Here is a 60,948-nt window from a genome sequence, read left to right as displayed (position 1 = left end):
CAAAATAACCCCTAGAACTACGGATTTAACACCAAATTGCAGGAAATCATTAAGAGAGTTTTAAAACTTCTAACTTTTCAACCAAAGATCCGAATCATGTCAAATAAATTCCGTTTTCACAAATTTCACATATATGACTTAAATATCATATTAACCTGTACCAAACTCCGGAACCAACATACGGGCGTGATACCGACGAGATCAAACATTAATCAATTTCTTTAAATCATTATAATTTCAGTCTTACAATTTTCATCAAAAATTTATTTCTCGGGCTTAGTACCTCTGAATTTGATTATGGGCGTACGCCGAGGTCTTATATTTTACTACGGGCCTACTGGGACCGTCAAATCACGGGTCCAGATCTGTTTACCCAAAACGTTGACCGAAGTAAACAAAAATCAACTTTTTAGGACAAAAATTATTATTTTATAAATTTTCCAAATAAAGACTTTCCGGAATCACGCCCGGACTGCGCACATAAATTGAGGAGAAATACATGAGGTTTATAAGGGCTCGGAACACGGATTCGGGTTCGAAAACAGAAGATAACCTTTTGGGTCATCACAACTTTGGAGTTCCTTTTTAAGTAGATTTTCTTTTTCTTTCATTCATATAGTGATTTAGATAAAGTAAAAAAAAATAGTTTTAAGAAAAAGGTAAACAAAAAGTCAGCAAAAAAAAAAAGTAGTATCATAATAGTGGCTAATGGAAAGAACAAAAGTGCCTATGAAAAAGGAAGAAATTTTTACCTTCTATAGCAAAGGTTAACACCTTATTTATTTTAAATAAATATCATTTAAAAAAATTATATTCGATAGATACCTTTTAATATTTATAGCAAAATATTTAAATATGGTTACCTCCTAGCCCTAAGCCACTAAATACGCTAATCAGTTACACTTTTTTCTTTCTCTCTCTACTTTTATGCATCCCATTCTCTTCTCCCATCCCATTAAAATTTTCGATCTCCTTTTCCTTCCATCGAATTTGTGCAAAGCCCACTTCAAAAATGCTGATTTCGAATTGTAAATCTAGGTTTTTGTTCAAAGATTCAGTACATCAATTTCCAGTTATTTCAAGAAAGAAAAAAGCGGAAAGAGTTGGTTAAAGCACCAAAATTTTGAAAGAAGAAAGCTTTTATATATTTGTATGCGTAAAGATTTGAATTTATGTGAGGGGTGCTGGGCTTTATGGAGAGAGTACAATAGTTATGGCAGATTTGAAAGAAGAAAGCTTTTATATATTAGTTTTCAAAAGTACAATAGTTATGGCAGATTCATTAGTACCGTGGTAGTACAAGGTGAAAGGAGATTAGTCGTTATAGTTGTGGAGTCATTCTTGAGATCCTTCTCCAGAAGGTTTTGGCAAAAATGACGATATTGCTCCACTAGGGCGTGCTTCTAATAATTTAAAGGAATTTTTATTACCAAACAATTCAGAGTGAAATTTCCACGAAGGCGGTGTGTTTTCACTACTGGCTTCTGGTGAACGGCGAATTCGTCGGAAATTAGGGATTGTTCTTGAACAAAGACGATGGAGTTTGGGGCTGAGCAATTTGATTTTCTATTAATATATTTAAATGTATTTTCATGTATTTCAATGTATTCATTGTCTTTTTTTTTATTGTAATTCAATGTATCTCGTTGTATTACATTGTATTCACTGTCTTTTTTTCTCATTGTATTTCAATGTATCCCGATAGATTCTATGTATTTCATTATATTCACTATCTCGCTATATGCCATGAATGTATTCATAAGTTTTTTGTGATTAATATAATTTATATATTCAGATATATTATATAATTTCTCTGAAGATTGCTATATTTATTGGGGTATTTTTCGGTTGAGAATCTTTTTTGTAACTGAAAATATAAAATTTGTGTGTTATAATTGAGTTTGTTGAGTTATATTAGGAGTCTATTATGTTAATTGATTCACTTTTCGTTTTAAAAACAGTGTAATTCCCTGTTTCACGTCGTGAATATAGTCGAATACAATAATTTGTTCAGCTGTAATCTCATATTTCACTCCATGAATACAGTCAAAACTTGAATACAACAACCGATTAGCTGGACTTCCCTGACTCACGCATATTTTTGCTATTGTATTCATGAATACAATAACTTAAATACATCTTATAACCACATAAAAGGTATCTATAATCCGTAATATAGCAAATGATATCTATAAATGGCTAATTACTACTAAAAGATAGTGCTTTATTAAAATGATAGAACCGAACTGCCGATGCCCACTTTCTTTAATATTTTAGCCATATTTCTTGTCCAAAGCACCCATAAAGCTTTTTGTTACGTGGGTGCTTGTTAACTTATTATATCCATTTCATTAATATTTCAAAATAATTATGCGTACTCCTTATCAAGGTCAATGTATGCTTAAGCATCCAAAATTAATATGTAGATCTGCCCATGTATTAAGAATAATCCATTTCTTTCTAGTTTGTTGTCAAGTATTGCTGGTTACTCTCAAATTGCTCAAACTAACTTTTCAAGATAAGCGTCGAAATTTTTGGATTTTAAAATTTCTTTATTTAGATTTTTTTTTCTTTCTAATGTCAATAGTTTCTTTTCTTTTCTTGAGGAAAGTCACTATCAGTAAGGATCATTACGTACGAGTACACTTAATCGTTATAGCAGATTGGTGACTTAGCATATTTTCTAGATTATTCATTCAAATCTACCTGTGTACGATTGGAGTATAATTCCAATGTACTATAGAAAATTACTTGAAAGGAGTGAGATAATATTTGTAAAAAAGCTTTTTAGTGTTTTAAATGTTACCTTAATTATCTATTTTAAGATCATGCTTGTAACTGAAGAAAAGTACGTTAAATAATTCCATTTGTCTCATTTTATGTAACAGTATATGATTCTGCACAAAATTTTTTGATACATAAGTTAAATATATGTGAGTTATTTAATTGCCTTACTATCAACGATTGAATGAGACGTGATGAATATTCGGTATGTGCTTTCATGTCTTTCTCTCTTCTAATCCAAATTTGTTAGTACCGAAAATGATGACTATATTCCTACATGGAGTAACCATTTTTCAATTTCATTCGAGGGAACAGTATAACTATAGCGGGAGCTTAGTGCACCGGACTGCCCTTCAAAACAGTATAACTATATATACAAGTAATATTCCATTTGTTGAGATAGAAACTTGAAAAAAGAAAAAGGAGAACAGGACGAACAAAAAGTTGTTGTTCACAAGATTAAAGCGCAAAAATATTATATATACTTTTCCCTCAAGGAAGAAGATAGAAACGTGGATCCGCCTTATACCAAATATTGTTTATACGACTAATTTAATTCCACCATCAAAGATTGTGGTGGAGTGATAAGTACTTCTCTATGCTTAACCAGATGTCCGGTCTTATCAAGTTGGAGTCCTAGGAATTAAGTTGCTTTTCACTACAAAAAAATAGCATTTAGCGATGAAATTTAGCGACAAGAGATATTCCGTAGCTAAATAACGACGGTTTAGCGACGAATTTTATAGTTTGTCGTCAAATAAGCTAGTAAATAATTCGTATCAAATATAGCGACAGATTAGTGACAAAAATATATTTTCATCGCTAAAATTGGCGCTAAATATTAGCGCATTTATTTTACCTACAAAATTAGCGACGAAATTTGGGCGACAAAATTTATTAAAACTTAGCGACGAAGTTAACGACAAAAAATCTGCCGCTGAATTATTTTACTTATCAATACATTCGAAAGTTAGTTGCGACAAAATATTTTGTCGCTAATTTCCTAAAATAAAATTTCATTAATTATTAATAGCGACAGAATTTCAGTCCGTCGCTATTTTCATTGCTAAATTTCCGTCTCCCAAAATAAAATTACCCTAGTTAAAAGACTCCAACCATTAGGGCATAAACACAATTTCCTCTCCTCTCTATCAGACTCCCACTTTCACTCTTCTTCAACAAATGTGAGTTTTTTTTCTTCAAACACCAAAAATTGGGTGTGAATCTTACAACTATTCGTTGTCATTTTTCTTGGGTTGAAATAGAAATGCTTGCTTGAGCCCGTGGCGTGCCTGAATCTCCAAACAGAGAATCTGTTTTGGGCTATAATGTCTTTTTCCTTTGCTTTATTAGATGCTTCAATTAGTTCCTCACACGCATGTCTTTTCTCACAGACATGAAGCTGAAATTCGAAGTCGTGCATTGATTTAGGGATTGTATGTCCTTGATAAGGTAAGCTTCTTTGTGATTTCATTCATGTATTGTAGATCTAGGCGAGAAGCTTGTTCATCCTGTCTTGTGCTTTATTTTGGTGTTTTCTTTTCAATGTTTCTCCATCTTTATTCCAGATTTTCTCTACCCTTTGTTATTGTTTTCCTCCCTCGGATTCTGCAGAAATAGCCATGTATGCATGTGATTTTCTTGTTAGTTACCAGCTTTATACTTGTTATAATGTTAAAAACGCGCATATTGGTTCCTTTAAAAGAGTTCATTTTCTCAATCTTGGTCAAACAGGCCAAATGGTTCATCTTATTTTCACAAGAATTCTCAATTTAGAAGAAGCAATTTTGTTATAGTGAAGGCTTCGGATTCATTCAAGAACTACCAGAAAAACAAGTTGAGGTAACCTATTATTTTGTGCATAAATTGAATTTGAGTTTATTTTTTGTTAGAAATTGAGCTGTAATTGTTTACAAAATTGCTTTTTCTGTTTTTTTTAGCAGTAATTTTGTAAAAAGTTTTGAGCTTTTGTGTGAATTTTGTTGTGGGGGTGCTTAGATAACATATGAATTTTGTGCATGGTTTGGATTTGAGTTTATCTTTTTGTTAGAATCGAGCTGTAATTGTATAAAATATTTGTGTAAGAATTCATATAATTTTGTGTGACTGGAACTCGTGGTGTTTTGTGTAAGAATTTTCGTCCACCTATGTAAGAATTGTATAAAATATTTCTGTAAAAATACTGAATTTTCTGAAAGGGCAAAGCGTGATGTGTTTAGATCTATTCTAATACTAAATCACTAACTGAACATATAGATTTAAAATTACACAAATAGTTAAATACTATTTTTATCTTATGATATATAGTCGAGATAAAAAGAACATTTCTACAATCATGGGGTATTGGACCAATATCATGAAGTTGACATTTCTAGAATCATGGGTTATTAGACCAATTTTCGCATGAGTTTTAATTTGCAAAAGGTTTGTTGGCCACTTAATCTTCATGACTTCCATGTTTGAATTAACTGTAAGCATTCTTTGTCATAATGTGAATTTATGGAGGAGCTCATTGAAAGCCAATGAAATTACTGGCAGTTATCTCAGTGCTAATTGTTAAGTGTTTATTGAGTCTTGGATTTAGAAAGTATATTAACTTTTATATGTAACTTATTAATGTTATTACTTTATAAAATTATTTCAGAAGGCTTTCTACTGGGATTCTTCAATTGATAGTGCGGTGTGGATCCAATGGGAGCGTAGGACAGCAAAAAGATACAGTAACTTTGTTAGCAAACTAAAATCAAATAGGGTGCAACCAGACACTATTCCAAATACTGTGTGGGAAAGTTGGTTGAGACTTTGGAAAGATCCTAAGTGTGTTGAAAATTCAGAAATAAATACAAAAAATTATTGTGGTGGGAGCGGAGTTGCCACTGGGACTCACACAGGTGGCTCTGTCAGTGTTGGGGAGCATCGCAAGAGACTTGTAAGTGGATATCAAATATGCTCTATCCTCTACTAGTAATGTTTCAGTGTGATTTCATTTAACTAAATAGAAGGCCAAGGTACTTAGAGAAGACTTGAAAGATTAATATTCAGTCTAAGTTTGTGAATGTTGGAAGATTAATATTCATTTGTTTAGAGTTGTCCTACACAACTGCCTTAGAATGTAATATCTTTGTCATTTTCTCTTGTTTCTCCCCTGAATATTTAAACTGTTTCTGCTTTGCATACTTCTTGGCATGGTGAAATCATATAGATTTAGGCTGGACAGATTTGTACTATGGAATTAAAATGGTTAGATCTGAAAAAGTTCATAACTTTGAATAACAAATATGATTATGGTTTGTTTTTGGAATATATATTGTTCCTCATAAAACATCTGTTGCATAATTCATTCATTTACTTAGAAATTTTTCTGCTCTTGAGTATTCTGCAGATAGATATGAAACTTGAAAGCTGAGATTTCTTTTCAGCATTGATGGATTGTAACTCGTTATTTTGTATTGTATAAGCTATTTTGCTGTCATTTGAGTTATGGAAAGCAATTAATGCTTGCGATCCAATTATGCCTTGCCCGGTAGGGTTGCGATCCAATATATATGCAATTGAAATTTTTGTCCTTCCCAAATTTGACTGTCTTCACCTATCCTCTTTGGCCCTCTTCAAAATAGGGGACAAGCTCCAAACTTGGCTTTGGAATTAATACCAATGTCTTCTTTTTTCCTATCTTTGTTTAGGGCTTTTCTTGTGAAGAAACAGTTAGAATGGAACATTATCATCATGGGATTTGATCGATACTTATGTTGTGATATGGGAAATTATTTGAATTTGTAATGTTTATCAGCTAATACAGTAAAGTACCATGTGACAACTTTGACTTACTAAGATTTGTTTCCTTTCTTTCTTTTTTCTATCACATTTATTCTTATCATTGAATCTTTATTGCTACTATAGGTTGTGGTTTCTCTTTTCATCTTCTAATATTAACTTGTTCATCAAAATGAAATAAATGTTTTATGGGTCATGTGGTCAAAATTTTGGTGGGTGATGTTCGTACTTTATCCATAATGGGAGATAGTCCTAATTAAGCATGTTTACTTTGGAAGAAAGTACTGGAACTATTTAAAAGCATCTTTCTTTTCTATTTGTGGCGTAGGAGCTTCTTTACCACTTCAAGTGTCTTATTTTAGTAATCTATTTTTTTTTGTGCGTCAATTGTAGTTCCAGTGCAAGTAGGCTTCTAAATATGCTACTACAGGCCAAATCTTCATGGCTTTTTTGGATCTGATGCTATATCGTCAGCAACACCTCCAAATTCTCAATCAACACTAACAGGGAATCTGGATGAGTTATTGATGTGATTGATTCCTGCACTGACAGATCATATAGTTTCTGTAATCGTTGAGCGGGTACGCGAATTAGTTTTCTTACTCTCGCAACAGCCAAATACTAATCTTACCAACCACCCATTAGATGTGGCACCTACAGTTCCTACATCTTCTACTGCTGCTAACATTGATGAGGTTCATGCATTGGGCTCTGATGATGACCATAACTCTCCAGCTTCGCATGTTTAGCCTACTTTATTAGGACTTTATTGTTGGTCCTTGTGAATTTTTTGTAATTAATGATACTGTTATATGCATTATGCTATATATTTTGGACCTTGTTGAATATATCGTTAATTTATACTTATATCAGTGCCTTTTTATTTAGTGTATTTAATAGCTTTTATGTAATATACTTGAACAGAGTACATTTAAAATAATAAATAAAAAGAATAAAAAAAATCAGCAATATATTAAAAATAATTAGCGACGGATACTTTTCATAGCTAAAAAATTATCGCGTAAAATTAAATCTTGTGACGAATTGGCGACAAAATATTTTTGTTGCAAAAAAAGCAGGAAGAATTAGCTATAATATGACTAGCGACGGACGATTTCGTCGCTATAAGAACAAACGACGAATTTTGTTATGTATTGCAGCGACGAAAGGCGTCAAAATAACGACGATTATTTCCCTCGCTAAACTTTGCTACAGATATATGTTGTCGCTAATCCGTCGCTAATTCTGCGACGGTTTGGTATTTTTCGTCGCTATAAGCTTAGCTACGAGCATTTTAGGGACCAACTTGAATCTGTCGCTAATACGTCGCAAAACAACTGTAGTGACGGAAAAACATTGATTTAGCGACGGAATGCGGCCATCGCTAAACACTATTTTTTTTGTAGTGTTTGATAGGAAGCGTTTTAGCTCCAAAGTGGGAATTTTCAGTGTGAATCCAAATTAGTCGAGTTCCAAAGTGAATAGGATAGTAGATGGTCCCAATAACTTTGGTATCAATCTATATATCTATATAATTGATGGAATAGAAAATGTGACTTGGCACCTCTCTTTGGCCAAAGATCCTATTTATCTGTTTTCTCCTTTTTTGCCTTTATTTGTCTTCATTCTTTTCATTTAATTTGTTTAATAATTGGAAATTAATCATTTTCTATTCTGTTTATTACATCTCATTATGTCTTCAGTTACAAAATAATTAATTAAAGTACTAAGTAAATGGAGTAACAATCTTTTCTATATGTATTTCTCTATATTAATGGTAATTTTCTATTTTGTTTTTATAGGTGCAAGAAATGGCTAAATTTTTTGTATGCAACGTTTCTATAGGTCCCTGATATTTGTATTTTTAAGAAAAAAAGAACCCAGCCAGCTCCTAGGATTTAAATTTAGTTGCAATGGAGAGGTTAAATTTAGTTCATGCACTTATATCTTATGCCATCTTGAAATCGTATCGTATAGAAATTAGTTGATCCTTTCATTTTTTTTGCATACTAGAGGTTTAGTTTTAATTTTTGAAAAGAAAATCAGCAACATTATATTTGGACTAGATAGATTGAATTGATTGAGATTTTTTCTCTCTCTTTTACCTTATCGTTGTCTAGATAAGGAGTCCAACATTTAGCAGCGCGATAGCTTATTCGGATAAACTCATTTTATTACGTTTCTAATTGTATTTTAAAAGGGTATAGTTTGATGGTTTTATTATGTGAATAGAATTGAAACATGAGAAAATATTATAAGATTTTAATTAAACATACCTCAATTGACAATGAGATTTGTTGGTCTTGATATAAATTAGACGAGCATTATATTATTTTGGAAAGCTACCAATTTAAATCAATTGAATGGGTAAAAGTTTATAACCAGAAGAAAAGAATTGAAAGGAAAAGAACATTGTTTTTTTTTTATAATAAGGATATTTACATTATAGAAGCATTAAAGATTGTTCTTAGTACATAAGATCTGAGAATGCAGCTTGTCACGACTTGGTAGCCCAATATTTGTGACATTCTGGTTGCTTAGGAGTATTAGTCTATTACAAGCCGTAATGTCTAGTGACTTATTAGAAAGGTAAACAACATTCATATCTTTAGCAAGTTGAGAGTTAACAAAATGAGGTGGTGCTGAATGTAGTTTTGTTGACTTCTTGCATGGTTGCCAAAAGGTGTCTTTGTTTGCATCTGTTGCCAAAAGATAAGCTACTTGGTTTCCTTCCCGGAAGTTATGCCGTAGGGACAGGTCCTTCCGCTGGAGCATCAATAACCTGCATGCATGAATAATATTAGTCATAACAAGATGATCATCACTAAGTGCATGGATAGCACCACTGGAGTCTGTTTCGATTTCTAGTGAAAATAGGTTGTAATGGGTTGCTATTTTCATGCCTTCATGGATTGCCTGAAGTTCTGCATGCAGAGGTGATATAGCTTTATCCATTTTTTGATAACCTAATATCCATCTTCCTTTGTTGTTGCGGAACACTCCCCCAATACCAGATTTATTACCTTCGTGTTTAAAAGCACCATCCGTGTTTAGTTTGTACCAGTCGTGTTGTGGAGGATACCATTTTATGTTAATGCTGGGTTTATCGACCGTTGTTGTGCCAGTGGAGTTGAAAAAGAGGAATTCATAGGCTAGGTTAGAGATGTCTTTCATACGGGGGGATTAGTGGGTGTTATTGATATTGTTGTTGTTTCTATTGATCCAGATTCCCCCATAGAAGGAAAGGTAGGAGATTGTTCCAAAGAATTTTCAGGGGAATTGGGTTTATGGCTCTCAGCTTGGTTAGCCAGTGTTTGTCCGGATCAGTGTTCATATTTGTGATATTGAACTGTCTCCATATCGCTGAGACTATGGGACATGTGAGGAAAATATGAGCAATGGTTTCCTCTTGGTTTTTGCAACTAGAGCAATTGGGGTTTATATTTATTCCAATGCGATGGAGATATGAACGGCAAGGAATCTTATTATGAAGGATTTGCCAAAAGAAGTATCTTATTTTGTTAGGGCAAGGTAGTTTCCATATCCACACAAAGTCTTGGTTACTAATGTCCCCTTGGATTAGTAAGTTGTAGCAAGATTTTGTGTTAAATATCCCGTTTGGGCTGAGACTCCAAAGAGGTTTATCTATGCTTTGGAGGGGTAAGGGGATAGAATTGATTTTGTCCATGATAGAGGAAGGGATAGTAAAAGAAGTTTCCTGAAATTCCATCTTCCTTTATGGTATAATCTCTTAATAGGAAGGTTAGCTTCATATTTGTTTAGAGGGCCCTCAATGCTAGCTCTAAGAGTTGAGACTTGAGGGATCCATTGGGTCTCCCAACTATTAAGATTAGAGCTTTTGCCCGGAAGTCATTGAATTCCTTAGTTACAAATTTCCCAGCCAGTAACCCAGGGTGATGAGGTATTGTTAATGAGTCTCCAAGAGAGACTACCTAGTAAAACAAAATTTATTTGAAAGGGCATCTTTCATTCCTAGACCTCTTAGAATTTTAGGCTTGGTAACGGTGTTCCAATTAATAAGGTGAAGTTGTTTCTGATTTGATGTAGTGCCCCAAATAAAATTCCTTTGAATTTGATCAATAAGTTTAAAGGTTTTTTGGGAGCAAAGTATATTGCATAGCATGGTTTGGGGTAGAGTTGAGAGTAGCAAGGGCTAAGGTAGTCCTACCAGCTATGTTTAGAAAATTGATTTTCCAATTTGAAAGTTTGGCCCGCATTTTCTCAATGATGAATTGGTAGTCTTTTGCTTTGGGAGCATTGTTAAGAATTGGAAACCCCGAGTACTTGCCAAACTTATTGGCTATATTGATGTTAAAACCTGATGCAATTTCTTTGGTAACTTGAATAGGACAGTTTTGGGAGAACAAAATCTTTGATTTTCCTCTATTGATCTTTTGACCAGACATATTGCAAAAAATATTAAGGCATTCTTTGATGGTTTGTAGGTTTCTTTTATCAGTTTTTGCCATGAGGGTAATATCATCTGCAAAAAATAAGTGAGATGCTATTGTTATGATTGCTTAATCTAATGGGGTCCCAAAGATTGATGTCAACTTGGTGACAGATTAGTCAGGATAGCATTTTCATGCACAAAATGAATATGAAAGGGGATAGGGGGCAACCTTGTCTGATACACCTACTTGGTGCAAAGAAAGAGGTTGTAGTGCCATTTACTAAAATGGCAATGTTGCTAGTGCTGATGCAATTCATAGTAAGATTTTTTTATGTTAGTAGGGAATTAGAAGTAAGAAAGGGTTAAGTAGATGAAAGACCATTCCAATCTGTCGAAAGCTTTTTCCAGATCTAATTTTAGAATCATGTAGCCTTTTTTCCCTTTCATTTTTTTAAAATAGCACATCATTTCTTAGATTATGATGGCATTATCAGAAGACCTTCTTCCTTTTAAGAAGCTAGGATGGAAAGAACTTATAATTTGGTTGAGGAAAGGTTGAATTCTATTGGCAATGATTGTGGTAATGATTTTATAAATAGTATTGCAAAGTCCTATGGGCCTGAAGTTTTTCAGATTATTGGCATTTGGGACTTTGGGGATTAGACAAATGTAGGTGTTGTTGATATCATTAGGTAGAGATTGAGTATTAAATACTTGGGTACATAAATTTATAACTGATTTGCCTACAATGCTCCAATATTTCTGTTAGAAAAAGGGATGTATGCCATCTGGACCCGGGGATTTAAACGGTTTGAAGGAAAAGACTGTCTTGTAGATTTCTCCCTTTGCAAGATGATTGTCCAGGGTAGAGAGATCAAGGTTGTTAAAAGTTTTTGGATTGTTTTTAATAAGAGACCAATTGGAGGCAGAATGATCAGTTTGGAAGGCATTCTCAAAGTAGTTGAGTGTGTGGTCTAGGATTTTGTTAGGTTCATTGATCCAATTACCAAATTCGTCTTTGAAATAAACGATTTTGTTTTTCCAAGCTCTATTGGTTGCACCAATATGGAAGAATTTTGTATCCGCGTCACCTTCTTGAATCCAGGACATTCTGGATCTAATTCTCCAGTATTCATCTTCTAATTTAAGAATCTCTCTATACTCTTGTTGAAGATTAGATCTAAATTCTATAAATAAAAATTGGAGTTATAGTTATTAGAGCATTTAATGTCGTTTAGTCTAGCAATAATCCTAGATTTTTTAAGGTGAATGTCTCCAAAATGCTTCCTATTCCACTGTATGATATTACCTCTAAAGTTTTGGGAGCTATGAATATAGTTGGAGTTACTCCAACTGTTTCTAACTAAATTTATGAAATTCGGATGACGGCACCAAAATGTCTCTAGTCGGAAAGGTTTTTTAAAGGTGTTACATTTTATAGTGTTGCAAGTGATCAATAAGGGGTTATGATCCGAGTGGATTCTAGGGAGATGAGTAATGTAAGCATCAGGGCAAGATTCAATCCAGTCCTTATTGACAAACACCCTATCTAACATTTCTAGAATGAGGCCTTTGTTTTTTTTTCTTTTATTCGACCACTTAAATTTAGGACCTTTGAAGCCTAGGTCAATAAGATTACAGTGGTTAATAAAATCCCACACGACCTTTTCTCTATTTTGATTATTTTTTCTACCACCTAATTTCTTATCGGAGCATATGACATCATTGAAATCACCCCTATTAACCAAGGGCCACTAATTTTACTATGCATGTCTAATAAATTTTCCCACATAGTGTTCCTAATTTTACTATCATTACTAGCATAAATAAAAGTAAAATACCAACTTTTATTAAGGGAGAATACCTCAATTGTGGCACTAATTTCCTGGCTTCTATGCACAAAGCTATGGACCATAACCTTGGTATGATCCCACAAGATAACCATACCTCCCGACTGGCCATCTACTGGAATCTCTATCATATCTGTGAATCCAAAAGTATTGAGGAGAGAAAGGTGGTTGTCCATCTTGGTTTCCTAAAGTGTAACTATACTAGGGTGATGTGTTTCAATTAGATCCCTGAAGCTTAACCTAAAATTGTCATTGTTACCCCCTCTTATGTTCCAAATTATGGACGTGGTTGATCTATTCATATTTAAGAGAGGGTTGTTCAGGTCTCCATTTTCCCTCATTCTCCTTGGGAATATGGGATTCCTCCTCTAAAAAGGAACGAGAATAATTGTGTGTTTTCCTACGGTAGGGTCTTCTGGTGGTCTTATGTCCATTGTGCACTTGTACAGTGCCAATGGACAGTAAAGAATTTGCTTCTGCTCTTGCCTCTCCAAAAATAGAAAGATTTTTAACTCGTCTAGGTTTGCATCCTCGACCACGTTTTGGGGGATCAAGTTTACTGGATCAATTTCTTCCTCCATTGCCTGCTCCATATGGTTTTGATTTTGATGAGGGTGAGGGGTTTGCATGGCTTGGACAACTGGTACATCTGGAGGTGGTGGAGGGTTTGCATGTGCAATCCAAGGTGCGAACACTGGATTCATGGTGGTTAGGAACTCCGGGGTGAAGAAGGGTAGATCCACAGCCGGAATTGGGTTCTGAATTTGGACAAAGTTTGGAGGCATGTTCCAGTCCCCCCTTATTGCTTGAATTTGGTCAGTGGTGAGAGATGGGGCTATGGGGTTTAGGATGTTGTTCAACCATATTTGGTTGATGTAATTGTCATCGCCATGCGAACTCCTTCGGATATTAGTTGAGCAATATAGTGAGAATTTTGGATCACTATCACTGTTTCCATACCTTCTAGTGTGATGTTGAAGGAGAGTGCATGGTCTAGAAGCCACATTTCCACCCAGGATAATAGTTGATGGTTCGGAGGAAGAGGAGGTTGGATCAGTATCCTCCTTGGCTGATTGTTTTGGTTCTGATTCTGGTGGTTTTGAGGAGGATTGGGTTCCATGTTTGAGTTGAGTGTTATTCTTTGGAATTGGATGAGACGATGGCGTCTTCTTGCTGAGATTGGGATTCTGGGCATTTTTTATAGAATTTGGACAATTTAATGGGGACAGAGGAACAATCGAATTGGTAGAGTTAATGTTTCCTAGGATCTCAATGATTGATTTGTTTTCTTGCATGCAAACTGACTGGTTTGGCGTGTATTTAATAGAGATTTTCTGGTTCTTGAGTGGATTGGGATGGGGTGTCTTTTTGTGGGGAATATCAATGGCCATTTGTTCATTGGCTTGGTTATTGTTGCGACCAAAACACTCACGCAAGTGTACGCGATCGACAAGTAATATAGTAGTAAGTAAAGTATCGTTCCTACGAGGAATTGTGATCAACTTATCGACTGATGTAGACTCAAACAATTATCAATTCAAGCTAAATTATCATAAAATATATAAAAAACTAATTTACAACTTACTTAATAATTGTACAATAATTCAACACAAAATTACTACACCAATTTCACAATATGTTTATAACAATTTGGATAAATATATTCCCGGGTCATGGACTTGCTAGAAATTATGCTACTATTTTAGCTTAAAATGGATTTATTGAATTATCCGGGTTATTGATTATAGGGTTAATAATATTCATAAGAATCTTTCGAGTTCTTATGCATCTATTCAAGTTAAACTAATACCTATATGTCTATGGTATTAATATTAGCAAGAATGCATTTACAACTCCTATTTTTCAACCAAGCAAGGCAATTAAGTATAGTTCTATCTTAATTGCGAATCTTTCACCCGATGCCCAGGATCCGGATCTTGCTCTATTTGATTCTATATGCAATCAAGAATTTTCTTTGTCAAGTTTAATTCAAGATTCGTAAATAATATTTCACTGTTAGCTACGCGGTAAAATAATTAGAAGCAAAATCAAATAAACAACCCATAATGATAAATTCAAGATCATCAATCTAAGCTTCAAATAACATAATTATCTAACATCCATGACCCAAGAATACTAGAGTTTTTAGCTATTCATAATCATACAAAAATCAACAATAAAAGTTTTAAACATAATATTAACAAACAAATAGAATAAAGTTTAGAAGAACTCTTTGAATCCTTGCTCCAAGATGTTGTTCTTCTTCTCCTTTCTTAGCTCCAAGATGAAACTCCTCCTTCTTCTATGGCTTTTTTTTCTCCCTCAAAATCTGATCTTCTCTCAATAATGGAGCTTCACTTTATGTAAATTGAGTGGGATTAAGAAGGAATTCTAATTTTACCCCCAAATAATTGATTTCCCAGACAGGACTAGCGCGGGAGCGCATAACCCGCGCTAGTGAGGTATCTTTCTGTCCAAAACAATTGAACTAGCGCGGGAGCGCATGACCCGCGCTAGTGGGGTTTTCTCTTGTTAAGATGTTGCTGCTCAACTTTTCGTCATTTGACTCCATTTTTTACTTGATTACCATCATAAATCCTCATTTGTTTATTGAACTCCTGTGAGACATTAAAGTCATGATTAGAGCCAATTTTTGCATTATTTGAACATTTACAATAGTAAACCATCCTTAAGTTGAGCTAAAACATAGGCTATATTAAACAATTTAGCCTATTATCAACACCCCACACTTAGCTTATTGCTAGTCCTCGAGCAATCCACTATATTCTTTTTAGAGAATTCTTCACTCAACCATTTTCCCTCATGCATTATACCTAGAACATTGTACATATATTACGCCTAGCAGTGAACAATCCTAGCCTCAAAGTCAACTCTCAAGTGCCATGCAATATTCACACTTCCTCAAAGTACTCTACACAGAAATCAAGACTTGCTTCTCTGTCACGATTCATATGCCCTCACAATTACATCAACAAAAACTAAGTTCAATCCACCACATTCAATTCATATATTCACATATATCAAGGAAATCACTCACTCTCACAAAAGAGGTCACATGCATGCAATTGGTACCATAAGCTTGCCCTTAATGTAAATCTCTACAAATGTAGGCTAGCTCAATCCAAAATTAATTAGGACTTTTTCATGGTTGTAATGTGGGCTAAGGGACGGGTAGGATGTATTTAGGAATAGTGACTCAACCCCTAAGCACTTTAACACATCACACGAGCAATTTTCAGCGTAAATTCTTCAACCCACTTCTCATTCATACACAATATCATCCCACAAATACGCCCTTCTTCTTGAAGCACTCTATTAATTCATTCCCACTAGCTAGAGCAAAATACAATGTAATTATCTCTTTTTTTTTTCTTTTTCTTGTCACTCAATTTCTGCTAGTGGTGTATTCGTTTACAACATAAGTGCACCTTTCATCCTTTTATTGGTTCCACTCAAGAGCCATCCGACACTTATTTCCTTTTTACTTCTTTTAGTGCTCTTCTCATAATTAAAGTACTTTATGAGGTAAAAGGATCAAAACAATGTCAATTAAGAACAAAAGGGTATAGGCTTGTAATGCGGGTGCCAAACAAAAAGTCTGAAGGCTTAAAAGGGTTAACTAGGGACAAATTTTATTTTTAATAAGTAATTAAGCTCAAAAAGGTCAAAGAAAGCCTAACATCATTTTTCAAACCGAGCATCACCTCAAATTTTGCTTCAACTCACATACCGGGCAAGTTCTAAACACAAGTACAATACATGGACTACACAAATACTCACCACACATAGCATATGACTCATTCCAGATCAGCTCATCAAGACACTCCATTACGAGCATTCAATTCAGTACAAACATACAAATTAAGGCACTTTCAGTGAGATTCAACAATTAGGACTAAGCGTTACACTCTAGGGTCTATTGTGTTCAGGTGTGTCAACGCTATGGGTTCACGTTTCTATAGCTTATAACTCCTTGTTTTAGTCTACAAAATAAAAAATATAAAAACAAAAATTAAAAACTACCTATGCCCAGTTCAAGATAAACCCTTGGAAAAGAACCGCGGCTTAAAGAAAAACCAAGGGGGAATTGTTATACTACCTAAAAAATACAAAAAAATAAAAACAAAAATCTTTTTGTTGTTTTCTATGGGCTCAGTCCCTCAAGAACTCCTATCTAAAAGAATCCGTCATCGGGTCGCGCCAATATAACTACTAAAACAAAAAATCTACTGAAAATGTTTAAGAACAGACAACAATTACTCTAACAATACTAAATCACCAAAACATTTAAAAACAAAAGTGAAATAGTCACGCAATCCCAAAACATTCCAACAATCCAAAACAATTGAAACAACCTAAAAATCCATAATAATTACTATCATCCAAAACATTTAAGAACAGTTAAACATATGTGTAAAGGAATCCTCCACCCCACACTTAAAGCGAGACATGTCCCCATGTCTTTCATTATAAACAAGAGATGAAGCAAAGATACTTCCCCGAGGAGTCACTCCTGGTCGGAGACAGAACCTGAATACACATTGCATGCCCGACCAATTGCACGAAGCCAACCCATGAGCCGGCTTTCCGTTTTCTTCTACTGAACTTGTATTTCATCAACACGTATCCCCAGAACTGTCACTGATGTTTTAATTTCAATGATTTCCTGCTCCATGCGGTCTATCCTTTGTCCCCGACCAGCCCTAGACGGTCCTGCTGCATCAAAAGCTTGTGGTTGTGCAGGTGGTGCATCTTCTCCCATCTCCACATCGTCAGCTCCTTCTTGTTGGTCCTCTCCTTCCTCATTGTCACTGTTATCAGAATCAACAACAACCAATTCAGCTGGATGTACAACTTCCTTACTTGTGGTGACCATTTTAGCCGTGAAAGGATTGACTTTAGCTAGTCGTCCATCTGCAGCAAGATTGTTTGGTACATTGGCTCGAAGGTACAATAGGGTGACAAGAGATGGGTAATACAACACGTAGCGTTGAATTCTAACCCTCTGGAACATTTCTTTATGTATCAACAATGGCACATCAAACCATGCCCTATTCATGAAACACCATATTAAGCAAGCTCGAGGGATGTTTACTTCAGTCAAATTCTTGGAAGGCAAGAGACGGCTATTGATGAAGTACAACGAACATTTAGCCTCGAAATTCAGGGCATTAGCGTGGAACTTGTTCCCATATTATACCATTAGATATCTGCATCCGGGCGACAAATTATGTCGGTGAACGTGGACCATGGTATTAGCTTGCTGTTATATGCCTGGAACATATCTATGTAATCTTCCTCCACTGGGGGTAGCCTGTACACATCCCGAATTCTGTAGATGCATTGACTTGTCACTTTTGGACTGTAAAATTGTAGTTATCATGTTCCGGAAGGTTGGCATAATATTCCCTCACTAGCATTACATTCGCCGTGATTGGCTCCTCGAAGAATATGTCAAGCCCACGCCTCCTCAACTCGTTTGCTAGGTTTGGACAATTAATAGCCAAAGCATTTGCATCCATTGCTTGTTCAGGCACTATTGTTTTCTCCTCCTTTTTGTTAAATTTGTCCTGTGCCTTGGCTGATACAAACTTTTGACTGTTGAATGGCCTAGTATCAATTGATTTTCTGGGCCTTCCACCAACATTTGTTGTAGCTGGGCGTTCGGATGAGGAACTTGATGCTGGGCGTTTACGAGGGGCCATGATACCTGCAAGTAGTTTAGAGTTAACCCTATTCAATTGGGTGACCAAACCGGGCTACTCAGACTTCACCACATAGTTGGTCACTTCACTTCCTCCAAAGAGGCATTTTTTCAAACACATTGTGAGCATGTTGAGTTTCAAGCTTTTTCCAACCCTATGTCACAATATATTCACCATCAACCAACCCAATTACTACTTTACACCACCATATTCCTAATTTTTCACTTCCTCAACCCAACCAAACATCAAACATATGTTTAAATCTTCTATAAATGCTACATTCTAATGTTAAATAAGAAAACATTTAAGAAACTATCCTAAAAATATACAATCTTGACAACCACATAATAATGTTACATAATAAAACTAAACAAGGAAACAATTGAAGACATTATACTAAATATATGCAAAGAAATTGAAAATCAAACAAAAAAAATAGAAAATTAAAACTATGTTCACCAAAAAAACGAAATTAATATGAAAAATAAAAAAAAATTAACTAATAAGAAGAAGATGAAGAAGACATACCTTAGAGGAGATGGGGTATGGGGTGAATGAAGAGGTGGGGAGATTTGATGATGAAGAAGAAGTGGGGTGTTGATGAAGAAGAAGAAGAGAAAGATTAGGGTTTTTTTTGGTGGGGGGGGGGGGTATTATTAAGTTAAAGAAGTAAAAAAAAAACTTTTTAAAACGAAGTTACATATGACTAACGCGGGTCGTGCGCTAGTCATGCGCTCCCGTGCTAGTCAGTTTATCCCGAGGTAGACTAAAACTTGATTAGCGTGGGCTATGCGCTAGCCATGCGCACCCGCGCTAATCACTGAACGTTTCTCCCTCTCTTTTTTTTTTCAAATATATAACCTCTCAAGAAGGCCAAGTTATAAATTCTCATTTACAAACTATATTTACACTACATTTGTGGGTTGCCTCCCACACAGCGCCTGATTTAATGTCGCGGCACGACGTCATATTGCATTATACATCAATTAAATCTACTGAGGTTTTGTGACGTTGAATGTCACCACCCCAATAGTGTTTAATTCGTTGCCTATTTACCAAGAACGTGCCTGTTGAATTAATGTTTTGCAATTCAACTGTTCCATGAGGAGTTACACTTACTACAACAAAAGGGCCTGCCCAACGGGACTTAAGCTTTCCAGGAAAAAGCTTTAGCCTTGAGTTGAACAAGAGAACTTCTTGACCCGGCTCAAACTCACGATGTTGGATGTGTTTGTCGTGCCACTTCTTGGTCTTTTCTTTATATAACTTGGCATTTTCATAAGCATGCAACCGAAACTCATCAAGTTCATTGAGTTGTAGCAGTCTTTTTTCTCCAGCTAAGTCCATATTCATATTTAGCTTTTTGATTGCCCAATAAGCTTTATGTTCTATCTCAACAGGCAAATGACATGCTTTTCCATAAACCAACCTGTATGGAGAAGTACCTATTGGAGTCTTGTATGCAGTTCGGTAAGCCCACAATGCATCTTCTAACTTACCGGACCAATCTTTCCTATTTGCGCTCACAGTTTTCTCCAAAATCTGTTTTACCTCCCTGTTTGACACTTCAACTTGACCACTCGTTTGAGGGTGATATGCAGTAGCAACCTTGTGTCTTACACCATATTTTGCTAGAACATTTTTCAACAATTTGTTGCAAAAGTGTGTTCCTCCATCACTTATCAACACCCTTGGAGTTCCAAAGCGTGTGAAAATGTGTTTCTTCACAAAACTTACCACTACCTTCGCATCATTAGTAGGAAGAGCAATGGCCTCAACCCACTTAGACACATAATCCACTGCAACCAAAATATATCTGTGCCCATTAGAATACAGAAATGGTCCCATAAAATCTATTCCCCAGACATCAAAGAGCTCTATTGCCAAAATATTTTGTAAAGGCATCTCGTGCTTCTTCGTGACCGTTCCGGTTCTTTGGCACCTGCCACAATTTTTAACAAAAGCATGTGCATCTTTAAATAATTTTGGCCAGTAAAAACCTGATTGCAAAACCTTTTGTGCAATTCTGTATCCACTATGATGACCTCCATAAAGAGAAGAATGACAGTCATGCAATATTGCATTCATATCCTCCTCAGGGACACACATTCTTACCAATTGATCTGCGCATTGCTTGTATATAAAAGGCTCGTCCCACATGTAGAATATCACATCATGTAATAACCTTCTTCTATGGTCAGCTGTGAATTCTGGTGGAGTCACCCCACTTGCAATGAAATTCACATAATCAGCATACCACGGGGTTTCATCCGAAGTGATGGCCAGCAAGTGTTCGTCAGGGAATGTTTCTTTGATTGATTCTCCTTCAGTGACATGGCCTCTATTTTCCATCCTGGATAAATGATCTGTAACCTGATTCTCTGTTCCCTTTCGATCTCAAATCTCCAAATCAAATTCCTGCAAAAGAAGAACCTATCGAATTAACCTTGTCTTGGCATCTTTCTTTGTCCCCACTAGATAGGATCTAAACTTATCAAATGCCCATACTACTGCGAGCAACTCTTTTTCAGTAATAGTGTAATTCATTTGAGATGGATTAAGAGTTCTACTCGCATAGTGAATGTAACAAAATATTTTCTCTTTCCGCTGCCCCAAAACAGCTCCAATGGCTATATCACTTGCATAACACATCAATTCAAATGGAAGTTTCCAATCTGGAGAAATAATAATCGGTGCAGTAACTAATCTTCGTTTCAGCTCATCAAATGCTTTCAGACAAGCATCATCAAACTTGAAAGATGTATCTTTCTCAAGAAGCCTGCACAAAGGAGATGAGATTTTTGAAAAATCCTTGATGAAACGACGGTAAAAACCCGCATGGCCTAAGAAACTGCGAATGCCTCTAACTGATGTTGGTGGGGGTAATTTTTCAATTACTTCACCTTTGCTTTATCCACGTGCAATCCATTCTTGGACACTTTATGCCCTAAGACTATGCCTTCACGTACCATGAAATGACATTTTTCCCAATTTAGCACCAAATTTGTTTCTTCACACCTAGCAAGGACCTTATCAAGATTCATTAAATATTCATCAAAAGAACATCCAAATACCGAAAAATCATTCATAAATACTTCCACAAATCTTTCAACCATATCAGTGAAAATAGCCATCATACACCTTTGAAAAGTCGCAGGTGCATTGCAACGACCAAATGACATTCTTTTAAATGCATATTTCCCATACGGCCATGTAAATATGGTCTTTTCTTGGTCTTCTGGGGCTATAAAAATTTGATTATATCCCGAGTAGCCATCCAAAAAATAGTAGTATTCCTGCCCGGCTAATCTATCAAGCATTTGGTCAATAAAGGGAAGGGGAAAATGGTCTTTTCGGGTGGCATTGTTCAATTTTCTATAATCTATGCAAATCCTCCACCCAGTAACAGTTCTAATGGGAATCAAATCATTATTTTCATTTGTCACTACAATCATTCCTCCTTTCTTTGGAACACATTGGACTGGACTTACCCATTTGCTATCAGATATTGGAAATACAATACCTGCATCAAGCCATTTAATCACTTCTTTTCTTACCACCTCTTTCATGTTCGGATTTAGGTAGTGTTGTTGTTCTATGATTGGCTTGTGCCCTTCCTCCATGAGAATTTTATGCATGCAAAAAGCTGGACTAATACCTCTTATGTCGGACATTGTCCACCCAATTGCTCTTTTATGCTCACGTAGTACTCTTAACAATTTCTTCTCCTGCAATTTAGACAAGTCAGCAGAAATAATAACAGGTAACGTTTCAGAACTACCCAAATAAGCATAATGAAGGTGAGAAGGTAAAGGATTTAATTCCAATTTGGGAGCTTCTTCAACTGAGGGCTTCAGAAGAGGACTATCTGGCATGTTCAAAGGTTCAAAGGGATTAAAACCTTTTATATATTCACATGTTGCATTCAAAGTATGTTTCATCTGCTCAACCTCATCATTAATCTCCAAACTTTCAAATAACACAATTGCTTTTTCTAAAGAACCCTGCAAATATACACTTAGGGTAATAAGTTGTTCATCAATCTCCATGACAGATATCATAGATAATTCTTCATACTGCCGAGGAAGTTGAATTGCTCTATATACATTAAAAACAGCTTCCTCGTTGTCAACTCTCATGATCATTTTTCCTTCTCTTACTTTAATTATAGCATCGCATGTAGCCAAGAGAGGTCTTCCCAATATAATAGGAACTTTTTCATCGGCCTGAAAATCCAAGATAATGAAATCAGTCGGGAAAATAAATTTCCCAATTTTCAGTAGCACATCTTCTATCACCCCTTCCAGGTAAGCTATGGACTGTCTGTTAGTTGCAACATCACTGTGGTGGGTTTTGGAGCTCCCAAACCCAATTGTTTGTACAAAGACAATGGCATCAAATTTATGCTTGCTCCCAAATCACAAAGTGCATGGCCTACATCAACATTGCCTATTCTCACAGGGATAGTAAAGATGCCAGGGTCCTTAAGCTTTTGAGGAAGCTTATTTTGGACCCTTGAAGTGCACTCTTCAGTAAGTGCAACTGTTTCAAATTAAGTTAGTCTCCTCTTGTTAGCCACAATGTCTTTTATGTATTTGGCATATTTTGGAATATCACGAATCGCATCTACCAACGGAATATTCAATTGAATTTGACTCAACATAGAGAGAAATTTGTTGAACATGCGATCGTCATTCTTTTTCTGCAATCTTTGTGGAAAAGGTGGTGGTGGCCTTGGAACATTCACAGGTGCTGAAATTGTATCACATTTCCTTACTTCCTGTGTTGCTTTGGGAATCAATTCACCCTCAGGTACAGGCTTGTCTTTTTTCTTCTTTGGAACTTCTTCTAATTCCCTTCCAGTTCTAAGTGTAATTGCACTAACTTGCGGATTTTTCTCTGTATCACTTGGAAGAGCACCTGCAGGCCTAGTATTTTGATTTGCAGCTCGTTGTCCCAATTGTCTTTCAGGATTTCTACAGCCCGTTCTGAGTTGTTGATTGTCTTGCAACAATTTTTTCAATAAATCATTTGTACTTTCTTCTGCTTGCTGTGGCGGCCTTTGAGGTTGATTAAAATTTCCTTGGGGTCTAAATTGATTTTGATTGGGTTGATTCACACCCCAAGAGAAATTAGGATGATTCCTCCAATTTGAGTTGTAAGTGTTCCCATATTGGGCTTGTTGATTCATCGGACCTCTGCTTTGTTGCCCCACATAATAAATAGATTCAGGATTCACGGGGCACATGTCACTAGTGTGATTGTCACCACACATTTCACAACAAGCTGACATTTGTTGAACCTGCTGCATTGGTTGTGATGGTCCCATTGTCATTCTGGTCATTTGATTTGCTAATTTTGCTAAATCTGCTCTCATGGCGGAAATGTCATCCAGTTCAAGTAACCATGCTTTCTGTTTCATTGCTCTTATTGGTTCTCCTTCACCTTGCCAATTATGATCATTAGCAGTAAAGTTATTCAGCAGAAGTTGTATTTCACTGTATGGTTTTGCCATGCAACTACCTCCACAAGCTGAATCAAGATTCATTTTGGAAGTTTCGTCTAATCCATCAACAAAAATATGGCCCAATACTTCATCAGTTTGACAATGATGAGGACAATCCCAAAGTAGTTTCTTGTATCTTTCCCAAGCTTGGCAAAGAGTTTCACCATCCCGTTGTTGAAACCCAAGAATCTGACTCCGCAAAAACTTTGTCTTTTTGGTGGGGAAAAACTTGATTAGAAATTTCTTTGCTAAATTATCCCAATTGTGGATTGAATTAGCTGGCTCTTTTTGCAACCATTCCCTAGCATCCCCCAATAATGAAAAGGGAAATAAGGTCAGCCTGACATAATCCTTGGAAATATTTGGATAATTGTAAGTATCCGTTATTTCCAAAAAAATTTGAATGTGCCTTTGTGGGTCTTCATGAGATAGACCAACATATTGCCCAGTGGACTGTATCAGTTGCACCATGTACTGTTTAAGCTCAAAGTGACCGGTGATTTCAGGCTTCACAATAGCCTGAGTCATATTAGCAAGGTTTGGCCTTGCTGCTTCTATCACCGCACGTTCTTGATTACCTGCCATCACTGTTGGTTGTGGTTGAACTTGAATGTCCAACTCTCTTTCTGTTTTGTTTCTAGCTTCCCACTCCTTCCTTATTCTATGAATTGTTCGTTCAATTTCAGGATCAAAAGGGAAGAGGTTATTTGTGCTTTTACTCCTCCGCATTCAAGAGAAGAGCCTGCGCAACACAAACAAAGTAGATGAAAAATTTAGGTTTTTATTAACAGCTAATAAAATCTTAAAACAGTCAAGTAGCTAATTTCAATTCCCCGTCAACGGCGCCAAAAACTTGTTGCGACCAAAACACTCACGCAAGTGTACGCGATCGACAAGTAATATAGTAGTAAGTAAAGTATCGTTCCCACAAGGAATTGTGATCAACTTATCGACTGATGTAGACTCAAACAATTATCAATTCAAGCTAAATTATCACAAAATATATAAAGAACCAATTTACAACTTACTTAATAATTGCACAATAATTCAACACAAAATTACTACACCAATTTCACAATATGTTTATAACAATTTGGATAAATATATTCCCGGGTCATGGACTTGCTAGAAATTATGCTACTATTTTAGCTTAAAATGGATTTATTGAATTATCCGGGTTATTGATTATAGGGTTAATAATATTCATAAGAATCTTTCGAGTTCTTATGCATCTATTCAAGTTAAACTAATACCTATATGTCTATGGTATTAATATTAGCAAGAATGCATTTACAACTCCTATTTTTCAACCAAGCAAGGCAATTAAGTATAGTTCTATCTTAATTGCAAATCTTTCACCCGATGCCCAGGAGCCGGATCTTGCTTTATTTGATTCTATATGCAATCAAGAATTTCCTTTGTCAAGTTTAATTCAAGATTCGTAAATAATATTTCACTGTTAGCTACGCAGTAAAATAATTAGAAGCAGAATCAAAGAAACAACCCATAATGATAAATTCAAGATCATCAATCTAAGCTTCAAATAACATAATTATCTAACATCCATGACCTAAGAATACTAGAGTTTTTAGCTACTCATAATCATATAAAAATCAACAATAAAAGTTTTAAACATAATATTAATAAACAAATAGAAGAAAGTTTAGAAGAACTCTTTGAATCCTTGCTCCAAGATGTTGTTCTTCATCTCCTTTCTTAGCTCCAAGATGAAGCTCCTCCTTCTTCTATGGATTTTTTTTCTCCCTCAAAATCTGATCTTCTCTCAATAATGGAGCTTCACTTTATGTAAATTGAGTGGGATTAAGAAGGAATTCCACTTTTACCCCCAATAATTGATTTCCCGGACAGGACTAGCGCGGGAGCGCATAACCCGCGCTATTGGGGTTTCTTTCTGTCCAAAACAATTGAACTAGCGCGGGAGCGCATGACCAACGCATGACCCGCGCTAGTGGGGTTTTCTCTTGTTAAGATGTTGCTGCTCAACTTTTCGTCATTTGACTCCATTTTTCACTTGATTACCATCATAAATCCTCATTTGTTTATTGAACTCCTGTGATATATTAAAGTCATGATTAGAGCCAATTTTTGCATTATTTGTACATTTACAATAGTAAACCATCCTTAAGTTGAGCTAAAACATAGGTTATATTAAACAATTTAGCCTATTATCAGTTATCGCTTGATAGATGTTTACTGTCAGATTATGCATGCAAGGGGGAGGAGTTGGTTGGGTTAATATTGCACGTTAGAGGGGTGTTAGGGGTAGGATTAATAGGATCTTCATTAGTGGGGGGTGTGCTGTAAGGTAGGGTGGTATTATGGGTGTTATTAGGATTTGATTGGGTGAGAGGTATGGTGGGTGTAGCTGGTAGGGGGGATGTTTGGGTGTGTAGGGTGAAAAGTGGGCCCAGTGTTTTGTCTATTATTTTATTGGTATTATCCTTGTTAGGGAGATTAATGTTTTGATTATTTTTAACGTGTTTTTTTATTTTGGATTGTGGGAATATTATTGTAATTAATATTGGTAACGTTTGTATTAAGGTTGTTACTCACGTCATTAGAGTAATTATCATCTGAGTTGGTTTGTTCCAGCACATGAAAACTGCTAGAGTTTTTGTTAGGGTTTGGGAGAGGGGTTGTTTTACCGTTGTTGGAAGATTGTAATTGGTGAGATTTAGTTTTGTAACAAAACTTTTGAGAGGATAGAAATTTACCTGACTTGGCTTCAAAAATATTTACGCTAATACCTGGTTCTTGAACAATCTCTGGCAATTCTGAGACATTTCTTAGGAGATCTCTTCGTTTACCTCTTTTGAAAGGGACAGTTTTCCATAGTTCTTCCAACATAGTTTGCCCGGATTGGATTGTGTCTGGATCCTTGATGAGTGGTTCCTGCCTTTGAATGGTCTTGGGTTGATTGCACTGAGTTGTTACATGGCCTAGGTGACAACATGTTGTATAGTAATTTGTCACCTTCAAAGTGGATATGTTGTTTGCGAGATCCTATAAAGAGGAACGGGGTGATAGATTTGTTTAGAGGGAGTTCCACACAGAGACGAGCATATCTCCCTCGGAGGGCTGCCGACGTACAAGCATCAATTTTCAGGAGTCTTCCTATTGAGCTTCCTACTTTTTGTAGTATTTCCTTGTCATAAAATTCAGTGGGAAGTTGGGGAAGTCAAATCCAGATTGCAGTAAAAGATTGTGTTGCTTTAGATGCTACAAAATTTGGAATCCATCGTTGGACTGAGAGGAAGTGACCATAGATAAACCATGGACCTTTTTGGAATACATTAGCCATGTTCTCTTCTTTAATGAATCGAATGATATAGTAGTACTCCCCTAGTTCAATTAGTGGGAAGTTTTCTGATGGTTTCCAAAGATCTATTAATTTCTTTTTCAATAAATCATGAGTGATCCTCTTCCCTTGTAACGTAATGATTAAAGAGTACCTCCATGGAAGGTAGATTCTTTGTTTATCTTCGTTCGTAATAGGTACTGAGATGTTATACTCGTGGGAGGGAATTGATGTTCGCTTGGGATCTCTGTGCCATAGTGGAAATCCATTGGGACTTGTTGTGGAGGTGATGAATCATAAGTTAGATCTATATTAAGACCCATCTCTTTGTTAAGGAGTTTATCCTTAAAAGAAATAGGTTCCTTTGTCATGGATTTGACTTCCATGGGGCTGGTGATTGAGTTGATATCCGATGGTTTGGGGGAATTGTTAAGGAGTTGGGTGTTGGTGGCACTTAGACACACTGGTGGTGTTTCAAAGTCTTGACTAGAGAGAAAACCTTTTGATTGAACTCAGATATTTTTCTTCTCCTTGTGTGTTTTAAGACTTACAAGAGCTCAAGAATCCTAAAAATTTGTCATAAAACTACAGAAACTCAAGAGTAGTGTTATTATTACAGAATAACCCCTAGGTGATGAGTTCACAGTGAATATGAAAGGAAAAAAAAGAGTTTGTACATTTTCTCATTATGATAATCTGGACAAGAACTAATCTTAAGTTCTGAACATGAGTTTGTGATAAGAGACAAATAATTAGAAGATATATTATTTGACCCTTATGAGTAAACTTCTATAGGTTGTTGAGAAATTACATACATTTAATGGGACCATTAAATAGGAAAGGGAAAAAGAACCAATATTATTAAATAGCAAAATTAGAAGAGAAAACATACAGTGCTTGAAGATTGAGTAGCAACACTCTTGAGACCTGCAACAAATATTAATGTTGTAACTGTTCGAATCTGTTTGGCCACTTAAAACAAATACTAAAAGTTTTAGCCGTCTGATTAGCAATATTTCAGCAAAAATAATAGTAAATGATAATAGTCAGTTAGTCACTTCTTCCAACTCAGAATTAATGAAGATGTTTGGCTTTTGTAGTTAAGTAATAAGGTAAACAATTAAAATAGGAGATGAAAAAGAGGAGAAAAATTCAAAAAAAAAAAAAAAGGAGAAAAAAGATATAATTCTGAGCTTTTCGAGGGTGCCAAGTCATCCTCTCCAAATGTTTATAATTTAGACTCTAATCTATTTGTGTTTGAAGATTACAAAAAAATTCGGTATATTTTAATATTCAAGCATTAAAAAATTATTTTATAAATTCAATAAAAAAATTCATAAGCAACCATAGAACTAGGTATTAATGGCTAGTGCTAAATTTTAGCCATACCTATAAGAGATAGACATCCATTATCTATGACACTTTCATGAAACACACTGGCCAACAACTATACTTAAAAAAACACTAATTACCAAGTACTTTGCTACCAATAGATGTAATTAGGCATGAGTCCGGAAGTACTAATCATCCACAAAATTGTGTAGTCCAGAATCTTTTCTATGTACATTTGTGTTTGTGTTTGTTCAGATTAGTCAATATTCAAAATTTGTTGTATACAACAACAAAAAATCTCACTAAGTGGGGTCTGGGAAGGGTAGTGTGAACGCAGACCTTACCCCTACCCCGATAGGGCAGATAGGCTGTTTCCGATAGACCCTCAGCTCAGGAAGATGAAAATAAAACAAGAAAATAAGAAAAGACAATTCATCAATAACGTCAACATAACCACAGAAATAATGACAGCATCCTAAAAAACCATAAATAAATGATTTGTTGTATAGTTTATATATTAACATCAGTTGCCACAAATGCTCTCTACGTTCAGTTTCATATGATGCTCTCTTTTTTTCTCAATCATTTCCAAACGCATTGACATCTAGTGACAATTTCCTCATAAAAATTAAGTATAAAAACTTAATCGGGTACTGGTAGATGTAGTTAAATCATCAATTAAACATGGAGCTAGGGTTTGTTGACTAATACCGCGCTAAATTATGGTCATTCTTATGAGATACAGTTACATGTCTTAATCTCAATTAATTTTCTAATTTATTAGCTAAGGTGCAAGAAATAAATAACCTATACTATTACATCCAAACAAAACAAGTGTTACATGCCCGAATAAATATATAAATAAATAAGTGTGAATTACTTGGAAATTTTTACCTGGAATTTTTTTTTGCAATAACTTTCTACGGATCTTCATGCGGAAATCTAAAATTCCTAAATTGATGAATATTTTACCCCCGAAAAATAGTTTTCGAGGAAAATCCTCATGTAAAATTTGCGCCACTTTGCGTCAAAATATTACTTGGGGAATTATTTGAAAAAATTATCTGCAAATACTATTTTCATAGAATCTGCAAGTAAATGAACAATAATGAATTCCTTTATTAATTCATAGGAAATTCCCTAGGTAAAGTTATTTGCGGATAGTTACTAAAGAATTTATTAGGGATTTTCTTAATTGAAAAATTACTTGGGATTATTGGTCTACGAAATTATCTGGGATTTTCCTGGAGATATTCTTATCTGGGGAATTACTTCAAAATTTTGTTGTTGAAGATTTAGATACGATTTTGTTTTTAGAAATTTCCTTGGGGATTTTCATACTTGGGGATCTACCTGTGGGATTTTGTTATTGCAACTTTAGTTGGGAATTTTTCTTGAGAATTTACCTCGGTTTTTTTACTTGAAAAAGTACTTTGGGATGTTTGCTCTACGAATTCCTTTTTCAATTCAAATAGTTTACTATGCAATAATCTCACTCTAATAAGTTCATTAATAGAAAAGGTTTAAAGTAATAATTTTGACACAATTGTTAATAAAATCATCATATTTAGTTAATTTATTTTTTGATATAATGTCATGTCATATTTATCAATACTAGATGGATGATGTTATTATTAAAATATGTAAACCATAATTAACAGCTCTCCATAGAACACGTATAATATGACTCCTTTACAATACATGTGCAAAATGTGTTGTATACTTGTATCATATGACTTTTTCTTTATAATCTGCAAATAGTACATAAATGTGGCGCCCTTCCAACAACCAATAAAGTGCTCATTTACGACAACTTTTTCAGCTTGCTTCTTATTTTAGGGTGCAAAGTATATATGATGGCAACTTCCGAAAAATGTCAGGCCTTGAACAAATTGCTCCTTCTAGATGGGTCAAACCAATTGGGACCGGTGGCGGAGCTAGAATTTTCGTTAATGAGTATCAAAATATATAAAAGTAAACATACCAGGAAATTAAGGGGAGTTAATACATAATATATATACATATAATTTATTTTTTTATTTACCTACACAGTATATTTGACACCCCTTCCGATAAGGTGGCTCGCCACTGCTTGGGACGCCACACACTTACCACCAAAGGTTGCAACTATTAGTATCTAGCAGTTTAAATCTTTGTACATATTTGATTCTTAATGCACAATGTCACGATTTAGAATTCCTACCCTCGGAACCGTAATGACGCCTAATATTTCACTTGCAAGCCAATGTTAGAATATTTTCTAGCCATTATTAACAAATCAAATTAACTGATACCAATTTAACTGAATAACTAAAATAGAGCTGAGATAAAGTGAGAAAAATCAATAACAACCGCAATATCTAGATACAACCCTAGAATTGGTGTCACATGTGTACAAGCGACTAGAATAATACAAATAATGGTCTGAACAAAAGTAAAAGTGTTTGAAATGAAATAAACAGCTAGGATAAGGTAGAAGGGGACTTCAGGGCTGTGAACATCGAACAGCTGTACCTCAAGTCTTGGTTAGATGTCCGATCAGAGCAATCTATTGATTGCCACTGAGATCGACTCCAAAGTCTGCACAAGAAGTGTAGAGTGTAGTATGAGTACAACCGACCCCATGTACTCTGTAAGTGCCGAGCTTAACCTCGACGAAGTAGTGACAAGGCTCATGTACGCGGTATAAAAATAATAACAGGAAAGAAATGCAGGAAAAGTAAATCAGTTAACTAATGAAAATAAATTCAATCCTCGAAATCAGTAATACCAGAAACATTAGTTCTCATAAACTCGTATGAAAACACTGAAAGCTAACACAATGCAATAAGGAATACAAAACACACAATCTGGTGTGGCGCACAACACGATCCCACTGTACAAAGACAATTCTCCCTTATTTCACCAGTTGCGGCGTTCAACCGGATCCCACTGTATCAATATCAATATCATAATCCTCCCTTATTTCACTGCATCAATATCAATATCATAATCTTCAAATATTTAACCATATCAATATCATATATAAAATCCGTTGCGGCATGCAACCCGATCCCATGATATCAATATCAATTCTCCCTTATTCCACCTGTTACACCGTGCAACCCGATCCATAAACAGAATCAATAAATGAAATCAACTCAGCAACTCAAATCACTATAATCTCTACGATTACATAATATGAAAGCAAATTCATAACGGAACCTCGTACAAATCAATGAATGCTACAGACAATACAAAGCAACAAGACATTCAAATATATTTCAATTAAAATGTACAAATAAGACAATTAAGGCAAGTAACAATTAATCATGGAAGCATGGGAGAAATAATTTTTTTAATATGAGAGAAATAAGTGACAAGTAGCAAGTTAAGGCGTATGACACAATTAAAGCATGTAACAATTAAGACATGGAACAAAACAATTAATGAAATGCGGGAAAACATGAAAACATGTATTTTGACGGTGTGTATACACTCGTCACCTCGCATATACGCCGCTACACATATAATTCACATAGCACATTGCTCAAGGGTTCCTAATTCCTTCTAATCAAGGTTAGACCCAACACTTACCTCGCTCCGCAAGCAAATCAAAGCTCAACCGGGGCCTTTCCTCTAAAATCCACCTCAAACCAATTGAATATAACTAAAATCGACTCAATAACATCAAATAATGCTAGGTAAATCAATTACAATACATAACATTAAGATCATTATACTTTTTCCAAAAAAGGTCAACAAAAGTGAACCCCGAGACCGCTTGGTCAAAACCCGAGATTCGGACCAAAACACGATTACCCATTCACCCCGAGCCGGGTTATGTAGTTAGTTTCGAAATCCAACTTAGATTTGAGGTCTAAATCCCAAATTTACAAAAAATTCTAAGTCTACCTAAATCCTTAATTTCTACCGTGAAAATCCTAGATTTAATGTTAAAAACTTATGAAATGTAATGGGTAATTGAAAAGAAATACATTGAAATTGCTTACCAAATAATTTAGGAAGAAAATCTATTGGAAAAATCGCCTCTAGGGTGTTTAGGGTTGAGAGTTTTAAAGAAATGAGCTAAATCCCATTTTTCCTTCTTTTGTCCAGGCGCAGATATCGCAATTGCGACCTGGGGTTCGAAATTACGAAATCCGCAAATGCGAAAAAGTCCTCGCAAATGCGAAGAATTCACACCTCTGTTGCCATCGCAATTGCGATGGTTTTGTTCGCAAATGTGAACTTGGACATTTCGTAATTGCTACCATTTTGATCGCAAATGCAAACCAGTTCCCTCCCAGCCGTTCATCACAAATGCAAACTATTTGTTCGCAAATGCGAACTTGATACTATCGCAATTGCGACACAAAACTCGCAAATGTGATAACTATACATGTGCAAAAATCCAATAATCTCCTAACTCTATTACCCATTCCACCACACTTCTGAAACTCACCCGAGCCTCTCGGGCTCCAAACCAAACATGTACACAACCATAATAACATCATATAAACTCTCTCGCGCGATCAAAATAACAAAATAACGCTTAGAACTATGAATCGGATACAAAAACATATGAAATTTTTAAAGAAACTTAAAGGCTTTCAACTTTTCAACCGGACATCTTAATCACATCAAATCAACTCCGTTTTACCCCAAATTTTGTAGACAAGTCATAAATACGGAAATGAACCTATACCAAGTTCCGAAACCAAAATCCAAACCCGGTACCAACAAAGTCAACCTTAGGAATTCTTTAAACCTTTAAACTTCTAGTTTTCAACAATTACATTAGATCAAGCTAGGGACTTCCGAATTCCATTCTGGACATATGCTCAAGTCCCAAATCACGATATGGACCCACGAGAAGCGTCAAAATACTAATTCGGGTTCGTTTACACAAAATGTTGATCGTATCAACTCCAATGAGTTTTAAGGGAGGATTTCACATTTTCTTCAATTTTCTCATAAAAACTTTCTGGAAAGAGGACACGAACTACGCACACAAGTCGAGGAAGTCTAAACGGAGCTAATCGAGGTATCGGAACACAACAATGAAGGTTAAAACTAGAAATGACCTATCGGGTCATCACATTCTCCACCACTAAAATAAATGTTTTTCCTCGAACGGACCATAGAAAAGTACTTGGCCTGGTGAAAAGGTATGGATATCCACTCTACATGTCTGACTCAGACTCCCACGTGGATGCCTCATTCGGCTGACCTCTCCACTACACTCGAACTGAAGGATAACTCTTAGACCTCAACTGTCGTACCTGTCGTGCTAGAATATCCACCGGTTCCTCCGCATAAGTCAAATCCTTGTCAGATTGGACCATGCTGAAATCTAACATATGGGACACCGGATGGACTGCTGATAATCTAGGTGGAAATGCGAGTGTACGCGGTGAAATCAGAGGACTTGATTTCTCGCTATCAAGTCATTTCGGAAGAACGCCTCGAAACCTCGAGGATGGGAAGCCACGCCCGAGTTCCTTACCTCGAGGCTCGTCGAGGCCCGATTCAGAGAAGATGGAAATCGAAGTCTGAAAAAGAAGGGGAAGCTCCCAAGGCATGCGGCTAGGTCTGGCAAAGCCGACCTATCCAGGGCCTACGCCGAAACGTCGCACCTAACCGTTCCATGTCCATACTTAACAATTAATGCATGTTGTACTATAGCCGAGTTCCCCTCCTATATAAATGGAACTCATATTACCTTGTAAAAGGCTGATGTTGCTCCATTTCTCCACAAGATAAATAATATATCTCTCTCTCTCTCTCTCTTCTTTCTAACTTGCTCGTTCTCACTGGCCCGAGGCCACTTTAATATTTATCGCTTTCTTGCTTGTTCTTCATTTTATCACTTGGTATTGGCCGTAAAGAGCTTTATTTAATCATATCTTAACTGTTATCCCATTCCTGATCGCCCCTAATAGCTCGAGCTCGACCCGAACACCGGCCCCGAGGTCCCTCATCGACCGGTCCTACATCCGGGCAACAGGCTCCTCGGTTTGATTACTACCTCGTTTCAGCTTTTATTTCATCGTTAAACTTCACATTCCTAGTATCAATTGCCCTAAACAACTAGCTCGGGAATAGATCACATATTTTTAGAATCCCATTTACAAATTTAATTGTTGTTACCATTTTCACGGTAAACAACTTGGCGCCCGCCGTGGGGCTAAAAATAATAGTAATTATTTTCTTGTTGGTTTCATTGCACAAACGCACGCTATCTTTCACACTTTTGCTTGTCCAAAGATCTCTTGATTTCAGGTCAAAATGTTTGGCTCGGTAAACAGAATCGAGTATGACTACCCCAAAAATCACGGCGGAAATGGTGTGATTGTTCCAGTGGTTAGCGCGACACCACAGAACCCCAATAAAGCATCTGGGCTGATTCCAGCGGACGCAGGTTCGCAAGATGCGCTGCAGGTTGACGAAGCCTCGCAAACCGATAGAAGCATACATCATATCGACCAATAGGAAGCCCAACAAACCCCGGCTTGGGAAACACAGGAAGTTAGTCTTCACGATATTTTTGAAATGTTGTAGGCACAGTAGTTGGGTATCGCTCAGTTGCAGACAATCCGAAGACTCCCAGTACAGTATCACTAGAAACAACTCCCCGTGCTGATCAAGTACCCGAGAGATCATGCAACAACGGATTGATAACAGACCCTGCCGTAGCGAAGATGCTTGGGGATCTCTCCAAGGGGATCCAGTCAGGTTCATGGAAGTTCATGCAATAGTTGTCCCTCGAGGAAGCGGTCCCGAAACCCGTTTCACAGAAATTTGGACCGCCAGAACTCCCTAAGTAAGACAGGACCTCGGATCCCGACGAGCGCACCACCGCTTACATGTGCGCGGGAAAAGGCAGCGACCTTCAGGATGATGAGTTCGAGCCCGTCTCGTTGAAGAAGTTCGGGGAAACACTCTCGAAAGGAACTATGATGTGGCGCCTCAGCCTAGTGCTTAACCTCATAAGCTCGCTTACAATACCAGCAGATTCCTCCGTAGAAGCACACATTGATGCCAACGAAGCAGCAATGGAAGAGCCCGACACATCTGAGGCTAAAAAAAGAGGGAATGAAATGCCACAGGAAGTCGTGCCTCATTACCTGATAAAGCAAATGAGATCGCCCCCAATTTTGGGTGACTGGGTAACACAGGCCTTCGCCCAAAGCCTAAACGAACCATGCCCGACGACTCTAGAACATTTCAAATGAAGCTTGATCAGACACCCAGCCGAGATCTGGTCGGATGCTAGTACCTGGAACCAGCCACGAATCAGGGCCGTGGACGACCATTCGAGAGCCTCATCGGGCTTGGTATACCCAAGCAGGATCCCGACAAAGAAACTAATGCTAAACAGATAAAGGTACCATCTATGCGCCGCGGATAGGAGGAACGACACAAGATGCAACGTACCTCGCAACGATCAGGAAATGGCTCGAGGGCAACATTCTCGAGGAATCTTCAGCAGAACCAGATTCGATGAGGCATGGCCGGCAAGGGCACCCTGCCCAGTAGAATATGATTTTAGCATTGCTATACCAAACATCGTGATCACCATAAGAAAAACCAAGGACGCCGAATGATTCATACCTATTCGACCAAGACCCCTCCAAAGGAACCGCAACTTGGCGTGGGAACCGCAGGGCACACACGGCCACAGGGTCAAAAATGGCCACCATCTCAGGAGGACAACAACCATGCTACTCAATAAAAATCGCCATCGAGTATCGTTGAGCGATCAGGCTCGAATCCAGCACCAATGGAGGAAGGCAACCAGGAAAAATGAAGAAAACAAGCCGCGATGTATTACCACGACAGTGGAGGAGTGACGACACCCTCCAAGGACTCATAAAATGAAGAGTAAAAATGTTTGTCGCCAGGGAAAATAGGTCCAGGGATATATTCCAGAGGACACCCTTACATCCAGAGAAAAGGACACCGAGACTTCGCCTCAGCCTCACACTGACGTATTGATAATCCTCTCCCTCATTTGATCTATTTCAAATTAAATATGTGTTCATGAATTCAGGTGGTTTGATCAAGCATACCAACGATGTCAGACCAAAGTCAATGGGGCGGTTTGGACTAATGAACCAAATCACTCCCATACCTCGAATCTTTGACAGATTCCAAACGATGATCACCACAACAAGCAGGAAAACCACTCTCTCGATACAGCCCATCTAAGCTCGAGTTGGGACGCCGAGCTCTGTACCATCAAAGAAGGTACAATGTACGGACGTCTTACTCAAATGGCCATGGGCATGCCACCCGGAGACAGTGTTGGCCCCATTTTGCCAAAAGAATGAAATCCCACGCAAAGGGCAGAATTAAAATGGTCGATAGGGAGCAATATGCGACAAGGAGAAGTTCCTCGCTATATGGCGCATCGCCGACATCAATGCCTCAACCCTCGGAAGGATCAAATGGTAAGCAAACCACATCTTCGGCCGAGCCTGATTAATCACAGTAGATGGCTGTATTAGGGCTCATGCCTCGAAAGAGCAGGAACATACCAAATCTAGGAGCGTCGCTTACGCATCCCGCGGTAAGGAAGAACGACTTCACTCCTTTGTTATTTTTTCACTAACCTATATGCAGACAACCGGCTGGGACATTCAGAAATTCTAACTCCACTCGGGAATACCAAGGCTTTAACAGGGCCCGCCACGCTCTTTTCCCTATAATAAGACTTCCGCCCCAAAGAGGGTCTCACCAGCAAGATTATTAGTGGAGCAACGTACCCCCAGAGGAGGATCCAATGAGATCACATGCCTTCTTCTATAGTCAAACAACGAGCGATGATCTTCTTTTGAGGGCCCATCCCCTCATAAGGAACGGGGTATGATAGACTGAGTTTCAATAGGAAATCATGTATCAGACCGAATGGTCTGAGGAGTCGTGCCCGTGCGGGCCGAGCTCATAACAATGAAACAATATGTGTTCATGCCAATCAATAAAAGGGTATCTTTTAGCATCTCATTCTCCAAACAAGGAAATCGCAGTGCACTCTCAGCAGGAACCCTTCCACTGAATGCATCACGAAATACTCGGGGACTTAGCATCAACAATTCGACACTTGCACGACCCAGGGTCGGAACTCCAGGCTCATAAAACTCCCGCAAGGTAACTTCGAGCTCAAAAATAACGGCCTTCAAGCCTAAGCAACCTCGATGACTCGGATATTGTCGCCACTCGCCATGCACGGGAAAACCTAAAACTATAAGACCCCGAGCAGGCAGACTCGGTGTAAACAGATCTATTCTACAAAGCAACACAAACTATAAGACCTCAACATGCATGATAAAACTGTAAGACCTCAACAAGCATAGTAAAACTATAAGACCTCAACAGGCATGAAAATCTCAAAGTTTAGGCTATATGTCGCATCTATAAGAATCCCGAAAGGGCATACCCTCGCTATAGGCGCCTAAACTATAACTCGGGATAAAAAAATAGCTCTGGCTAAACACATATGACTACGGTAAAAAATACAACCAATTTAACATGGCTCAAGGATGCCCGATCGTCGCTAAATAAAATTGCAGGCCACTACTTCGAATATACTTTGGAAAGAACCGGTTAAAATAGGATTCCCTCAGCAGGCAAAAACGAGCTTCGACTATGTTAGCTCCCAATCATAAGGCTTCGACCTACTCAGCCTACGAGCTATGAACTTTCCGAGGTGCTCAAACATCGCCGATAACGACTTGAAATCGAGGTTCTTCCGTAACCGACGATGGGTCAGGCAAATTATTTCAAAAGACCGTAACGAGTGGAAAACAAAGCCTACAAAAGCCACATGAAAAATAGCGTAAGAGCCATTATCACCAGCCAAATGAGTCTCCGGGCCGCACACTAAAAGTTCTCTACGACCAAACAACGTAAGAACCATTGTCTCCAGCTTGAAAATTGACAACTTGAGGATTAAAATGAGCTTGAATCGTAACCCAATTTGGAGATCGAATCCAAAATAGTTAACTATACAAGCCTCCGAGCCACATATTAAAAGGTCTCAATGATGAAAATAGCATAAGAGGCATTATCACTAGTCTTAAAATCGAAAGAACTTAAGGGTTAATTAAAGCTCAAATCGCAACGCGACTCGGAGACTGGACCTAAAATAGTTGAAACAACAAATGCCCGAGGGGGAGAAATAAAGGCCACCATTGTCTGCCCATGCAGGCAGGAAAGAACTTAAGGGTCAATTAAAGCTCGAATCATAATGCGACTCGGAGAGTGGACCCAAAATAGTTGAAATAGCAAATGCTCAAGAGCAAGAAATAAGAACAATCACCATCCGTCCGCATGGGCATAGAAAACTGAAGGTCAGGCAAGCTCGAGTCAAGGCATGACTCAGAGACTGAGCCTGAACAGCTGGGCAAAGCACAGAGGCCCCAACGCCTACTCACGTCAAAAATTGCACTTAAAAGCCTCCAAGCCTGCCTGATTAGTTTCGGACCTATGGAGCTCCCGCCAAACATGGAAGCCAGCCTGCCTGATCAAAAGCGACACAGAAAGAGATGCAGAATAAATAAAGCTTCAAGTTTCCTCTTATCTTACATATGCAAAAAAGGCGCACTCTCTACCGACAAACGTGCTCTACAAGTATCGAGTATAAAGTGGAAAAATAGCAGAATCTACACTCCGCTCCAAAGGGCTACAACCTATCAGATTCACTCTCTGCGACGTCAGTAAGAAGTGACCGAGTGTCACACTCGTCCTCCCTTGCTCGAGCCAATTCCTCCGAGAGAACGAAGCCCCTAGCGCCGATATCTTCGAGTACCTCTTTTCGGGACCTGCAACGAACGTATTCCTCGATCCTCTTTTCCCGGTCGAGGGCTCACTTCAGCTTGGCTTGGGCATCAGCAGCGTCCTTTATACGAATCGCCATCTCCTAATCAGCCTTGGTTCGACTTAATGCCACTTCAGCCCGGGAACCGATTATCTCAGCCTTAATCTTCGAGAAATCAGACTTGAGTTTCCCTATCACGTCCGCATGAACTATAGCATTGTCACGGGCCAAGCGGAGTTGGGCTGCGAAGGGAGAGACCTTGGCCAAAGCGCATGTCTCCTTTGGAGCTTGAGTTCGCGCCTGAGCCCTAAGCTCACCACAAGCATTTCTGACGCAGTCGATGTCGCCCTTGAGGTACTATAAGGCCTCAGTATTTTTTTGCAGCTAATATAACAAAAAGAAGGTTAACCTTAAGATCCGAAAGGAGCGAAGCGCATGCTACAAAAGGTTACCTGCTCCATCAGATAGCTCTTGTAATTTAAGCTCCGATGTGCCTCATATTGTCAATGCAACAACTCAACCTCATTCTCTTTGCTAAGGAGCCTAAGGGACTCGCTCTCGTCCAGAACTTTCTGAAGCCTGGCTCTTTGATGAAGCAGCTCAGACCTAAGCCTATCACAGGCCTGCAAAAGGAAAACTCGATGAAGATAGGAGGACGCGCAATACAGAAAAACTGCGCCTGAACTCACCACAAAGTGAACCCGGTGGACTTCCTCGAAGTCAGAGAACACTCTTGCTGATACTGCCTCTTCGGCCCCAGGAGAACAAACCTCAGGCGAAGCATATTCACTTGGAGGAACTGCCATCCGGGAATCAAATACCCCAAGAACAGCAGGCTCGGACGATGCCCTCTCCTCAAAGACACGGGCCCGTTCAGTACCACTAAAAGCTCCATCACACTGCGGATGCCAATCCCATTTATTGCCATCGTCCCTCGGCTCGGAGGCCGATGCCTCCTTCATCCCATTGGAAGGGCACCGCTTCATCCCAAAGAACCGCCCGATACCTACAAACGGCAAAGCCAGTACAAAAGAAAAGGGGGAAATGTTACCTCAAATATAAGAAGGCTAAGAAAAAGGAAGCGTGCATGCATACCTTGGTATTTTGCTCCCCATCTGATGCAGAATACAACTCGCCACCTACACTCATCGCAGGTCAAATGGGTTACCAGCCTCTGGACCCAGCCGGGCAAGTCAAGAACTTCGCCCGGCATCCATGAAGTTGTTGCAAAAGGCGAAAAAGCATGATTACTCAACTGATTTTTGCCATAAGCAAAATCTGAAAAAGCGCCAAACGCTCCGCTCACGTGCATAATTCCATCCCTCGGGAAATGGAAAAAGCTCCCCAGGATTAAGGTCGGTTGTCTGGACCCGGATGAACCAACTGGCCCACTCTCGATCCCCATCTTCTTCGTCATCGACAACAAAGGGCGTGGACGGACGAAACCTCAGGGTTAGCAGGCCTTGGTGATGAAAAGGCCGGTATAGCCTGACAAGGTGGCTAAGCATGAATTCAAGTCCAGTCCTCTACGCAAAGAACCTCATCATTAGCACCACTCGCCAAAGTGACGGATGTGTTTGCGCCAATGTAACCCGATACTTCAAGCAAAAATCAAGCATGACCCTATTAAGGGGGACAAATGTGAAAGGATATAGGTATACGCTAAAGAATCCATTAGCGGAGTCCGTAATACTCTCATCCGAGGAAAGCACCTACAGCGTAATCTCCTCGATCCATCTGTAGTATCTCCTTGCCATCTCTAGATGTTCCTCTCTTATCAAAGACACAGTCTTCAGAGCGAACTCCTGCGGATCCTGAGCGCTGGGAGCAGCACTCCCTATTCCTTGTCGGGCCGGCCCCGAAGTAGTTTCCATGACTATAGTAAAATTGACAGACCAGAGCAAGGACGTATGCCAACGCCTTTTGCGCCTGAAGAAATGAAGAACCCTATGCCAAAGCGGAAGGGCAGCTATCTAAAATAGTAAGGTCTTTCGAAGAAGCCGAAGCCGCCCGACATGTATGCGAGAAACAACAACGACTCGCCTACCCGGAGAGAGCCCCGGGAAGCCAACAACCTCGATACAAATCGATAGGGTGATACCCAATCCCAAAGGCATCCCTCGATGAGAAGCCAGGACTCAAGGAGTCGGCCGTATTATCTCTAGTTTTGAGGCAGCATCCGACCCCGAGGACCTCTGCCAAAAAAGAAGTCGGGCTTCAGGAAGCTTTCAATGCCATCACTCGACTCAAGGTTGTACCCGGTCTCATGATCTCCTTTTCTAAAAAATAAGCATGCAAAGCTCCGATCATGAAGGCTCCATGAAGGCTCGAGGAAGTGCCTGAGTACAGGCAACTCCTCAACAGAAGTCTATCCCATACGCCTTAAAAAGCTATCTACATCAAGATCAAAAGGGACTCCTAGGTACCTAAAGCTGACCTTAATTCAGGATAACATTCTCGAAAGCTCCGAAACTCGGCGTATTATCTCCATACAACTCGGAGGGCCGAACAACCCGAACCTATCAGATCTATTCATGCTTAGTCCGAGGTACGACGAGGGGCTCGGAAAGAAGCCACATCGATCGGCAGAGGATCAAAAAGAACGCTCGCACCCGAGTTAGATATCAGCGGTCAACAATAAAGGACGAAATTCAAAAGGCCTCGAAGGGCACGAGAGTACGCAATTACAAGGCAAAAATCAAAAATAGAAGTCAATGGGTTATATTGATATTCATAAAGATCCATGTACAATAGCCCTCGAGGGGTCATTACATACAATTACAGAAGCCTACAAAGGATCTCTACGCATAAAGGAAGAAACAAAGGGATGCACACGCGAAGTAAAAAACTGAAGACCGGTCCACCTTCAAAGGTCCGCCTCCTACAACAGGTGCCTCCGGACATACATCCTTGGAAGTTTCATCCTAGTCTTCCACACTGATATCCCCAAGGGATAAGGCGAGTAGTAGGGAGGGATTAAAAAATGCCATAGCTCTCCGAAGCTCGAGGACCCTTGCTGGCCAAGAGAATCTCGGAGAAACAGCGGACCGAACAAACCTCGGTCCTGCTTGCACAACTACTTAGAATACACTTCTTAGAACGTCTAGCCATGCAAGCCCCCAGCTCGAGGCAGAGCACCACGTCGAGCTGGGTTATGAAGGTGAGTAGCAGTGTATAATCCGAGCCCCCTTTTGAGCAGTGGTATGTAATCCGAAGAGCTTTCTGCGAACAAGGAAAGTTGGGCCTCAGATGTCATCATCTCGAGCCAACATCAACAGCCACGGAAAACATGTCAATGACCACAGTAGCAACGGGGCAGCATGATCATGCTCGACAAAGGGAAGCCCCGGAAAAAGGCCACAATACAATCTAAGGGAGCTCCGCCAAACAGTCTTGAGGCTATGAGCCCCTATCATGATCTTCAAGGAAAGAGGAAGATGGTAAGAAGAGATGGGAAAATGAGCTAACGAAAGCACTGGATAGGAAAAACAACGCCAAGGCACCCCATTTATAGGGGGTAACACACAGTCATTGAGGCTTTGGAAGATTGACCAGCGGATGCAGTTACTATATTCTTGAAAGACCGAATTGTTAGCGGTACAGTCACCTTGAATAGCGGGAATCGACAGTGCATTGAATGAAGTCAAAATGCACATGTCCATGAGACACCTTGGTCGCCACTAAAGCTCACGCCATGAGTCGCATCATTGGTATGACGTCGCTGTAAGATGCTCGAGGAGTCAAATGTTAGAATCATTTCCCATCGCTTCGTTCTAGGAAATACAGAGACTATCTGTACGCGGCAAAATCAGAAAACTTGATTTCTTGCTATTAAGTCATTTCGGAAGAATGCCTCGAGACCCCGAGGACGGGAAGCCATGACCAAGTTCCCTGACTCGAAGCTCATCGAGGCCCGATTAAGAGAAATGGAAATCGAAGCCAGAACAAGAAGGGGAAGCTCCCAAGGCATGCGGCTAGGACTAGCAAAGCCGGCCTATCCAGGGCCTACACCTAAACATCGTATCTAGCCGTCCCATCTCCATACTTAACAATTAATGCATGTTGTACTATAGTTGAGTTCCCCTCCTATATAAAGGGAACTCGCATTACCTTGTAAAAGGCTGATGTTGCTCCATTTCTCCACAAGATCAATAATTTCTCTCCCTCTCTTCTTTCTAACTTGCTCGTTCTCACTGGCCCGAGGCCACTTTAATATTTATCACTTTCTTACTTGTTCTTCATTTTATCACTTGGTAATGGCCATAAAGAGCTTTATTTAATCATATCTTAACTGTTATCCCATTGCCGATCACCCCCGATAGCTCGAGCTCGACCCGAACACCGACCCCGAGGTCCCGCATCGACCATTCCTACATCCAGGCAATAGGCCCCTCGGTTTGATTACTACCTCATTTCAACTTGAATTTCATTGTTAAACTTCACATTCCTAGTATCAATTGCCCTAAACAACTAGATCGAGAATAGATCACGTATTTTTAGAATCCCATTTACAAATTTAATTGTTGTTACCATTTTCACGGTAAACAGCGAGTCTGTAAGCCACCTCACCCACTTTCTCGAGAATCTCAAAAGGTTCGATATACATAGGGCTCAACTTGCCCTTATTTTCGAACCTCATCACACCCGTCATAGGTGAAACCCGGAGCAATACCCACTCTCCAACTATGAATGCAATAGCACAAACTCTGTGATTGACGTAACTCTTCTGTCTAGACTGAACTGTGCTTAGTCGATCCTGAATAATCTTGACCTTATCCAAAGCATCTTGTACCAAATCTGTACCTAACAACCAAGCCTCCCCCGCCTCAAACCATCCTACTGGCAAACGACACCGCCTCCCGTATAATTCCTTATAGGGATGCATCTGAATTCTCGGCTGGTAGCTGTTGTTGTAAGTAAACTCCATACGTGGCAAGAACTGATCCCAAGAACCCCCGAAATCCATAACACAAGTGTGAAGCATATCCTCCAATATCTGAATATTGTGCTCGGACTATCCATCCGTCTAGAGATGAAATGTTGTACTCAACTCAACCTGTGTTCCTAAGTCACATTGTATGACCCTCTAGAAGTGTAGGGTGAAGTGCATACCTCGATCATAAATGATAGACACATGCACACCATGAAGACGGACAATCTCGCGGATGTAGATCTCAGCTAATCACTCTGAAGATTTGGTAACTGGCACTGGAATGAAATGTGCTGACTTGGTCAACCTATCCATAAAGACCCATACTACATCGAACTTCTTCTGAGTCCATGGGATTCCAACAACAAAATCCACAGTGACACGCTCCCACTTCCACTCCGGAATATCTAGCCTTTGAAGTAAACCACCAGACCTCCGATGCTCGTACTTAACTTGCTGATAGTATAGACACTGAGCTACATATGCAACTATGTCCTTCTTCATCCTCCTCCAACAGTAATGCTGCCGCAAGTCCTGATACATATTGGCGGTATCCGGATGAATAGAATACCAGGAACTGTGGACCTCCTCAAGAATCAACTCACGAAGTCCATCCACATTGGGCATATAAATACGACACTGCATCCTCAAAACCCCATCATTTCCAACATTAACATGCTTGGCACCACCATGCCACACCATGCCACACCATGTCCTTAAGGATATGCGAAGGGGGATCATTATATTAACGCTCTCTGATACTCTCATACAAGGAAGAACGAGAGACTATGCAAGCTAGAACACGACTGGGCTCCGAAACATCTAACCTCACAAACTGATTGTCCAAAGCCTGAACATCTGATGCAAGCAGACTCTCACCAACTGGAATATACGCAAGGCTACTCATACTCACAGCCTTTCTACTCAAGACATCGGCAACCACATTGGCCTTTTCGGGATGATACAAAATTGTGATATCATAGTCTTTCAACAGCTCCAAGCATCTCCTCTGCCTCAAATTGGGATCCTTTTGTTTGAAAAAATATTGTAGACTCCGATGATCCATGAATACCTCGCATGACACACTGTAAAGATAGTGCCTCCAAATCTTCAGCGCATGAACAATGGTTGCCAACTCTAAATTATGAATAGGGTATTTCTTCTCATGAACCTTAAATTGTCGCGATGCATATGCAATCACCCTGCCATCATTCATCATTACTATATCGAGCCCAATAAGAGATGCACCACGATACACCGTGTAAGATCCTAAACCTATGGGCAACACCAACACTGGCTCCATAGTCAAAGTAGTCTTGAGCTTCTGAAAGTTCAACTTGCACTCATCCGACCATCTAAATGGAGCACCCTTCTAGGTCAATCTAGTCAATGGGGATACTATGGATGAAAACCCCTCTAAGAACCAGCGATAATAACCTATAAAACCTAGGAAACACTAGATCTCTGTAGCTAAAGTAGGTGTAGGCTAGTTCTGAACTGCCTCAATCTTCTTATGATCCACCTTTATGCCCTATACCGATACAATATGCCCTAAAAAGCGACTGACTCTAGCCAAAACTCACACTTTGAAAACTTGGCATATAACTAGCGATCACTTAAAGTCTTAAGTACAATTCGAAGATGCTGCTCATGCTCCTCTTAACTGCGGGAGTAGATCAAGATATCATCAATGAATATAATCACAAAAGAATCCAAATATGGCTTGAACACCTGGTTCATCAAATCCGTGAATGGTGCTGGGGCATTTGTCAACAGAAATGACATCATTAGAAACTCATGATGCCCATACCGAGTCCGAAAAGTCATCGTAGGGACATCAAATGCTCTAATCTTCAACTGATGGCACCCTGAAGCTGGTCAAATAAGTCATCAATATTTGGCAACAGATACTTGTTCTTGATAGTGACTTTGTTCAACTGCCGATAATCTATACACATCTTCATCGATCCATCTTTCTTATTCACTAAGAACACGGGTGCACCCCAGGACGAGACACTAGGTCTACTGAAGCACTTATCAAGCTAATCTTGCAACTGCTCCTTCAATTCCTTCAACTTTGGTAGGGCCATACAGTATGGTGGAATAAAAATCGGCTGAGTGCCCAGAGCCAAATCAATATAGAAGTAAATATCTCTATTGGGTGGCAACGCCGACAGATATACAGGAAACACCTTTGGAAGCTCATGAACAACTAGTACTGAATCCATGGAAGGAACCTCCGCACTTGAATTGCAAATATAAGCCGAATAAGCTAGACATCCCTTCTCGACCATACGTTGAGCCTTCACATAGGAGATAACCCTGCTGGTAGAATGGCCAGGAGTCCTCTTCTACTATAATCGAGGAAACCCCGACATGAATAAGGTTACTGTCTTGGCGTGACAATCTGATATAGCATGATAAGGTAACAACCAATCCATACCTAATATAACATCAAAATCTACCATATCAAGAAGTAGGAGATCTATGCTAGTCTCAAGACTCCCAATAGTAACCACACACGAGCGATAGACACAATCTACAATTATAGAATCTCCCACAGGCATGGTCACATACACAGGAGCACCAAAAGAATCACGAGGCAAAACTAGATATGAAGCAAAATAGGATGACATGTAGGAATAAGTAGACCCCGGATCAAATAGAACTGAAGTATCTCAATGGAAAACTGGAACAATACCTATGATAACAGCGTTAGATGTCTCAACCTTAGGCCTAGCTGGGAAAGCATAAAATCGTGTCTGGGCCCCACCACTCTAAACTACGTCTCTGGGACGGACTCTATTTGATTGGGCTCCACCTCTAACAGCCTGACCTACATCTCTAGCGGCCTGACTCTCACCTTTGGCTGCTTGACCCCTGCCCCTAGCTGGATGAATGGGAGGTGAAGCAACCGGTTCTAGAACCATGGCACGAGAACTCTGCTGTGGCATGTCGCCAAATAATCTCGGATAGAACCTTATGATGTGACCAATACAACTACACTCAAAACACCCATCCTGCTGCTGTGGTTGTTAAAGCTAAAGCTGACCCAAATGGGTCGGATAACCACGGTGATAGCTCTGAATTGGAGGCACACTTATAGGAGCTGATAGTGCACTGTAGGCTGACTACCTAAAATGAGGTATATAAGGACCACAACTCCTAGAAACACTATGAGATGCCTGAAGCGCTGACTGAAATAGCCTAGGAGGATGGCCACTACCAAAAGTAACCCTGCCTCCAGATGAGGAATCACTATCAGACGCCTGCCCATATCCTGCGCTAAACCATCTCGATCCGTCTAACTATGTCTAAAGATGTCTGGAAGGAAATATCACTCTCGGTCTCCTTGTCCATCTGTAGCCTCATAGTATAAGTGAGTCCATCAATAAATCTCCTCACTCTTTCCCTCTTAGTAGGGAGAAAGATAATGGCATGACGATCTAGGTCTACAAAACGAGTCTCATACTGGGTAATAGTCATACTACCCTACTGAAGATGCTCAAACTGCCTGTGGTACTTTCTTAGAGTGACATGAATGAAATTTTCTAGAAATAGCTGTAAAAACAGATCCCAAGTAAGTACAGGTGACCCAACTGGTCTAGTCAACATATAATCTCTCCACCACCTCTTGGCGGAACCGGTCATATGAAACACAGCAAAATCGACCCCATTAGTCTCAACTATACCCATGTTCCGCAACACCTTATGGCAGCAGTCTAGGTAATCATGTGGGTCCTTAGAAGATGCATCGCTGAAGTGAATTGGAAAGAGCTTGGTAAACTTCTCCAACCTCAACAAAGCCTCAAAAGATATAGCGGGCCTATCACCAGCCTGTGTCGCAACAACCGGCTGAACCACCCTAACTGGCAGGGCTGCTGGAGTCTGATACTAGGGAGCCATTTGCTTTGGGGTGTGAGTAGTGGGAGTCTGTGCTCCTTTCCTAGCCCGAAAGACGGCTTGTGCCACTAGGAATGTATCGATCTGGGCCACACTCTCCATAAGTGGCATCAAACGGACCAGAACGTCCTGAAGCACTAGAGTGGCTATGAACCCCTCTGGGACCTGAGCTGGTCCAATATGTATAATCTGAGCTGGAACCTCCCCCTTAAAATACACCCGAGGCTCCACAACGGGTTCTACTACTCGAGCTCTACCTCTACCTAGGCCTCTGGTGCGACCTCGACCTCAACCTCTGCCACTAAGGGCTCTGGCTCCTATCTAGCTACCGATGAAGTACGTGTTCTTATCATCTATGAGAGAACAAGAATAGAAGGTTTCAATTAACAATGCTAGAATAAAATTGCACGATAGAGAAGAAAAGGAATGAAATTGTTCCTAAACTCCATAGCCTTTAGAATATAAGTACATACGTCTCCGTATCGATCCCCAGACTCTACTAAGCTAGCTCTTGACTCATGAGATCTAGGTAACCTAGTGCTCTGATACCAACTTGTCACGACCCAGAATTCTCACCCTCGGGACCATGATGATGCCTAACATTTCACTTGCCAAGAAAGAAAATGTTAGACTAGTTTCTAGCCATTATTAACAAATCAAATTAACTGATACCGATTTAACTGAATAATTGAAATAGAGCTTACATAAAGTGAGAAAAACCATAACAACTGCAATATCTATATACAATCCCAGAACTGGTGTCACAAATGCACGAGCGACTATAATAATATAGATAATGGTCCGAACGAAAGTAAAACTGTCTGAAATGAAATAAAAATCTGGGATAAGGTAGAAAGGGACTTGAGGGCTGCGAACGTCGAGAAACTGTACCTCAAGTATCGGTCAAATGTCTGATCCAAGCAATCTACTGACTACCGATGGTACCGACTCTAAAGTCTGCACAAGAAGTGTAGAGTGTAGCATGAGTACAACCGACCCCATGTACTATGTAAGTGCGGACCTTGACGAAGTAGTGACAAGACTAAGGCGGGTCGCACACAATAACATGTACGCAGTATAATAATAATAGTAGGAAAGAAATGCAGGAAAAGTAAAGAAGTTAACTGATGAGAATAAACTCAATCCTCGAAATCAGTAAAACCAAAAACATCAGTCCTCAGAAACTCGTATGAAAACACTGAAAGCTAACACAATGTAATAAGGAATACAAAATACACAATCCGTTGTGGCGCGCAACCCGATCCCACTATACAAACAGAATCCTCACTTATTTCACCTGTTGCAACGTGCAACCCAATCCTACCGTATCAATATCAATATCATAATCCTCCCTTATTTCACTGCATCATTATCAATATCATAATCCTCCCTTATTTCACTGCATCAATACCACATATAAAATCCTTTGCTGCGTACAACCCGATCCCACCATATCAATATCATTCGTCCCTTATTCCACCTATTGCAGCGTGCAACCTAATCCATTAACAGAATAAATAAATGAAATCAACTCAGCAACTCAAATAATCAGAATCTCTACGATTACAGAATATGAAAGTAAATTCATAACAGAACTTCGTACAAATCAAGGAATGCTACAATTAATACAAAGTAACAAGACACTCAAATATATTACAATTAAAGTGTACAAATAAGATAATTAAGGCAAGTAGCAATTAATCACGGAAGCATGGGAGAAACGAACATTTTAATATGAGAGAAATAAGTGACAAGTAGCATGTTAAGGCATATGACACAATTAAAGCATGTAATAGTTAACAAATGGAATAAAACAATTAATGAAATGTGGGAAAACATGGAAACAAATATTTTGACAGCGTATATACACTCATCACTTCACATATATGCTGCTACACATGTAATAATTGAAAACTTATAAAATGTAATGGGTAATTGAAAAGAAATATTTTGGAGTTGCTTACCAAAGAATTTAGGTATAAAATCTCTTGGGAAAATCTCCTCTAGGGTGTTTAGGGTTAATAATTTGAAAGAAATGATCTAAATCCCGCTTTTTCCTTCTTTTGTCCAAGCGTAGATGTAGCAATTGCAACATGGGGTTCACAATTGCGAACCTCGCAAATGCAAAAAAGTCCTCGCAAATGCAAAGAATTCACACCTATGCTGCTATCGCAATTGCGATGGTTTTGTTCGCAAATGCGAACTTTGACTTTCCGCAATTGCGGCCATTTTGATCGCAGTTGCGAACCAGTTCTCTTCCAGCACTTCATCGCAAATGATAACCTGATACTATCATAGTTGCGACACAAAACTTGCAAATGTGATAACTGTATATGTGTAAAAAACCGCAATCTCCTAACTCTATCAATCACTCCGCCATGTGTCCGAAACATACCTGACCCCCTCGAGCCCCAAACCAACCATGTAAACAAGTGTAATAACATCATACAAACTCGCTCGCATGATCATAACACTAAAATAACACTTAGAACTATGAACTGGACACCAAATCATATGAAAATTTTAAAGAAACTTAAGAACTTTCAATTTTTCAATCGGACGTCCGAATCACGTCAAATCAACTCCGTTTTGCACCCAATTTTGCAGACAAATAATAAATACTAAAATGAAACTATACCAAGTTCTGAAATCGAAATCTGAACCTGATAGCAACAATGTCAATCTTCGGTCAAACTTAGGAATTCTTTAAATCTTTAAACTTCTAGTTTTTAACAAATTACGTTAGATCAAGCTAGGGACTTTCGAGCATACGCCCAAGTCTCAAATCATTATACGGACCCACCGAAATAGTGAAAATACTGATCCGGGTCCATTTACACAAAACATTGACCATAGTCAACTCAAATAAGTTTTAAGGCACGATTTCACATTTTTGTCAATTTTCTCATAAAAACTTTCCAGAAAGAGGACATGGACTGCACCACGCAAGTCGAGAAAGGATAAATAGAGCTAAGTGAGGTCTTAGAACATAGAAATGAAGATTAAAACTGGAAATGACCTATCGGGTCTTCACATACATGCATCACCATTTGTGGTTCCTAGAAATCAAACCCAAATTTCAGTAGTTCTAGTCCACCATAAGGCTATAAACACTCCTTATATCTTTTAAATGACTGGCACACATTCAAATTTGGAGTTAATTAGTTCTTTTGAAAGTCAACATTCATCTATATCTATTATTACTTGTTTGATATATTGTTCTTAACTAAATTAAACACCTGGAAAATAGGTGCTCAAATATAACCAGAATAAAGGCTTTTTTTTTATCTTTTTACAAGTAAAATGGTGTGTGAGGTGAAAGACACTTTAGCTCTTAACCTTAGAATCACTCTTTACAAAAATTTCATTCCTTACCTCATAAAATGCTTCTTATTGCTTTGTTTATTGGTTCTGTGTGAGTAGGTTGGTTGGCTCGGGTTCAGAAAGGATTTTGTATGGTTTGAGACACTTAGTCTCTTTTGAGGAAGCTTAAGTTTGAAAAGTCAGCTGGATATTGAATTATGTGTTAGAGGGCTCGGATGTGAGTTCTGAGGATTTAGATAGCTTCGGGATGTGATTTGAGACTTAGGGGCGTGATCTGAATTTGTTTTGGAGGTCCGGAGTAGATTTAGGCTTGAATTGGCAAAATTGGATTTTTTGCGTTTTCCAATTGGTAGGTGAGATTTTTATATAGGAGTCGGAATGGAATTCTAGGAGTTGCAGTAGTTACATTGTGTCAATTGGGATGTGTGTACAAAATTTCAGGTCATTTGGACATGGTTTGGTATACTTTTTGATCAAAAGCATAATTCGGAAGATTTTGGAAACTTAGGCTTGAATCCGATGTGTTTTGGTTGATTCGATGTTGTTTGAGGTGTTTTGAAGATTGGTATGAGTTTGAATAAGGTTATGGGATATGTTTGTGCTTTTGGTTGGGGTCCCGGGGGCCTCGGGGTGATTTTGGATGGTTGACAAAGAGTTTAGGAGTTTGTAGAAGCTGCAGATTTTCTGTTCTGTTGTTTCTGCACCTGCGGATTGGTGGCCGCAGGTGCGACGCCGTAGATGCAGGAAAACCAGTCGTAGAAGCAAAAGAGCCTAGAAAGGCAAGGACCGCAGAAGCGGTAGAAGAACCGCAACTGCGATGGTGTAGGTGCGGGTTAGGCATTGCATATGCGAAATATAGGATTCAAGTGAAAAACCGCAGAAGAGGTTCATGGACCGCAAAAGCTATACCACAGAAGCGGTAGAGGGAGCCACAGATGCGAAATGCCTGGGTCAGAACATATAAATTCATTCCTTCACGATTTTTGAGCTATTTGACCATTTTTAAGTCGGTTTTTGGAGCTTCTTGGGCGATTTGAAGAAGGATTTCAAGGGAACTTCTTTGAGGTAAGGATTTTGGACCTAATACTTGTTCCTATGGTATTATTTCATAGACTAGAGCTATAATAAATGGAATTTAAGGATCAAAGTTTGGGGAAAACTAGGGCTTGGTATTGGAGACCAAGACTTGGGGATTTGAGGGACTATTTGTGGTCGGATTTTGGGACTTTTGATATGAATGAACTCGTGGGGAGATAAGGAACCTATTGATGTAAATTTCATCGAATTCCGAGACGTGGGCCCGGGGATCGGGTTTTGGTAATTTTTTGATTTATGTTGTAAATTGATTATTTTTGCTTGGGCTTCGTTCCCTTAGCATATTTTGACGTCCTGATTCTGATTTAGGATAGATTTGACGTGAATTGAGGCCGATTCAAGGGGCAAAGGCATCACGGGCTATAGTTTGGATCAGATTGAGGTGAGTAATGATTGTAAATGTTTTCCTGTGGGTATGAAACCCCGGATTTCACATCGTAGTGCTATATTGAGGTGACACACACACTAGATGACGAGCGTGGGTTCGTGCACTATTGGGAATTGTGACTTAGTCCATCCCGAATGACTATTTTACCACGTATTTGACTGAAAACTATTTGCTATTATCATGTTTTGGGATGAATGACATATTTGGCCTCGTGCCGACTATTTGAACCCTTATGGGATTTTTACTGATATTTCCTCATTGTTTGACTTTATACTTGTACTCAGTCATGCTATATTCTACTGTTTTCATAAATCAGCCATATCTACTCTACTTTAACACTTAAAATGATATTTTAAATGATATATTGGGCTGAGCATCATGTTTTACTATTGCCTGAATGACTTGCGAGAATTTTGACTGAGTAAGGCCGAGGGTCTATGTTGTAAGGAAACACCTGATCGTGATTATGAGGCTTAGGGACTGAGATTTGTATGCCACGTGGTGGCTTGTTGATATGAGGCCGTGAGCCTAGTGATGATGCCACGAGATGGCGTGATATTGCGCTTGGGACGTAAGGGGCCCCTCTAGGAGTCTGCACATCCCCAGTGAGCGCGGGTACCCATTATGATGTGAGATATAGCCTGAGGGGCTGGTATTGTTTCATGTGTTGCCCCAGGGGCTGATTCTGTTGGTACTGTGCCTAATAGGCAGTTCTTTATGTGTTTATCTGTCCTAATTGCCTATCTTTTACTTGCTTAACTTTTTAAAAGGCATTTTAAGAAGCTTAAACTGAACTAAAGTGACTTTGCATATTTTCACTATTTCATAACTTTTATTGGCATTTACTGCTTCCTTATAGCCTGTAATGTGCTTTACGTGATTTCTTATTACTCAGTATGCATTTATTATTATTACTCACTGAGTTGGAGTACTTACTTTACTCCCTGCACCCCGTGTGCAGATTCAGGCGCTTCAGGTCCCGCTAATGAGTGTTGATCCTTCCAGTCCAGGCGGATTTAGAGATTCTCTAGGTAGCTGCCGCTGTTCATAACCCAGAGCTTCTTCTCTTATCTTATTTTCTCTGTTTTAGCTCTGTAATAGACTATGTAGACTCTTCTTATCTTTATTCGGATTGTAGATGCTCATGACTTGTGACACTCCGATGTCGGGCTGTGTCTATTCTGCAACTGTAATCTTTCACTTTATTTTGGGATCATATTATGATTAAGAGTTAATTTGTATTATTTAATTGCTTAAAATGAATTGAGAAAGTGTCGACTGGCCTTGTCTTCATGAGGGGCGCCATCACGATCGGGTTCGGGTTTAGGTTTGTGACAAGTTGGTATTAGAGCCTAGGTTACATAGGTCTCATGACTCATGAGTAGGTTTAGTAGAGTCTCACGGATCCGTACGGAGATGTCTGTACTTATCCTCGGGAGGATGCAGAACCCTTAGGAAAAACTTCGTATTCTTGAAATTCTTGTTGTGCGAATTGTTGATCCGAGTACTAAACTTCTATTATTCTATTCTCTCACAGATAGTGAGGACACGCACTACCGGTCAGGATAGACGACCACCAGTACCACCAGTTATGGCCACTAGAGGCCGGGGACGCGGTCGAGATCGCGGTAGGGGCAGAAGTGTGGCCCGCATAGCAACTAGTGTAGCACCTACAGATCTACTAGTCGCCCCAATTCAGGATCAGGTCCCAGTTGTGGACGCTTTAGCAACCAGCTGTGCCCATTGTGATTTCGGGTCTTCAGGAGCCCTTGGCTCAGATTCTATCAGTATGCATTGGCCTAGCTCAGGCGGTCTCAGTCACACAACCGCAGTTACTTCTCAGGCCGGGGGAGGCACTCAGAATACCGTTGCTCGCACACCTGAACTAGTCGTGTAGGGACTTCAAACATCGGGGGTATATCCAACCCAGCCGGTTGCAGCTGCTCAGGACTCTGTAGTTCCTACCATGCCAGAGGACGAGCAGTGTAGGTTGGAGAGGTTTGGTAGACTTCAGCCTCCAACTTTCAATAGTGCAGAGGGCGAGGATGCCTAGGGTTTCTTGTATAAGTGTCAGAGGATGCTTCATACATCGGGTATTCTGTAGACTAGCGGGGTCACTTTCACTACTTACCAGTTTTCTGGAGCTGCCTTCACTTGGAGGGAAACTTTTGAGAGGTGTAGGCCTATTGGTACAGCACCCCTTATCTGGCAGCAGTTCTCCGTTCTCTTTATGGAGAAGTATATGCCGTAGTCTCGCAGAGAGGAGCTGCGTAGGCAATGCGAGTGGTTGAGTTAGGGAGAGATGACTATGACGCAGTATGAGATGTGGTTCTCTGAGTTAGCTCGTCATATAATTTGGTTAGTTCTGACAGATAGAGAGAGGATTATGAAGTTTGTTGATGGCCTCACTTATCAGCTTCGTATTCTCAAAACCAAGGAGAGGGTGACTGGTGCTGCCTTTGAGGAGGTTGTAGACATTGCTCGTGAGATTGAGTATGTTCGTCGCCAGGAGCAAGAGGAGAGGGAGGCCAAGAGGCCTTGTGGATCTGGTAGTTATAGTGGTGCTCTTCGAGAGGTCGGTTTTAGCATGGCAGAGGCTGTCCATTCAGGCATGCTCAGCCAGCTCACCCAGGTTATTGTGGGGCATCATCGAGTCATGGTTCTCATCAGGGTCAGTCATCACTTAGTGCCTTTCCTGCTCAGAGTTTGTCCCGTGCTCCATCAGTTCAGGCTCTTCTATGCCAGGTACATCTAATAGTCATTCTGGTGCTAGGGGTTCCCTCAGTCCCCTTCTCCAGCACCGGGGAGTTGCTGTGAGTGTGGAGAGACATGTCATATGTGGAGGCAGTGTCTTCATCGTCTTGCGGGTTCATCTCAGCAGAGGAGTTAGCCATTGGCTTCAGCACTAGTTACTTTACCACCACCCACCCAGCCAGCTAGGGGTGGAGGTCAGTCAGCTAGGGGTCGCCCTAGAGGGGGAGGTTGATCAGGTGGTGGTCAGGCACATTTCTATGCACTTCCAGCTAGAACCGATGTTATTGCTTCCGATGATGTTATTACAAGTATTGTTTTAGTCTTCCAGAGAGATGCCTGTGTATTATTTGATCTCAGTTCTACCTTTTCTTATGTGTCATCATACTTTGCTCTTATTTGGGTACGCCTTGTGAGTCTCTTGTTTCACCTATTCATGTATCTACCCTGGTGGGTAATATTGTTGTTGTAGACTATGTGTACCGGTCATGTGTGGTGACTATTGGGGGTTTGGAGACCCGAGTGGATCTTCTATTATTGTGTATGGTGGATTTCGATGTCATTTTGGGCATGGATTAGCTATCTCCGTGCCGTGCTATTCTAGACTATTATGCTAAGGCAATCACATTGGCTATACCAGGTGTGCCACGGATTGAGTGGAGAGGTTTGACTGATTATGTTCCCAATATAGTGATCTAATTCTTGAAAACCCAACATATGGTTAGGAAGGGTTGTATTACATATCTAGCCTTTGTGAGGGATGTCGGTGCAGAGACTCCCAGTATTGATTCTGTTCCAGTTATGAGGGATTTTCCCGATGTGTTCCCTACGGACCTGCTGGGCATGCCACCAGATAGGGATATTGACTTTGGTATTGACCTGGCAGCGGGAACTTATCCCATTTCTATTTCTCCATATCATATGGCATCAGTGGAGTTGAAAGAGTTAAAGGAGCAGCTTCAGGAACTCCTTGATAAGGGGTTCATTCAGCCTAGTGTGTCACCTTGGGGTGCGCCAGTTCTATTTGTGAAGAAGGATAGCACTATGAGGATGTGCATTGATTATAGGTAATTGAACAAAGTAAAAGATAAGAACAAGTATCCTTTGCCTCGCATTGCTAATTTATTCGACCAGCTTCAAGAAGCGAGAGTGTTCTCCAAGATTGATCTCTGTTCAGGTTATCACTAGTTGAAGATCAGGGACTCGAATATTCTTAATACGGCTTTCAGGACCCGATATGGTCATTATGATTCTTGGTGATGTCTTTTGGGCTGACCAATGCCCCAACAACGTTCATGCATTTGATGAACAGTGTGTTCCGGCCTTATCTCGACACGTTTGTCATAGTCTTCATTGATGATATTCTGGTGTATTCGCGTAGTTAGGAGGAGCATGCGTAGCATTTTATAGTTGTGTTGCAAATATTGAGGGCGGAGAATCTTTATGCAAGATTCTCCAAGTGTGAGTTTTGGCTCAGTTCAGTGGCTTTCTTGGGGAATGTAGTGTCCAACTAGGGTATTCAGGTTCATCCGAAGAAGATAGAGGCGGTTCAGAGTTGGCCCAGACTGTCCTCAGCCATAGAGATTCGCAATTTTCTTGTTTTGGCAAGCTATTATCGCCAATTTGTTCAGGGATTCTCATCTATCGCATTGCCCTTAACCAAGTTGACTTAGAAGGGTGCCTCATTTGTATGGTCAGATGAGTGTGAGGAGAGCTTTCAGAAGGTCAAGACAACCTTGACCACATCTCCAGTTTAGTTTTGCCATCAGCTTCAGGTTCATATACCATGTATTATGATACTTCGAGAGTTGGTATTGGGTGTGTATTGATGCAGGAGGGTAGAGTTATTGCTTATGCTTCTCGTTAGTTGAAGCCCCATGAGAAGAACTACCTCATTCATGATTTGGAGTTGCCTGCCATTGTGCACGCGTTGAAGATTTGGAGGCATTACTTGTATGGTGTGTCTTGTGAGGTGTTTACTGATCATCTTAGCCTCCAGCACTTGTTCAAGCAGAAGGATCTTAATTTGAGGTAGCGGAGGTGGTTGTAGTTGCTAAAGGATTATGATATCACCATATTGTACCATCCGGGGAAGGCCAATGTGGTTGCCGATGCTTTGAGCCAAAAGGCGGTGAGTATGGGGAGTTTGGCATATATTCCTATTGGGGAGAGAACTCTTGTAGTTGATGTTCAGGCTTTGGCCAATCGGTTCGTGAGATTAGATATTCCAGAGCCCATACGGGTATTTGCTTGTGTGGTGGTTTCTCGGTTTTCCTTATATAATTGCGTTAGAGAGCGCCAATATGATGATCCGCATTTGCTTGTCCTTTAGAACAGAGTTCAATATGATGATGCCAAAGACGTGACCATTGGTGATGATGGGATGTTGAGGATGCAGGGCCAGATTTATATGCCCAATGTGGATGGGCTTCAGGAGTTGATTTTGAAAGAGGCCCATAGATCGCGATATTATATTCATCCGGTGCCGCGAAGAAGTATAAGGATCTGAGACATCATTATTGGTGTAGAAGAATGAAGAAGGATATTGTGGGATTTTTAGCTAGGTGTCTCAATTGTCAGCAGGTGAAATATGAGCATCAGAGACCAGATGGCTTGCTTCAGCGGATGGATATTCCAGAGTGGAAGTGGGAGAGGATCACTATGGACTTTGTAGTTGGAATTCCACGGACTTTGAAGAAGTGATGCTATTTGGGTGATCGTGGATCGGCTGACCAAGTCCGCGCACTTCATTCCGGTGTGTATTACTTATTCTTTAGAGCGGTTGGCAGATATTGTTCGTTTGCATGGTGTTCCAATTTCCATCATCTCATATAGGGGCACTCAGGTTTACTTCGCAGTTTTAAAGGTCTGTGCAGCGAGAGTTGGGTACTCAAGTTGAGTTGAGCACAACTTTTCACCCTCAGATGGATGGGCAGTCCGAGTGCACTATTCAGATATTAGAGGACATGTTGCGTGATAGTGTCATTGATTTCAGAGGGTCATGGGATCAGTTTCTAACTCTTGCAGAGTTTTCTTACAACAACAGCTACCAGTCGAGTATTTAGATAGCTCCATATGAGGCTCTGTATGGGAGGCGGTGTAGATATCCAGTTGGCTGGTTTGAGCCGGGTGAGGCTAGGCTACTGGGGACAGATTTGGTACAGGATGCTTTAGAAAAGGTCAAGGTAATCTAGGAGAGGCTTCGTACGGCTCGGTCGAGAGAAAAGAGTTATGCTGATAGGAAGGCTCGAGGTGTGTTCTACATGGTTGGTGAGAAGGTTCTGTCGAAGGCTTCGCCCATGAAGGGTGTTATGAGGTTTGGGAAGAAATGTAAATTGAGTCCTCGGTTCATTGGGCATTTTGAGGTGTTTCGGAGGATTGGGGAGGTGGCTTATGAGCTTGCTTTGCCACCTAGATTGTCGAGTGTGCATTCGGTATTTTATGTTTCTATGCTTCAGAAGTATATTGGAGATCCGTCTCATGTTCTGGATTTTAGCACGGTTCATTTGGACGGTGATTTGACTTATGATGTGGAGCCAGCAACTATTTTGGAGCATCAGGTTCGAAAGTTGAGATCAAAGGATATAGCTTCAATGAAAGTGCAGTGGAGAGGTCGACCCATGGAGGAGGCTACCTGGGAGATCGAGCGGGAGATGTGGAGCAAATATCCTCACCTGTTTGAGGCTTCAATTATGTTTCTTGACTCGTTCGAGGAAGAACGTTTGTTTAAGAGGGGGAGGATGTGACGACCCGACCAATCGTCTCATGAGTTACAGCTCCATTTTCCCCAGTTCTGCTTCTTATTGCTTTGTTTATTAGTTCTATGTGTGATCGGGTTGGTTGGCTCGGGTTCGGAAAGGATTTGGTAAGGTTTGAGACACTTAGTCTCATTTGAGGAAGTTTAAGTTGGAAAAGTCAACCGGATGTTGACTTATGTGTTAGAGGGCTCGGATATGAGTTTCGAGGGTTCGGATAGCTTTGGGAGGTGATTTGAGACTTAGGAGTGTCATAGCAATATGTTTTGGAGGTCCGGAGTAGATTTAGGCTTGAATTGGCGAAATTGGATTTTTGGCATTTTCTGGTTGGTAGGTGAGATTTTGATATAGGAGTCAGAATGGAATTCCAGGAGTTGCAGTAGTTCTGTTGGGTCAATTGGGATGTGTGTGAAAAATTTCAGGTCATTCGGACATGGTTTGGTATACTTTTTGATCAAAAGCGTAATTTGGAAGATTTTGGAAACTTAGGCTTGAATCTGATGTGTTTTGGTTGATTCAATGTTGTTTGAGGTGTTTTGAAGATTGGCATGGGTTTGAATAAGGTTGTGGGATATGTTTGTGCTTTTGGTTGACGTCCCGGGGGCCTCGGGGTTATTTTGGATGGTTGATGGAGAGTTTGGGAGTTTGGAGAAGCTGCAGATTTTCTGTTCTGCTGCTTCCGCACCTGCGGATTGGGGGCCGCAGGTGCGACGCCGCAGATGCGGGAAAACCAGTCGTAGAAGCGGAAGAGCCTAGGAAGGTAAGGACCGCAGAAGCGGTAGAAGAACCGCACCTGCGATGGCGAAGGTGCGGGTTAGGTATCACAGATGCGGAAGTTAGGATTTAATTGAAAAACCGCAGAAGCGATTTATGGACCGCAAAAGAAGTACCGCAGAAGCGGTACAGGGAGCTGCATATGCGAAATTCCTGGTCCAGAACATATAAATTCATTCCTTTGCGATTTTTCAGTTATTCCACCATTTAAGTTAATTTTTGTAGCTTTTTGGGCGATTTGAAGAAGGATTTCAAGGGAACTTCATTGAGGTAAATATTTTGGACCTAAAACTCATTCCTATGGTATTATTGCACGGATTAGAGCTATATATAATGGAAGAAAATAATGTCTTGGTATTGGAGATCTAGACTTGGGGATTTGAGGGACCATTTATGGTCGGATTTTGGGACATTTGATATGTATGAACTCGTGGGGAGATAAGGAACCTATTGGTGTAAATTTCATCAAATTCCGAGACGTGGGCCCGGGGGTCGAGTTTTGGTAATTTTGAAATTTATATT

The 60,948-nt window shown here is 39.5% G+C and overlaps 2 protein-coding genes and 1 long non-coding RNA gene across 3 annotated transcripts; 1 reads left to right on the top strand and 2 right to left on the bottom strand.

Moving 5' to 3' along the window:
* Positions 1–3,917: 3,917 nt before the first annotated feature.
* Positions 3,918–7,328, top strand: LOC104227588 (uncharacterized). The gene is made up of 5 exons (XR_711148.2): positions 3,918–3,968; positions 4,179–4,236; positions 4,519–4,626; positions 5,429–5,713; positions 6,952–7,328. It is a non-coding gene; the product is annotated as an uncharacterized lncRNA (long non-coding RNA).
* Positions 7,329–44,022: 36,694 nt separating this feature from the next.
* Positions 44,023–44,433, bottom strand: LOC138888312 (uncharacterized). The gene has a single exon (XM_070170159.1). It carries the CDS (start codon positions 44,431–44,433, stop codon positions 44,023–44,025), a length of 411 nt encoding a protein of 136 aa, XP_070026260.1.
* Positions 44,434–46,478: 2,045 nt separating this feature from the next.
* LOC138888311 (uncharacterized) lies at positions 46,479–47,390 on the bottom strand. The gene is made up of 3 exons (XM_070170158.1): positions 47,300–47,390; positions 46,827–47,044; positions 46,479–46,739 (listed from the first exon to the last, which is right to left on the bottom strand). Exons 1-3 carry the CDS (start codon positions 47,388–47,390, stop codon positions 46,479–46,481), a joined length of 570 nt encoding a protein of 189 aa, XP_070026259.1.
* Positions 47,391–60,948: the final 13,558 nt, after the last annotated feature.

Source organism: Nicotiana sylvestris, chromosome 3 (genome assembly GCF_000393655.2).
Source record: "Nicotiana sylvestris chromosome 3, ASM39365v2, whole genome shotgun sequence".
Lineage (NCBI taxonomy): Eukaryota > Viridiplantae > Streptophyta > Magnoliopsida > Solanales > Solanaceae > Nicotiana > Nicotiana sylvestris.
The sequence above is the reverse complement of the archived record's forward strand: the minus strand, read 5'-3'. Positions and strand labels throughout refer to the sequence as shown.

Coding starts and splice junctions, on each gene's coding strand:
- LOC138888312 (XM_070170159.1), bottom strand. CDS start 44,433: ATGGAGTTTACTTACAACAACAGCTACCAGCCGAGAATTCAGATGCAT.
- LOC138888311 (XM_070170158.1), bottom strand. CDS start 47,390: ATGCCACAGCAGAGTTCTCGTGCCATGGTTCTAGAACCGGTTGCTTCA. Junction 47,045..47,299: donor CAGGGGTCAAGCAGCCAAAG/GTGAGAGTCAGG, acceptor CTTCATATCTAG/TTTTGCCTCGTGATTCTTTT. Junction 46,740..46,826: donor CAGATTGTCACGCCAAGACA/GTAACCTTATTC, acceptor TCCTATGTGAAG/GCTCAACGTATGGTCGAGAA.